This window comes from Nicotiana tabacum, chromosome 20 (genome assembly GCF_000715075.1).
Source record: "Nicotiana tabacum cultivar K326 chromosome 20, ASM71507v2, whole genome shotgun sequence".
Classification (NCBI taxonomy): Eukaryota; Viridiplantae; Streptophyta; class Magnoliopsida; order Solanales; family Solanaceae; genus Nicotiana; species Nicotiana tabacum.
In genome coordinates, this window is record NC_134099.1 from 113,141,344 (window position 1) to 113,213,432 (window position 72,089).

Consider the following 72,089-nt stretch of genomic DNA (forward strand, 5'->3'; position numbering starts at 1 on the left):
TTAAATTACAATGAAAAAAAAAACAATGAATACAATGAAATACATGAAAATACATGGTGATACGTTGAAAATACATTGAAATATATTAATAGAAAATCAAGTTGCTCAGCCCCAAACTCCGTCGTCTTTGTTCAAGAACAAACACTAATTTCCGACGAATCCGCCGTCGAGCAAAAACCCTGAATCTCACTGTTCCCACGCATCAAAATTACAAAGTCAACATCAAAATTACAGGCCTTATGCCCCTCTTGTCTCTAATCATCCTTTGTTAGCAGCAACTGCAAAAGTCAATCATATCTTCAACTCTGTACAACAACTCTCCCTCTTCTTCATCATCCATCTAAAAAACCCCAAATCACCAAAGCAAACAACATGAAAAAAAATAATCAAATTGAGTAGCAGAAGAAGCAAGATCCCATGTTACACAGTTCAATTGGACCCTAGAGAAGGAAGAGACAAATGGAGCGGAATTCACAAACTACTAGTTTTTGGGCATCTATGTTGGCAAATAAAATGTGAACTCCGATAGGAAATGAGAAAGAATCAAGTTAGAAAACGTAATTTTGATGTGAATTTGTTCTATTGCAGTTTGTGTTATGTGGTAGGTGATGTGTGTGAGAGGAATTTTGACATTGAGCATCGTATTTTTAGGGAATGAGAAAGAGAATGACATGTATCAAAGTAGAGAGAGAAAGAAAATAGTGTAAGTGAATAGCGTATTTAGTGGCTTAGGGGTAGTAGGTAACCAAAATTATATATTTTGCTACAAACATTAAAAGATATCTATAGAATTCTTATGAATGAAATTCTATTTAGAGTGAATGTCTATCTTATAGAGAGTTTTACTTTGTGGCTAAGTCATTTTTCCCCCTATAAATAGAGGGTTCTTACCCCATTGTAAATCATCCCAAAATTCAATAAGAATTTCCTCTCTTTTTCTCTGCAATATTGTTCTTCTACTTTTATTGTTTTATAACACGTTATCAGCACGAGACTCTACCGTCTCAAGAAGCTCTTTAAGAAGATTAATGTATAACTTTTCTCCTCTTTTTAATTATGACTGACATTATGAAAAGAAAGTTCGTTGCCCTTGAAATTTCGGGCAAGAACTATATGACATGGGTGTTGGATGCTGAAATCCATTTAGATGCAATGGGTCTTGGAGACGCCATTAAAGACAAAACTAAAGCATCCACCCAAGACTGTGCTAAGGCCTTGATTTTCTTGCGCCATCACCTTGATGAAGGGTTGAAAATAGAATATCTCACAGTCAAAGATCCACTTGTTTTGTGGAATGGCTTAAAGGAAAGATATGACAACTTAAAGTTGGTCACTCTTCTACAAGCATGATATGATTGGGCTCATCTGAGGCTCAAAGACTTTAAGTCTGTTTCTGAATATAATTCTGTAATGTTCAGAATTACTTCTATATTGAAACTTTATGGAGATACTATCACTGTTTATGATATGCTTGAAAAAACGTTCACAACGTTTCATGCCTCCAATATGGTCTTGCAACAGCAATACAGAGAGAAAGGTTTCAAGAAGTACTCTGAGTTGATTTCTCTTCTCCTTGTGGCTGAGCGAAATAACGACTTGCTAATGAGATATCACGAAAATTGACCCACTGGGTCTACACCATTGCCTGAAGTGGATGAGGTGTATTCCCATTATGCTAAGCGTGGAAAAGATCGTGACTCTATTCGTGGTCGTAGACAAGGAAGAAATTTTCCGGTGTTAATCACCCCCCAAAGAAAAATAATCACCAAAAGTGGAAAGGATTCCGGGGTTTCATACCCTCAAGTCTAGATTTACAATCGTTACTTACCTCAAATTGGATGAAATACTACTCTACGACGCCCTTGCCTCTCGACTCAGCCTCAACTCGCGTCGAATCTATCCAAAATCAGAATCATAACATCAATATATGCTAAGGGAACGAAGCCCATGCGAAAATAATCAAATTACATCAAGAATCCCAAAATTGGTCAAACTTGACCCCCGGGCCCACGTCTCGGAATCCGATAAAAATCACATCAATAGAATTCTTATCCTCCCACGAGTCTGTACATACAAAGAACATCAAAATTGGACCTCAAATGGCACCTCAAATCCCCAATTTACACTCTCCAATTTCAAGCCCTAATCCCCCAATTTTAGGCTTTAAATCCCACTAATTTCATGTCTAATTAGTTAGAAATCATCATAGAATCGAGTATTGAGTTCCAAAATGTTACCTACAAGTGTTTCTCTTCGAATCCCTCTTTAATCCCACACAAAAATCTTCAAATCCGACCAACAATGGTGAGAAATGGCCTAAAAATAGTGAAGATGGCTATTTAAACATTCTGCCCAGGTAATTTTTCTTAATCGCGATCGCGGGAAGACCATCGCGATCGCGAAGCACAAATTCTTGCTGACTCAGAAATAACCCTGCACGAACATGTCGCTCTCCACGTGAATGTGATACGCAGCTCCCTTACACCTACATGATCGCGGACCAGGGACTGCGTTCGCGATGAACAAATGCGTGGTCCAGCCTTGGTCCACATAACCTTACGCAAACGTGACTTTACCCGCGCGTTCACAATTCTCTACCTGATCAATTCTCGCGATCGCAGCCCTTAATACGCGAACGCGAAGAACAAACCTGACTGCCTCCAAAAATGCTCAACGCGATCATGAGCCTCCTCACATAATCGCGAAGAACGAATCTCTGCAACAGAATTGAAGTGAAATCCGCAACTCTCAAAACCACAAACTTGTCCGATAGCCTCCCGAAATTCACCCGAGGCCATCGAGACCTCAACCAAACATGCCAAGACATCCCATAACATCGTTAGCACTTGTTCCAACCTTCGGAACGCTCAAAACAACATCAAAACATCAAATCACCAAATCACCCTCGAATTCAAGCCTAAGAATTCCAAAAACATCAGAATTCCGAATTCAATCAAAGAGTCTATCAAACATCATCCCAATGACCTAAAATTTTGCACACATGTCCCAAATGAGATAAAAGACCTACTCCAATTTCTAGAATTACATTCCGACCCCGATATCAAAATTTTCGCTACCAACTGAAAAATGCCAAAATTCCAATTCCGCCAATTCAAGCCTAAATTTACCATGGACCTCCAAATTACATTCCGAACATGCTCCTAAGTCCCAATTAAAAACCAAATTCCGAGATCGTTTACTCACAAGTCAACTTCCGGTTGACTTTTCCAACTAAATCGCCAACTTAAGAGACTAAGTGTCTCATTCTTCGACAATACCACTTCGAACCTGAACCAACCAACCTGATACCACATAATACAGCTGGATAAGACATAAAGAAGCAGGAATGGGGGAAACAGAAGTAGTAACTCATGAAATGATCGGCCGAGTCGTTACATCCTCCCCCTCTTAAACAAATGTTCGTCCTCGAACGAGTCAAGAAACATACCTGATGTCTCAAATAGGTGAGGATATCTGCTCCGCATCACCCGCTCGGTCTCCCAAGTAGCCTCCTTCACGGGCTAACCTCTCCACTGTACTTTAACTGAAGCTATATCTTTCGATCTCAACTTTTTAACCTACCGCTCAAAAATAGCCACTGGCTCTACATCATAGGTCAAATCTCCCTCTAACTGAACCGTGCTGAAATCCAAAACATGAGACGGATCGCCAATATACTTCCAGAGCACAGAAACATGAAATACCGGATACACACTTGACAAGCTAGATGGCAAAGCAATCTCATAAGCCACCTCCCCAATCCTTTGAAGCACCTCAAAAGGCCTAATGAACCGAGGACTCAATTTACCCTTCTTCCCAAATCTCATAACACCCTGCATGGGTGACACCTTCACTAGAACCTTCTCCCCAACCATGTAAGATACATCATGGACCTTCTTGTCAGCATAACTCTTTTGTCTAGACTGCGCTGTACGAAGCTGCTCCTGAATCACCTTCACCTTGTCCAAAGCATCCTACACTAAGTATGTACCCAAAGGTCTAGCCTCACCCAACTCAAACCAACCAACTGGAGATCTACATCGTCTCCCATATAAGCCTCATTTGGAGCTATCTGAATAGTCGATTGTTAAGTATTATAATAAGTAAAATCCGCAAGTGGTAGAAACTGATCCCATGACCCTCCAAAATCAATAACACAAGAGCGCAACATGTTCTCCAATATCTGAATAGTGTTCTTGGACTGCCCGTTCGTCTGAGAGTCAAAAGCTGTGCTTAAATCAACTTGAGTACCCAACTCTCACGGCACGACCCTCCAGAATTGCGAAGTGAACAGAGTACCTTTATTTGAAATGATAGAAATTGGGACACCATGCAAGCGAACAATCTCTCAGATATAGATCTTTGCCAACCGCTCTGAAGAATAGGTAGTACACATAGGAATGAAGTACGCAGACTTGGTCAGGATCCACAATCACCCAAATAGTATCGAACTTCTTCAAAGTCCGTGGGAGTCCAACTACAAAGTTCATGTGATCTGCCCCCACTCCCACTCTGGGATATCTATCTTCTGAAGCATGCCACCCGGTTTCTGATGCTCATATTTCACTTGCTAACAATTGAGAGACCGAGATACAAATCCCACAATATCCTTCTTTATTCTTCTCCACCAATAATGTTGTATCAAATCCAAATACATCTTCGTGTCACCCGGATGGATGTAATACCGCAAGCTATGAGCCTCCTCTAGAATCAACTCCCGAAGCCCATCCATATTAGACACACATATCCGGCCCTACATCCTTAATACCCCATCATCACTAATAGTCACATCTCTGGCATCATCTTGCTGAACTCTGTCCTTAAGGAAAAGCAAATGAGGATCATCATACTGGCGCTCTCTGATGCGATCAAACAAGGAAGACCGAGAAACCACACATGCTAAGACCCGACTGGGCTCAGAAATGTCCAACCTCACAAACCGATTGGCCAAGGCCTGAATATCAACTACAAGAGGTTTCTCCCCAACATGAATAATTGCAAGACTGCCCATACTTACCGCCTTCCTACTCAAGGCATCAACCACTATATTGTCCTTCCCTGGATGGTACAAGATAGTGATATCATAGTCCTTTAGCAGCTCCAACCACCTCCGCTGCCTCAAATTGAGATCCTTCTACTTGAAAAAGTGCTGGAGGCTACGATGATCAGTAAACACCTCACAAGTCACACCATAGAGATAATGGGTCCAAATCATCAACGGGTGAATAATGGCAGCCAATTCTAGAAGCATAAGAAATTAATCTTCCCTCCTGCATTAACACACACCCAATACCAACTCTCGAAGCATCACAATACACTATATATGAACCAGAAGTTGATGGCAAGACTAAAATTGGAGTTGTGGTCAAGGCTATCTTGAGCTTCTGAAAGCTTGCCTCACATTTATCCGACCACCTGAATGGAGAACCTTTTTGAGTCAATTTGGTCAAGGGTGATGCAATAGATGAAAATCCCTAAACGAATCGACAATAATAGCGAGCCAAACTAAGAAAGCTGTGAATCTCTATGGTTGAGGATGGTCTAGGCCAACTCTGAACCACCTCTATCTTCTTCAGATCAACCTGAATACCTTCACTAGAGACCACGTGCCCCAAGAAAGCCACTGAGTGCCAAATTTCCCCGTCCATTTCTACAGGTATGAGTGCTTCTCCTGTTAGCACCCTATGAACTATGTAAGGACCTTACCAGTTGAGAGAGAATTTCCCTTTGGCTTCATCTTGATGTGGGAAGATCTTATTCAGTACTAGCTGTCCTGCTGCAAATTGACTTGGTTTGACCCTTTTGTTGAAAGCCCTAGACATTCTGTTCTGGGAAAGCTGATCGTAACATACTGCATTCATCCTTTTTCCATCTGTAAGGGCCAATTGTTCATAATGACCCCTATCTACATCGCTAAGTTTAGCTTCCTGTATGATTCTTAAAGAAGGAATTTCTACCTCATCTAGGATGACAACTTCGGTACCATAAACCAGCATGTAAGGAGTTTCCCTGGTTAATGTGTAACTGTAGTGCGGTATCACAACAAAGTGAAAGGTAGCTTTCTCGTGCCATTATTTATGGTTTTCTACCATCTTCCTTAGTATCTTCTTGATATTTTTGTTGGCGGCTTCTACGGCTTCATTCATCTGAGGTCTATAGGTTGTGGAATTCTTGTGTTTGATTTTGAAAGTTTCACACATGGCTTTCATCAAATCATTGTTGAGATTGACAGCATTATCAGTAACAATGGACTCGGGAACTCTGAATTGGCAAACGACACGATCTTTGATAAAGTCTGCGACAACTTTCTTGGTTACTACTTTGTAAGATACAACCTCTACCCATTTTGTGAAGTAATCAATGGCTACTAGAATAAACCTTTGCCTGTTTGAAGCAGTGGGCTCAATCGGACCAATGATATCTATTCCCCAGGCGGTGAATGGCCAAGGTGCGCTTGTTGCATTGAGCTCATTTGGTGGAACATTTATCATATCGGCATGCGCTTAGCATTGTAGCATTTGCAGATATACTGGATGCAATCTGTCTCCATGGTCATCCAAAAGTAACCGGCCCTAAGTAACTTCATGGCCAAGACAAAACCATTCATGTGCGGGCTGCAGATCCTAGCATGTATATCCTCAAGCAGTTTAGAAGCTTCTTTTGTGTCGACACATCTTAGTAATCCCAAATCAGGAGTTCTCCTATACAAGTTTCCTCCACTATGGAATAAGTGATTGGACAATCTTTGGAGTGTGCATTTCTGAGTGTGGTTTGCATGCTCCAAATATTCTCCTTTCGTCAAATACTCTTTGATGTGGTGGAACCAAGGCTTTCCATCTATCTCTTCCTCGACATCAGCACAATAAGCCGGTTGATTATGGATTATTCTAGGATGGGATCAATGAAATTCTTATCTGGATGTTGTATCATAGATGACAAAGTAGCCAATGCATCAACAAACTCATTCTGAATTCTGAGCACATATCAGAACTCTATCTTTGTGAATATCTTTCTCAATTCCTACACATGGTGCAGATATGGCAATATCTTGGAAGTCTTGGTGGCTCATTCTCCTTATACCTGGTGCACAAGAAATTTGAATCAGCGATTAGCAGCAGCTCCTGAATATTCATGTTGACTGCTATGTTGAGCCCTATTATGCAGGCTTCATACTCTGTTGTGTTGTTGGTGAATGGAAATCTAAGTTTAGCAGATACCGGATAATGTTGCCCTGTTTCTGATACAAAACTTCTCCAATGCCCACTCCTTTGAAATTTGCACCTCCGTCGAAGAACATCCTCCAACCATCGTATGCTTCGGTAATATCCTCTCCTACAAATGATACCTCTTCCTCAGGAAAATATGTTTTCAAGGGTTTGTATTCTCCTCCTACCGGTTTTTTAGCGAGATGATCTGCAATGCTTGTCTTTTGACCGCCTTTTGAGTTACGTAGACGATATCAAACTTACTCAACAGTATCTACCACTTGGCTAGCTTCCCAGTTGGCATGGTTTTCTGAAATACATACTTCAAAGGGTCTATCCTGGATATGAGGTATGTGGTATAGGCATAGAAGTAATGCCTCAACTTCTGGGTCGTCCAAGTCAAAGTACAGCAAGTGCGTTCCAGCAAAGAGTAGCATGCTTCGTAAGGTGTGAACTTCTTACTCAAGTAGTATATGGCTTGCTCCTTTCTTGCTATCTCATCATGTTGTCCTAGAACACATCCGAAGGCTCCATCCAACATAGATAGATAGAGTGGCAAAGGTCGTCATGGTTCTGGCGGGACCATAACTGGTGGTGTGGATAGGTACTCCTTGATTTTGTCAAAGGCTTTCCGACAATCCTCGATCCAGCTTGTCTCGGCATCTTTCCTCGAGATCTTGAAGATAGGTTCATATATAACTGTGGACTATGCTATGAAGCAACTAATATAGTTGAGACGTCCTAGGAAGCTCATCACGTCCTTTTTTCTCCTCGGTGGTGGCAACTCCTGAATAGCTCTGACATTAGACGGATCCAGCTCGATCCCTCGACGACTGTCAATGAATCCCAGTAACTTTCTTGCGGGGACCCTGAATGCATACTTTGTGGCGTTCAGTTTCAAGTTTTACTTCCTTAACCTGTCAAAGAACTTTCTAAAGTTTGCTATGTGATATGCGACCCTCTTGGATTTGATAATGACGTCGTCCACATACACCTCTATTTCTTTGTGTATCAAATCATGGAAGATGGTTTTCAGGGCTCTCATGTAAGTAGCCCCAGCATTGTTTAGACCAAATGGCATCATATCGTAGTAATACACCCCCCATGGTGTAATAAAAGTTGTTTTCTCTGCATATCTTCATCCATCCATATCTGGTGATAACTCGCGAAGCAATCTACAAAGGATTGGAGTTCATGCTTGGCGCAATTGTCGATCAGGATGTGTATGTTTGGCAGTGGAAAGTCATCCTTGGGACTTGCTTTGTCTAAATCCCGATAATCAACACATACTCTGACTTTTCCATCTTTCTTCAGAACTGGCACAATGTTGGCTAACCAGGTTAGGTACTCAACAACCCTGAGAACTTTGGCTTTGATTTTCTTAGTAGCTTCCTCCTTGATTTTCAGGCTCATATCTGGTTTGAATTTTCTGAGTTTCTGTTTCACTAGTGGACACATGAGATTAGTAGGAAACTTGTGAGCCACTATGGACGAGCTCAAATCGGTCATGTCATCATATGACCATGCAAAAATGTCCTCATATTCCTTTAGAAAACGGATGTATTCTTCTTTCTCTGTTGGCGATAAGTGAATGCTGATGCGAGTCTCCTTGATGGTCTCGACGTTTCCTAAATTTACTGCTTTGGTTTCGTCCAGGTTGGACTTAGGCTTATTCTCAAAGTTTTCAACTTCCCTGACAACTTCCTCAGGTATCTCATCTTCTTCATCCAAATAACTATTCTTATATTGTGTTGCCTCATTACATGTCACAGTCACCGGTTTGTCAGGAAAAGTAACAATAACATTGTAGAAAGAAAAATATGTAAGATAGTAATGAATAATAAAAAGCAATGCATTAGATTAATATTTAAAACATCCAAACGAGTACGGCTCGATGAATCAGGCATTTATTTTGAGTCTTAATAAAAACAAAATTACTGAAAATCTTAAATGCCTAGAATGGCTATAGGAATAAAATCTGCCAAGCTACCCAAGGACTCGACGGGCCCGGGATGGTGTGGCGGTACAGTTCCTGAGGACGGCTCCTTTCTCCAGAGTCTGAATAGTGAGGTCTTCTTCCTCCTCCTCCTCAATTATTGCACTACTGTCCATGTCTTCTTCCTCCAAGAACAAATTTCTCAGCCCAGCTAACGCTTCTTCTTTTGCAGTTCCCCATATTATATCAGCTTGGTGAAAGGTCTAATCCAGATGCGGCACCGGTTGCTCGAGAGGGTAGTATGGTCCGCGCCAAGAAGGTGACCAATCATCATACTCCTGCCATATATACTGATATCCGAGCCCGAAAGTAGTACCATGACGGTTCAACTGTATCGGTTTAGTAATACCTTGGAGATTCCTTCCAAGCCATTTACCAGGTTCATACCCAGACCATGCTAGTATGCTTTATATTTTGCTACTCCACCATTTGTCTTTCTTGATGGCATTAACACGTTGGATATGATGGTAGGTTTCCCCTCCTAGCCTTCTTCTGTTTCAACTAACTGGGATGGTTTGACTGGTGTAAAGGGGGTTACTCCCGTCTCTATCAATTATCACCTCCTAATGGTTCCATTCGAATATCATGGTTTGATGTAGTGTGGAAGCCATAGCTCTGGCAGCATGTATCCTCAGTTGGCCCAACAACAGATTGTGTGAGGCTAATATGTCAAGCACCTGAAATTCGACATCGAATCAAGTTTGCCCCATCTGTAAACAAAGATTAATTTCCCTAATCGTGGCCCTTTGGAACCCATCGAAAGCTTTCACGTTCATGCTCCTTACCCGTATTTCATGGAAACCTTTGCCCAGTCTTTTTAGAGTATCCAACGGACAAATATTGAGGCTCGAACCTCCATCAATCAAGACCCTGACAATGAATTTGTTTTCATATTGCACTGTGATATGCAATGCTCTATTATGATTCAACCCTTCAGGCAGTAGCTCATCTTTGTGGAAGATTATCTTATGACTTTCTAGCACCTGCCCTACCATAGTGGTCATCTCTCTGCAGGTGATATTGTTGGGTACGTAAGCTTCGCTCAACACCTTCATCAAGGCATTCTTGTGTGTCTCTGAATTTTGCAACAACTACAGTATGGATATCTGAGCTGGGGTTTTGTTCAAATTATCAAGGACGGAATATTCCATTACTTGTACTTTCCTCCAAAGATCATCTAGTCCCGTTTAAATTATAGGTTGCTTGGTAGTGGCATCCTTGCTTGATCCTCCCAGGTGTTCAAGTGTGTAGATTCTTCTAGTCCTAGTCATTCCTTGGGCATCATCAGATTCCCCCATCTTTGCCTTTCCCTTTTGCCTAGCCTCAGCAACATAATCCGAGGGTATTGCATTTGAGCCGAAAGGAGGTGTGGTTAATACTGTCACCATGAAAGGTGTGGCCACTTCCACTTCAAATGGAACATGGGTGGCCGCAGGTGGAGTTACCTCTATCTCAAATAGAACTGATGTAGTTAACTCAACTTCAATTGGAGACTGAGTCTGTACTACAATGGGAGTAAGTGTGACTGCTAGTTTAAAGTCATCTCCTTCTCGAATAAGCCCGATTGACCCCATAGGATACCACTCTTCATTCGTCTCTATCATATGTACCCCACCACCTCTATAATCAGGGAGAGGGTTATTGCGGATATTTGGTGCGACTTCCTTCGCCTGTATGACCTTGTTGTCAATCAGCATCTGGATATTATCTTTCAACATTCGACACTCGTCAATGGTGTTCCCTTTCATACCAGAATGGTATGCACAAGTTTTGTTTAGGTTAACCCATTGGGATGGATTCTCTAATGCCACAACAGGAATAGGGGTAACATAACCAGCGGCTTTCAACCTTTCGTACAACTGGTCGATGGGTTCAGCAATGGCGGTATACTGTCTGGGTGGCTTGCTGTCTAAGTTTGGTCATGGTCTTGGATAATTTTGACGAGTTGGAGGTGATTGAAAATGAGGTGGTTGAGAATTATAGGTATGATAGGTAGTGACTATTTGGGAATATCTGGGAGATGAAGGTTGATATGTTGGTGGTGGTGCTTGGTATGTAGGTGGAGGTGTTTGATATGTGGGTGGAGGTATTTGATATGTAAGTGAAGATTTTGGACCTTGAGCCACCATTACTGCCCCAACGTCTCTTTTATTTGATATGCCGCCTGATTGTAATATCTTATTTGTGGCATGTAATGCCTCAAAATTTGTCACCATCCCGCTCTTGATTCCTACTTCGATTCTTTCTCTGAGTTTGATGATATCATAGAATTTATGATTTTCGATAACCATCAACCTTTCATAATATTGTGGATCCTGTGCTCTGACAAAGAACTTGTTCATCTATTCCTCGTCCAAAGATGGCCTGACTTTGGCTACTTCTCACCACCAACGAGTAGCGTACTTGCGAAAAGTTTTGGTGGGCTTCTTCTTAAGGTTCTGAATGTAAAAAACATCTGGTGCATTTTATGTATTGAACCTAAATCGGCCCATGAAATCAGACGCCATACTCACCCAGTTGGACCATTTCTTAGGATCCTGGCTGATGTACCAGGACAAAGTATCTCCCGTAAGACTTCTCATAAAGAGCTTCATTTGGATCCTTTCATCCTTTCCGACCCCAACAAGCTTGTCACAATAAGTCCTCAAATGAACCCTGGAATCACATGTACCGTCAAACATTTCAAACATTGGAGGTTTGTAACCCACTGACAGTTCTACATCTGGCTGTATGCATAAATCTTCATAGTTCAAACCTTCTATTCCTATGCCACCTTCGACACCCTCAACTCGACTCGTCAACATCTTGAGTTCTTCAACTATGTTTTCAATAAGCAGGTCCTTCTCGGAGGATTCTGGTGTATATGAGATTGGTTAGATAGAGTGAGGTACGGTTTCTACGTATATAGGGTTGTTTTGGTGAGTTTCAGGTGCCTGGGTGTAATGGTGGTCATTGTTGAGTTTTAAGGATCATGAATGGGTTGTGGTATGTTCTAGGGAGTGTGATAAGTGGTGGTTGGTGAGTACTGAATTGGTTGATGGTGATGTCGTGGCGGAGTTGGTATTGGTAGGTGTTGATACCCAATTTTCCCTGTATATTTTAATATGTAAAATACTTTCAAAGTAGCATGTATTTGCATATATAAGTATGTCCCAATGTTTTATTATTTTTTTCCTTAATTTTTAAATACTTTTAAATCAATTTATTGCCCTATTTTATCCAAAAAAAAAACAATAATTGTCCCATAAATTATCATTTTTGGTGATTCATTTATTGGACTCTCATATTTATGCTAAAATATAGCTAATATAATTTTTGCATATTTTTACAAATTTGTTTGGTATTTTTAAAGCTAAATTGCATATAATTGCAATATTAGCCACATTTAGATTTAATTACGTTTATGTCCATAAAATTAACTCCGGTATTTTTAATTTGATAATTATGTATTATTAATCATTTTAGTACCTTTAAATTATTTCCAAAAATTATTTTACTATTTTTTATAAATCAAATAGGGAGAAGTGGCTATTTAAGTGTTAGCCCATTTTCATTTCAATTGTAGCCTGATTTGGCACCCCAATTGAACCCAATTTTAAACCCAATTACCCTGACCCAATCCCTGTTTGAACTGACCCAAACCCAACCCTATTAAACCACCCCACCTACCCGATTAATCCAGTCTGTTGATCAAAATGATCAACGACCACCAAACATTCTTTCCTTTTTTAATCCCGACCTACCCCCTACCTCTGAATCCCTTTCTCTCTCAATTCTCTCTCAACCCCCTCTCAAACCCTAGTTGCCGCCTTCAACCACCACCCTAAAATCGCTTGAATCAATGGCTTCCAAAGCCATTAAATGCCTATATCCACCTTCTTTGGCCTCTACGTGCCCGATTATTATGGTTTCAAGGCCAAATCATGAAAGAATTTGGTCCAGACCTTGGTCGATTTCAATTTATGGTTGTTCTTCGGTCGTCTCTGATCTTTCTCCGGCCAGCCATAGCTATTCAAGTTTGACTCTTAACTCTCCTACTTAGATCGATGAATTTAAAAGCCTTTCTCACCACTTTGGGGTTCTTCTGAAACTCTAACCTTTAAGGTTCTCTATATTTTTCTTAGAACTGTTTCAGATCTATGTTTGCTCTGAACTTTTAAGCGCTTTTCTCGAAGTTTCTTTTAAAACTCCGCTTTCAAAACTCCTTATCTTTCTGATTAAGGCTCTGTTAAGTTATTTCGAAAACCTTTCTTTGGTTTTTCTGATATGTTTTGTTGTGTTTGCTCGTATTATCCTTCTGCCTGAGTTTGTATGTTAAAACCTCTAATTTCTTTTAACTGTTTATTAGACGAATGCTTCTTTGCCTAAATTTTTGTTCAACCTGTTTGTTTATTCTCTTTTTAAGACTCTTCTATTGTTGAAAGTCCCAGGGTTTTGGGTCTGGGACTATTTGTTTAAGTGCATGACTCAATTTGAAGTTCTTTTTGAAATCTTTTGTTCCCTTTGAGTGATTCTTCTGATTATTGGGTTTCTGTCTTCTCTAAAACTCAAATATGCTCGAAACCCTAATTTTTCTAAAAGGAGTTTTCCTCACATATTACTATGAGACCTTCACATGCTTTGATATTCTATGTTTTCTTCACTACTTGACCTACTTGAATGCCGTGCTACGAATGTTGCTATCTATTGTATCTTTCTGCTACTGTTGTGTGCTATTTCCTCTTGCCAACAGGCTTAGCCTCGCATGTATAATGTTTATGCACCCTATTTATATGCTGAGTCTCCTTATCTGACTATCTTTCAAACTCGCGACTAGGTTTAAACTTTTCCTTTGTGAGATTCTGATTTCACTCACCTATTAGGTTAATTGATTTCTTTCCTGTTTTGCATACTGAATCCTTTCCATAATTAGAGTATCTCTGTTCCTAGACTCAAATTGCTTACTTGTTATTTTACTACTTCTTTTAGGGCAGCTGTTAGCCAGCTTTTTAATTGATTTCTTTCATTGTTTTGAACCCGTTACTGCCCGTTAAGCAAGTGACCCCTTAATTAAGAGCAATCACTTGTATAATTTATTCTGAACCACGATTGTTTCCATGTTTGTAATTTATTACCTCTCTTTCACTCGTTTTCAAAACCTATAAATACCCTATGCTTCTTTTTTTTTTCAAAGATAAGAACACTTAGTTCTAAAATCACTTACATTCAAAAACATTCTCTTACTTTACTACTTATAATGTGGCCTGTCCTCGAAGTCCCGCTACCCGCTTTGACTATATTTTGCTTTCTCTAAACTGGTATGTTCTGATTAAGAGTTCAGCATCAACAATAATATGTTTACTTAATACTTTTGCCTTTTTGTCTGCCTACTGGTTGTGATCAATTCAATACTTATCTTAGCATGTTGTAATCTCCTTCTACCTGTTTTGAATCTATTATGTGTCCTAAGCCCCTACCCCAATATGTTTGATAATAATGGCTTGTTTGAGGCATGACAGTATTAAGTATTGCTGCCTATGACTCATACCGGATTCCCTTGGCATCATAGCCTCTATGTTATCATTATGTGTTGTGTATTTTGGTTGATTTTGTAAGCATAACAGCACTCCTTATTGTTGTGCATGCCAAGAATTAACTAATGTCTGAGTACCTAGGCTCTTTGCAACTTCCCAACCCCCCTGAACCCCTTTTGTACGAAACTATCAACTTGTTTGTGGTTGTTTCCCTCTCCTTTATCCCCTCAGAATTTTGTTTCTTCACTTACACTCTCTCCTAGACTTAAGTTCTGCCCTCCCTCTTGTGAGCCTTGCCTTAGGACCCATGAACTCCCTCTGAACTTGGACACTTGAGGGCTGGAACTTCCACACTACACTTGTCCCTATTTTGGTAATACAATTTGGGTGTGAGCATTTCCCGGAGTCCCATTGAGGCTCTTAGGGAACTCTGACACACTCAAATTGGAGAAAGGCTTTGGATCAACGGTCTTTGAGTTGTTTATCTCGTAACTCAGAGAGGAAGTCAAGAATCAGGCCTCCTCTGGTTGTACTTTCTTTGTATTTTTTCTTTTATGATGTAATTTACTCTGGTTTGTAATAAGTTGTAATAACATTTGGGGATGGCTAGTGAAAAGGGTTGGGTAACTATGCATGCAAGGGTAGAAAACATGCCTATAGGGTGTTCTAACGTTTGCATATTCGAACTTCACCTAGAGACCATGCCTATAGGGTTGTTTTAGTTCAATTCCATATAGAAATCATGCCTATAGACCGTTCTAATTTTGCATATTCAATTCCATATAGAAATCATGCTTATAGGATAACTTTTAATTCTGCATATTCAACTTCATGTAGAAAACCTGCCTATAGGGTACTTTTAATTCTGCATAATTCAAACCGCATTTAGATACCAGGTCTATAAGGTTTAATACAAGTTTTTACATTTAGATACTGAGTCTATAAGGTTTAATACAAGTCTCTGCATTTAGATACTATGTCTATAAGGTTTAATACAAGTTTCTGCATTTAGATACTATGTCTATAGGGTTTAATACAAGTTTCTGCATTTAGATACCACATCTATAAGGGTCTAAAATCAGGGATATATAGAAATCATGCTTACAAGTCTTTCTTAAATGAATCTAATTCGCTTCACTCAGTGTTAGATATAAAATCAGTAATAGTAGATACTACCTTCTGCAGCACCTGTAATTAGTCCAATTTTTGTACATTCTGTTCTTTAGTAACCTAATTCCCTCGCTCAACAAGGTTTAGTAAGCATGCCTATAGGATCCCAAATAATTTATTTCTTCTACTGTCTCATCACCTTTTGAATTTAGTAGATATCATGCCTATAGGACCCCGTCTAAACACTTAGGCAAGCCTTAGGGTAATGTCTTTAAACTGAATTTGCTTCTGTTAATTATTACAACCAGCAGGCAGACCTGACTCAAACTTCTTATCTGAGTTATGCAATAAACTAAACTACCTCAACAATCTCATCACCCTCGTCTTTAATGCTTTTGAATCAGACCTAAGCAGTATGTGTAAGACATGCTACATTATGTGTTTGTCTGAGGAGGTATAATTGAGCCTATATGCTTATGTGTTTTTTCCCTTTTTATATGCAATATGTGTTTTTGTATGTCGCCTTAGAATTTTTACCTTTGAAACTACAAATAAGCCTAATATCCCTCCTTTTAGGATTAGTAGTCCTAAGTGCCTCCGGTACTGATAGGATTATGATGGGTAATAGCGTGCAATAAGTAATCGAGACCATTTCACGCTTTAAATACCTTAATGGGGTGGGAAGGGTAGATATGGATATGATGACCACGCGATAATGTCACGTGTAGCCCCTCATTGAGGAGTGATTACTGGACATTGTGTGGGGTGATCCATATTTTTAATAAGCTTAGGACCCCCTTCTCTTATTTCTTTAGCATTTCAGTTGTTTCTTTTTAAAAAAAATCTGCTTTTCTATTTGTTCTTCCAAAATTTGTTTACTTTCAAACCATTATGTGAAATACCCTCTTATTTGATCCTTATTCGTCTACATGCTAATTGCACCCAAATTCACAACAATTGTTTGGCTGGGAACCACATTAGTGGATTCTGAGGGGTGCTTAACACCTTCTCTTGGAATAATTTCAAGCCCTTACCCTATTTCTGGTTATTCAAATAAAACTCTTTTGGTGTCTTAATGCACCTTAAATCATTAGGTGGCGACTCTTCAAATGCAAACTCAGTTTCCAAAAGGAATGAGTTGTCCCTCCAAATGTCATAAACCCGATTTCACGAGAAAAAGGGGCGCGACAGCGTGGCGGCTATGCTGGGGATCTTTAGGATTTTACCATTTCAGACTACTATTGTGAATTTATGCTTCTTTACGCACAACTATTTGTTTATTTATTTTAAGCATTAAATTTCCTCTTCGATTACAAAACTAACTTGTGTTTTTGTTTCTTTCCTTTACTACTTTCATTCAATACCGCTTTAAATTATGAAATTGTTATTTTATTGCTTTCTTAAACGTGCAAACACGTGACTACATGCCTTTAATTATACCATAATTATGCTCGACATCATGTTCCACTCGTGCCAAACAAATACCATAGCAACGCTTATAATGAGTGGTTGCGCTCTTCCGATATTATCACCCGCTAAATCCGGAAAAGGCATATTTGCGGTAAAACCAGTTGATCAACGGTGTAGTCAACGGTTCCGTGCCTTTCACCCTTGAGTTGTCCGCTCAAGGGTACCAGTCTAAAACCCCATAGAAACCTTACTCTATTTAACTGTGCATGCATCATGGTCAAACCTAGCCGAGTCAGTTATGTTGTCCGCATAATGACTTTTTAAGCTAGCCTTGTCCAAAGTCCACTAGGTTTCCCCAAAACCCAGACGGACACTACCACGTTTTGTGCATTAATTTGGAGAACTAAATATTTTTATGCCAATTGTTGATATTAAATAGTCGAGTCCGGTGAGGGTAAGGGCCTAACCCTTTTTGTCTTGCAGAAAATGAGGCACGAAATCCCCAGATTCGGCATGGTCACCAACGTCTGTAGACATGTGATTTTTGATCTTACCCAAGATTTTATATTTTAGCATGTAAATATTTAATGTAGGCCTAATATATCTATTTCAACTATTTTTGACTTCTTTACTTTATTTTCATCATAAAAATGAAAGATTACAAAAAATATTTTAGTTTACGTATCTTTCATAAATTTAAATAAAAAAATATACAAAAATAGTACCTTATTTTTTATCTTTACATAATCTTGAAAATACAAAAATATGTTGCATTTGCATCTAGGATTTAATTTTTGCATTTTTAAATCAGTTAGTAATTTATATGCTTTACAAAATTGAAAAAATCACAAAAAATGTATTTTGCATTTTTATTATTTAATTTCGAATTTTTGTAATTTTATTTTAATTTGGTATTTAATTAGATGTGGCAATTATTATTCAGAGATAATTAAGTTAATTTGGTAGAATAACTTGGTTTAGGGGTTGTTCAATAAGGGTAATGTTTACCTAACTTTAGGAAGCTTCTACAATGGTAGGGTCTAGGAAATGCACTACTAAATTAAATAAAAGCACTAAGCTAGTGTAGATAATTGAAAAATGGGAATGGGTAATGGAAATGGCACTTACTTAATGCCCATTTAAGGGATGAAAATCATGGTCAGAGGGGGAGAACATTAAAAGAGGGTAGAAGGCTAGGAAATTTGGAGAGGAAAAAAAAAGAAGGGGGCAGAGAGAGCGGTATACACTCGATATACCCTCTGGATACAGTGGATATACATGGGCAGAGAGCTAAGAAAACTTGGAAGGGATTCTAAGAGAGATATAGGAAGAGAGATACGCAAAAATAGATACAGAAAAAAAAATAAAAAACGATTGCAGAATTTCAGAAAAATACACTGTTTCATTAAGTCATTTGGTATTTTCTGAAGTTTTCTTCTAGTATGGAAGCAATTCCTAGTTAGCTGATAATAAAAAGGGTTTAAGTCGAGTCTGGTTTGGGGTCTGCTGATTCACTAAGACTGAAATTAGGATCTGACTATCGTATCATATCCCTTGGTTTTAAAATTAGTCTGCTGGTTCATTTTCTGGTCTTGAATACTATTGATGTTGTTGGGTTACTGCTGATACCTCATTTTTCTGCTTCCTTCTTTCATTTCTAGGTACCTTTCTTACAGATTCAATTGACGTGGAAAAGCAATCCACATGTATGAGCAATGGCTGTATTAAATGAAGAAGTTGTTGTTTATATTTCATATGAACTCTTCACATGTTGTTTAGTTTTAATTTTCAATCCTGATGTTCATTAGATAAATGCATTGTTTGTATTAAGTTGGAATGTAATTGGACTGCCTAGACTTATTTGATTTCAGTATATTTGGTTAAATGGAAGTTAATTCACAGGCTTGTAGATCAGAATAGTTAGAACATAATTTGGATATTGTAAGTAGAACTGTTTTGGATTTTTGAATTTGTGATGGACTTACTGAACTATTAGAGCAACAGTCATTCATTAACTTATCAGTTAGTTTCGCTTTGTAGTGTAAATTTTTTAGCCAGAAGTTAGCTAGAACAGCAAGAACAAAAAATGATTTTGGAAGCCACAAGCCTTATTTGTACTAATTATGACTAGTGTTAATACTACTGTGTGTTAATTCAAATCAGGAATAAAAAATGGATGAGGTGCAATTGTGTCCCAATTTTCCAATCACGTAGAATTTGTTCTTAAGCCTTGTTAACTGGAACTCGTGGTATTTCTAATTTGGCAGTCTCAGGTTTAATTCAAATCAGTAATCACCCTTACATAATATAGTTTATTTAGATATCAATAGGACATTGAGCTTGACACGTCACAAAAATAGTGATTCAATGTACAAATATCATATTGGTTGTTTGAGGTCATTCATTTGTTAGTATATTGATGATTTCTGTGCGTTATTACAATTGGAAACCCATTGGGGAATTAGTCGTTAATCTGGCCTTGAGTCTTGAGGCCTTCAAACGTGCCAAATTATGACTGAAATCTAGTCGTAGTCCTTGGGGCTCGAAATGAGGTCCTTTTGTGAGGTTGGGCTCACGTATGCCTCCTGAATATTGGCTCCCGTTTGTGCCTGGGCCACAGTCAACAATTGGTCAATCTTGTGTGATTTCCTTTCGTGGGCTTATCCTAGAGCCCAATGGCTAGACTGCGGTGCAGAATTATCATTTGGTCCAGTAACAAATTAATTAGGACGTTTTCTTTTATTATTAGAGACAAATAAAAATAGAAAATCATAGTTGCTTTTAGGTTTGCCTTTTAAATAATAAACTGAGATGAGCCTCGCTAAATAAAATGCCTAAATCATGGGGCCCTCAATAAATGTATGTATTAAATTACTTAGAATTCGGGATGGGTCATTTAGCGAATTTCACGCCCCCCAAAGATAATAACGCGTTAGTCGCTTTAGGCGCGTTATTTAATAAAGTTACTTTCTTAAACTCGGGTGTGCATCTCATGTGATCCAAATTAAATCCCAAATGTTGAATAAAATATGTTCAGGATTGTGGGTGCATTTCATGTGACGCAATCTAAAGACATGTTTTAGACGACGTTCAACTTTCATTTAAAAATTGAGTAAAAGTGATTGAAAGTTAAAATCGGCACATAGGTTTCAAAATGTATTAAAATCAGATAAATAAGCCAAATACGATAGTTTAGCGACCGTACTAGAACCACGGAACCCAGGAATGCCTAACACCTTCTCCCGGGTTAACAAAATTTCTTACTCAGATTTCTGGTTCGCGGACTGTTAACAGAGTCATATTTTCCTCGGTTCGGGATTCAACCGGTGACTTGGGACACCATTAATCTCCCAAGTGGCGACTTTGAAACTTAATAACAATTCCGTTCTGATTGTTCTTTAAGTGAAAAAACTCCTTTATGCCCTTGCAGGTGTAGTGAGAAAGGAGGTGTGACAGCTCTGACGACTCTGCTGGGGACACAAACCCAGAATCTCTGGTTCAGGGTTCAAGAATTCAAGCTTAGAATAATTGTTATAGTTGGCTTTATCCATTATCTGATTTTGTTACATGATTTGGGCCTAATGTGCTAATTGATTGCTTTTACCGCTTTGATATTCCGTGAAATGTATATAAACTGTTGCGAAATCCCTCTTCTCTCTGATTCTTCTAAATCATGAAGAAGTGTGCACTTCGTGTGACTTCTTTTCTGTTAGAGTCATATCCCAAATTTAGAATGAGGTTCGGACAAGTTGCAAAGCCGGCGAAGCTTCTGTATTCCCGGTACGCTGCCCCCCTCGGCTCGAGCTGTCCGCTCGGCTAAGCCAGGTCTAGAACAAACACCCAGGTTCTGAACCTAGAATAACTCAACTTCATGCCGGATCCCTAGTAGGAACGCTTATTTGCATCATTTTTATTTGACTTAGGGGACTCAACACAGGGGTTGGATCCGTCTAGGACAAGCAACCTGAAATGAAAAAGACCATCCTGATGCATCCTACTTGTTTTCTGTGCATTTATTTGTTCGGACTTGCATGCTGACCGGCTTCTGAATCTCGGGAATATCAGAAATTTGAGAAAAAGAAAAAGGAGAGAGAGGAAATAACAGTGTAGAGAGTTAATTACCTATTTTTAGAATAAAACCAACGCCCAAATACTGTCGAAACTCTGCCGAAATTTTGAGAAAATAAAAAGAAAATATTTTATGTTTTTAAAATTGTTTGTTTTACTCAAAAAGCAAAAATGCGTGAAAAAGAGTCTTTTATTTTAGTTTGTCTTGTTTCAAAAACGGAGAAGAAAAATAGTTTTTTTGTTTATTATAAAAGGAACAAAGGAAAAAGAATCTTGTTTTAAAAAATAGCTAGTTTCTCTTCCCGAACTACGCAGATTTGATTATCACCGGACGTGAGATACGTAGGCAACCCTCATCGGGTCCAACCTCCCCTTTTGTAAAAATAGCCAAAAATGTCAAGTTTTAATTTTCGTCATAAATAAGTCGGGTGATGCCGTTTCTGTCAAAAATAGCCGAATGTCCCCAAAAGGGACGCCAGAAGGCCGATTTTGCATAAATATCCACATTTGGTCATTTTTAAGATTTCGATCGGTTAATCCACACAACCTTAAAATCTTCGTCTCCGAAGTGCTGAAAGGCCGTGTTTGAAAAATCGGGTCTTTCATTTTAGTTTGAAAAATAAAATAAAAAAATAGTAGTTTTGTTTTGAAACAAATAAATTTACCTTTTTCTTAATCACCTTAATAAATGTGCAGGATGAACACAAATGGAAATGAATCTTTCACCATACTTAATGAGGTCCCCCTCCAGCTCCACATGTGGTGGAATGATCTGGGAGAAGGCAACAAAGAAATAGTGGCTAAAATCCTGGGAGGTCTTGTCGGTCTACTAAATATCAAGCCAAAGTCGGATGTCATCGAGGCCTTAATACCATTTTGGGACCCGACCCGCAATGTGTTTCGCTTTGGGGGTTTTGAGCTTACGCCCGCGCTGGAGGAAGTCGCGGGTTATGCGGGTCTGAACGAAAATCTGAGGGGTCAATATTTGCTGTCACCAAGACCGGTATCTCCGCACAAATTTTTTGATTTGCTAAACATCAGTCGGAGTGTTCAGAATGATGATTTGTCGGGAGGATGTTGCACTCTTCAGTTCCTGTATCAGCGTTATGGTAATCCTCGGGGTTTCAAAGAACCAAATCTGGGACTAACCCATGCTGGGAACAGAAGTAAATGGGAAGCAAGGCGAACCTTGGCGTTCATAACGACATTCTTAGGAATCATGATTTGTCCACAAGAAGATAAGAAAATAGAGACAGGTCTCATGGGGATGGTTGATGTTGCTATTAAAAGGGTAGATAGCACTATAGTTCCCCTGATTTTGTCAAAAATTTACCGAGCATTGACTGTTTGCAGGGAGGGAGGACGATTTTTCCAAGGTTGCAATTTATTACTTCAGTTGTGGATGCAAGAACATCTGTGCCACCAGGCGGGGTACATGAACTATGGGCTGACTGGGTTAAGCTGTATCGAAGAATTTGAAAAGCGGGTAAGGGGTATTGCATTTCCTGAGGGTACCGAAGCTTGGCTCATACGACTGAGGTCATTGACTGCCGATCAAATTGAATGGGCATTTGGGTGGTTGCCCGTTACCGAGGTGCTATATATGTCAGCAGGAGAGTGTCATATTCTTTTAATGGGTGTTCGAAGTATCCAACCGTATGCTCCCCATCGGGTACTACGCCAACTGGGAAGGTTTCAAGTCATCCCCAGAGATGAAGACTTGAGCAAGCACGTCATTGAGTTAAGTCCGAGAGCTACATTCCCGGATGATAAAATTCGCAAATTGTGGAACGAATGTCGGTTCCTCGAGCCTAAGACTATGGTCCGAGATCTGGCTAAAGGTGAGGTGGACCCGAAGTATAATGCGTGGTTTTGGGAAAAGGTTCTAGATTCTCCAAAGTCCCGCCAAAAGAGCCCATGTCCAACAGTTTACTAATGATTCACAAGAGCAATGGGGTTGGCTAGGAAAAGAAGAGAGTTACAGGGCAGAAATAGGCAAGCTGAAGCAACAGGTTAGAGACCTGGAATTTGAAAATAGTCTGCAAGTTGATGCCGATCAGGGAGAAAAGAACAAATTGGCCCAAGAAAATGAGGCGCTGAAAGCCCAAATCCGACAATGAGGATAGATGCTGACAACCAACAAAGGAGTCGGTCGGATGAGCGGTTAATAAAAGGGTTGAAAAAGGAAATCAGTGAGTGCCGGGATGATTTGAAGAAATCTGAGGGTACCGTAGCACAACTCCAAGCACAATGGACAAAAAGAACAAAAGAGCGCACACAGTACTTACAGCAGGCAAGGAAGGATTATGAAAAGACCATTTCCAGTCTAAAAAGGAAGGTGACCACCCTAGAGAGCGAGGCGGCTAAACAAGCCAAGGCTTTTGAAATCGAAAGTGAAAACTGCTATGATCTAATGGCCTTGATGGAAGATGAAATACAACAGTTACAGAAACAACATCTGCATGATTCTCGGGTTTTGAAGGCTAGAATGGATCAGATAGAACGCCTACTCCTAGAGAAAGACCGAACCAGGGACAATATTTTGACTATTGCTCATGCTATTACCAGGAAATGTCGGGTGTGTGAAAACATGACCCGCACTACTTTCTTCTCGGTAGTGATGATATTTATGAAGCAAATCATGTATGAATTGGAACAGCTGGAAAGGGGCCTTACACCTAAGCCCGTGGCAAGGCCGAATGATGCCCCGCGGGCACCCAAATTTAAAACTTTAATGTATTCATAGTTCGAGTCTGCATTTTCTTTTTCCTTAGAGTTTGTTGTCTGTTAGAGTCTGTTTTTCCTTTTGCATCAGAGCCTGTAAGAAGTTCTTGAATTTGTACTTGGTTTGGTTTCGAGTATGTTATTTTCCTTTCCGAAAGCGTCTAGTTTGTAATAGAATGTTTATTAATGAAAAATCGAAAATTTCCAAAGATTGTCTCTTTGATTTTAGCGCTTATTTTGATAGAACTACGCACGGTCTGAATCATGCAGGGACATGATACGTAGGCAATCTCTATAGGATTCGACCACCACTAAAAAGAAAAAGGGGAAATAAAGAAGGATAAAATAAAAGAAGGGGCACAATTATGAGAGGCGGGGATGACGCACGCAACCGAAGCAAATGCATGATAGAAAATGGTTAATTGCCTAGGTGCATTGCATCCCAACGTGTAATTACATATGTGTTAAACTCTAAGAACTAACAAGTTTGTTGTTTTCTAGAGAGTTCAAGCAGTTTGTTTATTTAGAGGATACTAGCACATTATCATTACCAAACCAGATCAAAGGGACCAATACCAGAAATCATGTCTATCCCGGAGGTTGACACTAGTGTTGAGGTAGAGGAGTTGGACGTCAATAAAATGAAAGAGGAGATGTTCAAGCTTAAGCCACAGATGGTCGAAATGTACCAGGCCTGGTCCCAAGGGCAATCACCACCGTCTTACCCAGCCAACCCGGATTTTACCCCACCATTAGCTCAGGCTCAGGATCATCCCGCCATCAATCCAGGTTTTCCTATTTATCAACACTACCATGGCACTACTTCTCATATGCCGCAAACTCCACCACCAAAATCAATTCCATGCCCTCCTCCGCCAGTCACCCCTGTCTTTGTGGCATCTCCACCAGCTGCACTCCATAGATCCCTGAGTGAACCTGTGTTCCAAGCTCAGGACAACCAATATTATCCCTCGGAACCCACCTTCAAAACTCCCAAAACCTACCCCTACGATCCACGTTCTGATCTCCCGAGAGAAACTGAGAGATCAGCCAAAAATCCTGAACATGAGGAGATGTTCAGAAAATGAAAAGCATAGAACAATCCTTCAGGGATATGAGAGGGCTAGGGGGTCACGAAAGCGTGGCTTACAAAGACCTGTATTTATTCCCAAATGTACAACTACTGGCAGGGTTCAAAATGCCCAAATTCGACTTGTACAACGGACACAGTGATCCGGTGGCTCATTTGAGAGGTTTTTGCAGTAAAATGAGGGAAGCCGGAGGAAAGGATGAATTGATAATGGATTACTTCAATCAGAGTTTGAGCGGAGCAGCATTGGAGTGGTACACCCGCCAAGATTACGGAAGATTGTACACATGGGATGATCTGGCACAAACATTCGCTTGTCACTTTCAGTATAATCTAGAGATCATTCCAGACCGACTATCTTTGACTAAACTAGAGAAGAAGCACAGTGAAAGCTTTAGAGAATATGGTTTCCGGTGGAGGGAGCAAGCAGCAAGGGTAGATCCCCCAATGAAAGAGAGCGAGATGGTTGATTACTTTTTGCAGGCTTTGGAGCCAACTTACTCTGGTCATTTGGTGTCCACAATTGGCAAGTCTTTTAATGAGGTTGTAAAAATGGGAGGCATGGTCGAGGAGGGGCTTAAGTCCAACAAAATCATGAGTTATTCAGCGATCAAGGCAACCACTCAGGCCATTCAAAGTGACACTGGGGGTTTACTTGGGAAGAAGAAGAAAGAAGATGTCACGACTGTTGAATCCTGTGCCTGGTTCGGATCTTGAGGCCCGTCACCCTACTATAGCCAACCACGACCCTACCACCAAAATTACCCCCACACTCTATATAGCCCTCCACAACATTACTACCCACCGCCAGATCCCCATTTTTCCGTCCATCATGCACAAACCTATACCCAAACTCCGGCACACGCACAATGGCATGCGCGGACTCTACCAAATCCATACCCAGCTCCACAAAATACATATCCACCCCAAGAGCCTACAAAAATCCCCTCGGAACGGGTTTCTGACCAAACCAAGCCTTCAAGAATGAGAGGTTACAGAAGCAAAAGACTTTCACTCCACTGGGGGAATCATATACCAGTCTTTTCCACAAGTTGATGCAGTTGGGCATGCTGAATCCAATTGAGCCTAAAATGACAAATCCTCCTTATAGAAATCTTGACCACTCGGTGAGTTGTGAGTACTGTTCAGGAGCCCCTGGGCATGATACAGAGAAATGTTGGAAACTGAAAACAGCTGTGCAAGAACTTATTGATACTCATCGGATCAAGGTTCAGGCCAGAGAAACACCAAATATCAATCAGAACCCACTGCCAGCTCACCATGAGACCCATATGATTGAGTTGATACACAAAGGAGGGGATCCTAAGAAGCCCTCGCAGACGGTAATGATGGTCCGTTCCAGTGAAACCAGCTCAAAGGAAAAGGTAACTAATGGGAAATCAATGGTCCAGTTGAAAGGGGTAGACAATAAGCCAGCTGTGGTAGTCGAGAAAGGGTCGTCAAGCATTGTTGCAGTGAAACTCGAGAAAGCTAAAGTGGTAGTACCAGGGGTTGCAAGTGAACCTGTTGTGGTCATGAAGGGGGCTCGCACATAGCCTGTTATTATAAAACCAGTAACTCAGCTTCCAGTGATCAACAACAAAGCTGTTCCTTGGAATTATGAATGGGTGACGATGATTTACAAAGGAAAAGAAATCAAGAAAGAAGTTTGTGAAGCACAAGGTTTGACTCGCTCAGGAATGCATTTTACTCCTGAGAAGTTAAGAAGAACTAAGGATGATCCAACGCCGGTGAAGAAAGCTGTAACTAAAGAAGAGGCAGAGGAATTTCTGAGGAAAATGAAAGTGCATGACTATTCTATTGTAGAGCAGTTGAGGAAAACACCCGCTCAGATCTCATTGCTCTCATTGCTAACCCATTCAGATGAGCACCGCCGATCATTGATGAAAATCCTGAATGATGCCCATGTTCCCGACAAGATCTCGGTGAACCATCTGGAAAAGATAACCAGCAAGATTTTTGAAGTAAACAGAGTCACTTTTTCCGATGATGAATTGCCCATAGAGGGTAATGAGCACAACAAAGCCCTTTACCTGATAGTAAAATGCGAGGATTTCGTGGTTACTCGGGTATTAGTTGACAATGGTTCAAGTGCGAACATCTGTCCACTCTCCACTCTAAGCAAGCTGAAAGTAGAAGATGAGAGGATCTATAAGAACAATATCTGTGTGCAAGTATTTGACGGCGGAGGCAAAGACTCAGTCGGGGACATAATGTTGGAGCTGACTATAGGTCCAGTAGAATTCACAATGGAATTCCAAGTGCTGGATATAGCTGTTTCCTACAATTTGATATTAGGACGACCATGGATCCATGCCGCTAAAGCAGTACCATCAACACTCCATCAGATGGTCAAGTTCGAATGGGACAGATAGGAAATAGTTTTGCACGGCGAAGATAATTTGTGCGCTCACAGCAACACCATTGTGCCATTCATTGAGGTGGAAGATGATAAGGGACCATGGGTCTACCATGTTTCTGACACAATGTCAGTCGAGAAAGTTCCAGAGGGGAAGTGTATCCCAAATCCGAAGATAACCGCCGCATCAGTCATGGTAGCGTATGAAATGCTGAAGAATGGTTTTGTACCAGGAAAGGGTTTGGGGTCAGATCTGCAAGGCATCATACAGCCCGTGTCTCTTCCTGAAAACTTGGGAACATTTGGTCTGGGATTCAAGCCCACAGCCGCAGACATAAAAAGAGCCAGGAAATTGAAACAGAGGACATGGGTCCTTCCAAAGCCGATCCCACGTCTTTCCAGATCATTTGTCAAGTCCGGTACGAGGAGTCGCCAAGCGATAGCAATTCCTAATTTTGTGATTGATCCAGACAAGGAGTTAATGGAAATATTTGAGAAGTTGTTCGACAGTGTGAACATGGTGGAAATTGGAGAAGATTCTAGCAACGCGGAAGTGCAATTTGTCGGGCCAACAACAAAGCTTAATAATTGGAAGGCTACTCTTCTCCCTACTCGGAAGGAGTCTTGGTAGTTTGCTTTGATTTTCCTTTAAGTTTGTACGGATTATTCCAGGGTTGTAATCCGAATTTCATTTTTTTAGTCTGTTTGAGTGTGCAAACCTTGTTATCTTTTATCATTCAATAAAATATAATTTCCCTTTCTTCATCATTCCTGATGGTTTTCCTTTTTGTTTTGCTTTCTTTTCTATACAGTTCTTTTTACGCTGGTTCTAATGACGTGGTATGCATAAGGAATCCTCATCCCAGTATTAAAAATCAATCTGATTACGAAATGTTAGTTCAAGAAGTAGATTGTGATTACGAATCAGAATACGATAATGAGGATGAAGCCTTCGAAGAAATTAGTAAGGAGTTAATTCACTTCGAAGAAAAACCCAAACCCAACCTGAATGACACAGAAGCCGTCAATTTAGGGGACACAGACAATGTCCAAGAAACTAAAATAAGTGTCTACCTCGAGCTAAAAATCCGGGAGGAGTTAATCAAAACACTCATCGAGTACAAAGATGTTTTTGCGTGGTCATATGACGACATGCCGGGTTTAAGCACTGATTTAGTGGTCCACAAATTGCCCACTGATCCAGCATTCCCTCCCGTCAAACAAAAGTTGAGGAAATTCAAAACTGATATGAGTGTGAAGATTAAAGAAGAAGTTACCAAGCAGTTGGATGCAAAGGTTATTCGGGTCACTCGATATCCTGTTTGGTTGGCTAATGTCGTGCCTGTATCGAAGAAGGATGGCAAGATCAGAGTATGCGTCGATTACCGCAATCTCAACAAAGCAAGTCCGAAGGATAACTTCCCACTACCCAATATCCACATTTTGATTGATAATTGTGCCAAGCGTGAGATTGGATCTTTTGTGGATTGTTATGCCAGGTATCATCAGATTCTAATGGATGAAGAAGATACGGAAAAGACAGCCTTCATCACGCCATAGGGAACTTATTGCTACCGGGTAATGCCATTTGGGTTGAAGAATGCTGGGGCAACTTATATGAGAGCAATGACTACTATGTTTCATGATATGATACACAAGGATATTGAGGTATATGTAGATGATGTGATCATAAAATCAAAACATCAGGCTGACCACATCGAGGATTTGAGGAAATTCTTCCAGAGGCTTCGCAGGTACAACCTCAAGCTTAACCCCGCCAAGTGTGCATTTGGTGTTCCATCTGAAAAACTGTTGGGATTCATAGTCAGTCGGCGAGGCATCTAGTTGGACCCCTCGAAGATCAAAGCCATACAAGAATTGCCCCCTCCGAGGAACAAGACTGAAGTGATGAGTCTGTTAGGAAGGTTGGACTATATCAACGGATTTATTGCTCAGCTCATGACAACTTGTGAGCCTATTTTCAAGTTGCTGAAGAAGGACGCTGCGATCAAGTGGACTGATGAGTGTCAAGAAGCATTCAATGAGATAAAGGGATACTTGTCTAATCCGCCTGTGCTGGTACCGCCAAAACCAATAAGACCTTTGATTCTTTACTTGATTGTCCTCGAAAATTCATTTGGTTGTGTACTAGGGCAGCATGACATCACCGGCAGGAAAGAACAGGCCATCTACTATCTTAGCAAGAAGTTCACGACTTATGAGGTTGAGTACACTCACCTAGAAATGACATGTTGCGCCCTAACTTGGGTGGCACAGAAATTGAAACATTATTTGTCATCCTACACTACTTACATCATTTCGCGCTTGGATCCATTAAAGTATATCGTTCAGAAGCCTATGTCGATAGGGAGACTTACGAAGTGGCATATATTGCTCACAGAGTATGACATCATCTATATGACTTGGACCACGATGAAAGCCCAAGCATTGGCTGATCATTTGACCGAAAACTTGGTCGATGAATATTACGAGCCATTGAGAACTTATTTTCTCGATGAAGAAGTGATGCATGTCGATGAACTAGAACATGCCGAAAAACCAGGTTGGAAACTTTTCTTTGATGGGGCTGCTAATATGAAAGGAGTGGGGATAGGAGTCGTGCTTATTTCGGAAGCAGGGCATCACTATCCTGTTACAGCTCAACTTCATTTCTATTGTACCAACAATATGGCTGAGTACGAAGCATGCATTTTGGGTTTAGCGCTAGCTGGAGACATGGATGTCCAAGAAGTCTTGGTCTTGGGAGACTCGGATCTTCTGGTACACCAAATTCAAGGAGAATAGGAAATACGAGATTTGAAGCTCATACCGTACCGACAATGTTTACATGATCTTTGTCAACGGTTTCGATTAGTGGAGTTCAGGCATATTCCGAGGGTTCGTAACGATATCGATGATGCTTTGGCTACCCTGGCGTCAATGTTGCACCATTTGGACAAAGCTTATGTCGATCTTCTACATATTCAAGTACGAGATCAGCATGCTTACTGCAACATGATTGAAGAAGAACTTGATGGCGAACCGTGGTTTCATGATATCTAGGAGTACATCAGAATAGGGATATATCCAGTGCAAGCCACGGGGGATCAGAAGAGAACAATTCGACGGCTGGCAAGTGGATTCTTCTTAAGTGGAGGAGTTTTGTATAAAAGAACACCAGACCTTGGATTGTTAAGATGCATAGATGCTAGACAAGCTACGACTATCATGTCCGAAGTACATTCAGGAGTTTGCAGACCACATATGAGTGGGTATGTGCTGACAAAGAAAATTCTTCGAGCAGTTTATCATTGGCTCACCATGGAGCGAGATTGTATCAGTTTTGTGCGCAAATGTCATCAATGCCAGATACACGGAGATTTGATTCATTCTCCACCATAGGAATTGCACACGATGTCAGCACCATGGCCCTTCATTGCTTGGGGCATGGATATCATTGGACCAATTGAGCCAGCAGCATCCAACGGGCATAGATTCATTCTGGTAGCCATTGATTATTTCACCAAGTGGGTTGAGGCCAAAACTTTCAAATCAGTGACCAAGAAAGCAGTGGTCGATTTTGTCCACTCAAATATCATCTGTCGATTCGGCATCCCAAAGGTGATCATTACCGATAATGGTGCTAATTTTAACAGTAAATTGATGGAAGAGGTATGCCAACAATTTAAAATTACACATCGTAATTCTACCCCATATCGTCCCAAGGCGAATGGAGCAGTTGAGGCCGCCAACAAAAACATAAAGAAGATACTTCGGAAAATGGTAGAAAGTTCCAGGCAATGGCATGAAAAATTACCGTTTGCGTTGCTGGGCTATCGCACTACTATCCGTACTTCAGTAGGTACGACTCCTTATTTGTTTGTATATGGAACTGAAGCAGTGATACCTGCGAAAGTTGAAATCCCATCCCTTCGGATTGTCGTTGAGGCTGAAATCGATGGTAATGAGTGGGTAAAGACCCGTTAGGAGCAGTTGAATTTGATTGATGAAGAAAGATTAGCAGTGTGTCACGGCCAGTTGTATCAAAAGAGAATGGCAAGAGCATACAACAAAAAGGTACGTCCTAGGAAGTTTGAAGTGGGCCAGCAGGTACTAAAACAGATCCTTCCACACCAGGCTGAAGCGAAAGGAAAGTTCGCCCCAAATTGGCAAGGGTCATTCGTGGTGACCAGAGTATTTTCCAATGGTGCTTTATGTTTAATGGATATCGAAGGAAAATGCATAGACATGACTATCAATTCTGATGCAGTAAAAAGATATTATGTATGATTTCTTTGTTATAACTGTAGATTGTTTGTATTTGGCATTATTTCGAGGATTGGAATGACGAAGGCAATTTGATCTGCTATCTAAACACTTCACCCTTTGTTTCCCCTTTTGAGCCTTATTTATTTCTTTCATACTCCTCTTTTGGAATCAATAACGAAAAAGAGAGAAAAAGAAAGAAAAGAAAAAGAGAAAAGAAAAGAAGTAAAAAGTATAACAACAAGGAAATTCATGTGTGAACTACGTTTGACCTGATTCCTGTTAAGGATACGTAGGAAGCTTCCCGGCTCGGTCATAGTAAAAGAAAATATCCAAAGATCCCCAAGCAAGAAATTGGGGCAGAAGTTGTACTTGTAATAAGAAATGTGATTCCAAGAGTTGTAATTTTATAACCCGTGTCGAAATTGCTTTGAGCCTTTGATACCCTTTCTTTCTAACCCCATCCAAAATCCCACATTACGGTCCAAAGAAAGACCTTCCAATCAGTCTTTGAGAGATGCCAAGTCGAGCAATGTACAGAGAATTCATATCAGGGGCAACACTCCAGTTTAAGTAAGAAAAATAAAAAAAATGAGAGAGTCTTATTGGTGAAAACCCTCATGGGCACCATGAGGCGACGAAAGCTGAGAGAAAATAAAAATGAGACAGTCTTATTAGTGAAAACCTTCATGGGCACCATCAAGCGACAAGTAACTGAGGAATCAACAAATGAGAGAGGTTTGTCGGTGAAAACCCTTCAGGGCACTGCAAGTCGAACGAGGTCCGTAAGTTGGCGGAAAGTAAAATTGGGTTGTGGAAATCTTGGAGAACAAAGTAAAACAATTGGAAAGGAGATTGGTTAAATAGACTGGGCTGATTAATTCAAATGCATACCATGATCATTGGTGCCGGTGATTCCGCTCAGATAAGTCCCTTTTCCTGTCTCCAATAGTCATCCAAATTTGGATTCTTTTATTTATTCTTAAAATCCTTGCATTTCATTGTTGTTAACTTTTCTTCTCTAAAGCTCTACCAAGTTTAGCCTTGTAAGAAGGAATTTCAAAGCTTACTACCAGTTTCGGAATTGCACCGAAGAAAATGCAGCTAGAACATGCCAAAGATGATATGATGAAAAATGGGACCTATGGCGTAAGCAAAAGTTAAAGCTGTGGAATGGTTCAGTAATGTCGTGGGATATATACGGTTTCAGGCAGAAAGGTCAGGAGGGGAGAATAGCAGTTGGGGATCTTGCAGTTAAGGATCAGTCAGAAGGTCAAAACAATCTTTTCGATCAGTTCAAGGCAGTTGGACGAAGCAAAGAATGGCAAAGGAAAACCACCTCCAGCAAGAATGCCACGATGAACCACCACGTTTTAAACTGACGAAATTATTTTTGATTTGAAACAGGGGCAAAAATGGCATTTGTTTTGGGAAATCATCCGTAGGAAGAGTAAGTACCAGGCAGAATTGATCGCGGAAATTCTCAGGACCCTCCTGGAAAATAGGACTTAGTTTAAAATTCAAAATAATCATGAGTAGCGGAATTTGGCGTGAGTGCACCCTAGAAGATTATAAGTGGAACTTTGAAGTTTGTATGTTTGAGATACACTTTGGACATTACCCCATGAGAACACATATTCTGACTTCTCTTCTTTCCCAGATTAATGATTATGATTTTCTGTTTCCTCAACATTTTCCCTAAGCAGAAACGCCATCTTTTTCCGCCTTTTCCAAATTTAGTCGGAAATTTTCAGGACCCTCATGTAAAATGGGACCTAGTTTAAAAAAAATCAAAACACTCATAAGTAGCATGAATATACCCCAGGGAATATAAGTTGGTTTCAAAGTTTGCATGTCTAAGATAGGATGTAATTAAGAGTTTTCAGGACCCTCCTGGATAATGGGATAGCTTTAAGACCCTCTTAGATAACAAGATTTAGCGGAAGTCACACCTTTAGAAGATATAACTTAGATTTAAAATTGTCGTTTAGGTAAGAATTGTCAGGACCCCCCTGGATAATGGGACCTAGCTTTCGAATTCTTAGTAATATTTGGTAATATGATTCAGTTTAACACTCACATATGTGCCCAACCTCCAAACGGGGGCAGAAAGTTTTATTTGTTTTATTTGTTTCATTGAAGTCAGGAGCCCGCTTGGAGAGCAGGGAATACTTTCAAGCGCAGCAGTCAGGAGCCCGCCTGGAGAGCAGGGAATACTTTCAAGCGCAGCAGTCAGGAGCCCGCCTGGAGAGCAGGGAATACATTTCAGGTTAGCTTTCAAGTTCTTATTGATATTTGATAATGTGATTCGTTTTACACTTACATATGTTCCCAGATACCCAAACTGGGGCAGAGAAAGTTCCTTTGTTTTCGTCTATTTTTGTTGAATTCAGGAGCCCGCCTGAAGAGCAGGGAATACATTTTAAGTTAGCAGTCAGGAGCCCGCCTGGAGAGCAAGGAATACATTTCAAGTCTAGCAATCAGGTACCCGCTTGGAGAACAGGGAGAAGCAGTTCAAGTTTAGCAGTTAGGAGCCCGCCTGGAGAGTAGGGAATACATTTCAGTCTTTACATTTTTCAAGTTTTGAAATTGGGAGACCGGCCATATACAGAGGAATACATTGAAGTTTGAAGTCAGTAAAGCGGAGGGTTACAACAAAAATCCCCAGCAGAAATCAGAAGGAAGACCACAAGTCGAGCCAGAAGTAAAGAAACAGCGGAGGAAGCACAAAGCAACAAGGTAACATCAGTCACAAGATCAAGTTTGGAAATAAATCTTTGTAAAGCATAGATTATAGCTTAGTCTAGCTTCTTCATTTTTGTCATGGTGTAATAAGGAGGTTAGTAGGCAGCAGCAACAACAGTAACAGTAAAACAGCAGCTTCATGGTAGTCCCAGCTACCGAAACTTTCTGAACTACATGTGACCTGATTCCTTTATAGCCAAGGATATGTATGCAGCTCAAATACCAGGGTTCGGTCACATTCTCCTTCCTCTTAGCTTTTTTGTCTCCTCAATAAAAGGGTCGGGTCAAAAAATATGTCTAGTCGTTCTTTGTCTGAAAATACTTCGAATTTTCAGTCAAAGAGGGTCAGCTGTAGACATGTGATTTTTAACCTAACCCAAGATTTTTATATTTTAGAATGTAAATATTTAATGTAGGCCTAATATAGCTATTTCAACTATTTTTTACTTCTTTACTTTATTTTCGTCATAAAAATGAAAGATTACAAAAAATATTTTAGCTTACGTATCTTTCATAAATTTAAATAAAAATATACAAAAATAGTACCTTATTTTTTATCTTTACATAATCTTGAAAATACAAAAAATATGTTGCATTCGCATCTAGGATTTAATTTTTGCATTTTTAAATCAGTTAGTAATTTATCTGCTTTACAAAATTGAAAATATCACAAAAAAATATATTTTGCATTTTTATTGTTTAATTTCGAATTTTATTTTAATTTGGTATTTAATTAGGTGTGGTAATTATTATTCAGAGATAATTAAGTTAATTTGGTAGAATAATTTGGTTTAGGGGTTGTTCAATAAGGGTAATGTTTACCTAACTTTAGGAAGTTTCTACAATGGTAGGGTCTAGGAAATGCATTACTAAATTAAATAAAAGCACTAAGCTAGTGTAGATAATTGAAAAATGGGAATGGGTAATGGAAATGACACTAACTTAATGCCTATTTAAGGGCTGAAAATCATGGTCAGAGGGGGAGAACATTAAAAGAGGGTAAAAGGCTAGGAAATTCGGAGAGGAAAAAAAAGAAGGGGGCGGACAGAGCGGTATACACTTAATATACACTCTGGATACACTAGATATACAAGGGCAGAGAGCTAAGAAAACTTGGAAGGGATTCTAAGAGAGATATAGGAAGAGAGATACACAGAAATAGATACAGAAAAAAAATCAAAAACGATTGCAGAATTTCAGAAAAATACACTGTTTCATTGAGTCATTTGGTATTTTCTGAAGTTTTCTTCTAGTATGGAAGCAATTCCTGGTTAGCTGATAATAAAAAGGGTTTAAGTCGAGTCTGGTTTGGGGTCTGCTGATTCACTAAGACTGAAATTAGGGTCTGACTATCGTATCACATCCCTTGGTTTCAAAATTAGTCTGCTGGTTCATTTTCTGGTGTTGAATACTACTGCTGTTGTTGGGTTACTGCTGATACCTCATTTTTCTGCTTCCTTCTTTCATTTCCAGGTACCTTTCTTACAGATTCAATTGAAGTGGAAAACCAATCCACATGTATGAGCAATGGTTGTATTAAATGAAGAAGATGTTGTTTATATTTCATATGAACTCTTCACATGTTGTTTAGTTTTAATTTTCAATCCTGATGTTCATTAGATAAATGCATTGTTTGTATTAATTTGGACTGTAATTGGACTGCCTAGACTTATTTGATTTCAGTATATTTGGTTAAATGGAAGTTAATTCACAGGCTTGTAGATCAGAATGGTTAGAACATAATTTGGATATTGTAAGTAGAACTATTTTGGATTTTTGAATTTATGAATTTGTGATGGACTTACTGAACTATTAGAGCAGCAGTCATTCATTAACTTATCAGTTAGTTTCGCTTTGTAGTGTAAATTTTTTAGCCAGAAGTTAGCTAGAACAGCAAGAACAAAAAATGATTTTGGAAGCCACTAGCCTTATTTGTACTAATTATGTCTAGTGTTAATACTACTCTCTGTTAATTCGAATTAGGAATCAAAAATGGTTGAGGTGCAATTGTGTCCCAATGTTCCAATCACGTAGAATTTGTTCTTAAGCCTTGTTAACTGGAACTCGTGGTATTTTCTAATTTGGCAGTCTCAGGTTTAATTCAAATCAGTAATCACCCTTACATAATATAGTTTATTTGGATATCAATAGGACATTGAGCTTGACTCGTCACAAAAATAGTGATTCAATGTACAAATATCATATTGGTTGTTTGAGGTCATTCATTTGTTAGTATATTGATGATTTCTGTGCGTTATTACAATTGGAAACTCATTGGGGAATTAGTCGTTAATCTGGCCTTGAGTCTTGAGGCCTTCAAACGTGCCTAATCGTGACTGAAATCTAGTCGTAGTCCCTGGGGCTCGAAATGAGGTCGTTTTGTGAGGTTGGGCTCACGTATGCCTCCTGAATATTGGCTCCCATTTGGGCCTGGGCCACAGTCAACAATTGGTCAATCTTGTGTGATTTCCTTTCGGTGGGCTTATCCTGGAGCCCAATGGCTAGACTGTGGTGCAGAATTATCATTTGGTCCAGTAACAAATTAATTAGGACGTTTTCTTTTATTATTAGAGACAAATAAAAATAGAAAATCATAGTTGCTTTTAGGTTTGCCTTTTAAATAATAAACTGAGATGAGCCTCGCTAAATAAAATGCCTAAATCACGGGGCCCTCAATAAATGTCTGTATTAAATTACTTAGAATTCGGGATGGGTCGTTTAGCGAATTTCACGCCCCCCAAAGATAATAACGCGTTAGTCGCTTTAGGCGCGTTATTTAATAAAGTTACTTTCTTAAACTCGGGTGTGCATCTCATGTGACCCAAATTAAATCCCAAATGTTGAATAAAATGTGTTCAGGATTGCGGGTGCATTTCATGTGACGCAATCTAAAGACATGTTTTAAACGATGTTCAACTTTCATTTAAAAAGAGTAAAAGCGGTTGAAAGTTAAAATCGGCACATAGGTTTCAAAATGTATTAAAATCAGATAAATAAGCCAAATACGACAGTTGAGCGACCGTGCTAGAACCACGGAACCCAGGAATGCCTAAAACCTTCTCCCGGGTTAACATAATTTCTTACTCAGATTTCTGGTTTGCGGACTGTTAACTGAGTCATATTTTCCTCGGTTCGGGATTCAACCGGTGACCTGGGAAACTATTAATCTCCCAAGTGGTGACTCTGAATCTTAATAACAAATCCCGTTCCGATTGTCCTTTAAGTGAAAAAACTCCTTTATGCCCTTGGGGGTGTAGTGAAACAGGAGGTGTCACAACGTCCACCCAAAATTGCTAAGCCGGTGGGAGGATCTTCACTCTAGTGATCAAACCCTTGTCCACAAATATCTGGGCAACCTACCTTCTCTCCTGAAAATCCAACCCAACAACAAGATCATAGAAGCTGCCACTTTGTACTGGGATTGTGAGATATATGTGTTCCACTTCGAGGACATTAAAATGACACCCTTGCTAGAAGAAATCGAAGGATTGACCGGTATACCATGGGAAACTCCGGGTTTGTTAATACCTGAGAACCGTAAGGGCAGTGGCTTCCTCAAAATGATAGGTTTGAAGAAAAATCCAGAACTGACATGTCTAAAAGAGTCCTATATCCCTTTTGATTATTTGTGCGAGAGGTACGGTCATAGCAAGTCCTACCGTACCTATCCTGACGAATTTTCCATTACTTCACTAGGGCATATTTACTGAAGGGTCTTTGTATTCATATTTTGTTTCTTGGGGTTGATAGTGTTTCTAATGAAGAAAGCAAGGATCCATACCAGGCTGGCTATGGTAACTAAAACTCTGATGGAGGGCATTAGTGGGCAAACATTCAGTATTCTGCCCATGATCATTGCGGAAATATACCGGGCCTTGGAGAAGTGTCAACGAGGAGCCAAACACTTCGAGGGCTGCAATTTGCTACTCCAGATTTGGCTCATGGAGCATCTCCGAAAGGGTGAGTACCGACAGGAGGTTTAGCGAAGAGACTAGGATGATCATATCACTTTCCATCATTCGAAGCGAATGAATTACATGCCCAGCAAGAAGATGCCAGAGGATGGGTGGAGCTATTTGATAATCTAACCAAGGACCAGGTACAATGGATGATCGAATGGTTCCCAACCAAGGAGTTTATCGCCCGATCCAGGGATGCACCATTTCTAATACTGATCGATCTGAGAGGAAAAATACCCTTACGTCCCTCTCCGTGTTATGAGGCAAGCCGGTAGGAAGCAGGTTATACCCAAGGTCAACAAGATGACTCATTTTCGGGCTGACTTCCAGGCTGATGATAGTCCTTACAAGTGCCAAGCTCAGCATATGTGGCACTGCAAGATCTTCATGGGGAGAGATACCATCGAGCCACACATGTACCACGCTGGTTGCGCTCCCTACTATTCAGGCTGGTTGGAGGATAATCACGATGGTCTGGGCCAGCCAGGGCTTGCTAGGGACCACAGGATTATAGATGAAAGGGTCAAGGCACAGGTCAAATACGATCAACTGCGCAAGAGGATCCGGGAGTGCAAAAGCGAGCACCGTGAGATACAAGAAGCCAACCAAAAGCTAATTGAGGAGTGCCAACAAATAACTGGGATACTTGGAGCGAGGCATAGTGGAGGTGGAAAGGAAATTCCTCAAAAGAATCGAAGACTGCCAGAACGCTGAGGGAAACAAAGAAGAACACCTGGCCAAGGAATTTTTACTGGTGAACCTACGTGAACTGGAGGATTTGATCAACGAGAGCATTCAACCTAAGGAAGGTATTTCTGGGACCAAATAGATAGGAGTTTTCTTTTGCTTTATGAAATGTAATAAGGCGAATGGCCACTAGCGACATTTTATTTCGTGTTATTTAGTGTCGATTTGGGATTCGTCTACTTTTTATCAAAAAAATGAGGCATTTAGCATTTTAAGTTCTCCAAATCAATTTTTCGCTAGGCCTACCTGGGGCACAAAGAGGTCCTCAAATTAGGACACGATTTACATTCTTGCACTATGTGTTTAAATATCGCAATATTTTCTTATATTCCTCACTAACTTGTTACCTTTTTGTTTTTACTTTTGTTTTATTATTCACCTCCTCAAAGGTTAGTTCGTGTACTCTAGCAACATCATCTTATTCCACAAGATCCAAGGGCCCTCCACCCACTCCTCCTCTTAGTCCTATAAAAAACAAGAACAAAAGGAAGATGGAAGATTCGAACAACCCTAGAAAGGAGAACTCAACTGAACGGGTAGAGGTCACTCATGGTCATGGTACTTAGGTTTCAAAAAAAAATTCATCCCAACTCGAACAAAAACTGCTGAAATTTCAAAAAGAACTTGATCAGGTTCGGAATCTGGCAAACCTGTCATTTTCCCTCACCGCTCCAGATGTCAATTTCCCCAATGCTCAGAACCCCACACTTCCACAAAATATCCCGAAGCCACAGAACCATTCCGCTCCTCACCACCACTGCAACACCTGCCATACTTCCAACAATATCCCGCTGCTCATCTCGGAACCCCAAAACTCCACAAATGACCACTTCCATACCCATCATAACACCCCATCTATGTGGAGACCATGCCACACTCCACCTAACCCATCTCAAGCACACCTGAGTCTGATGATAAAGACTTGCTCATCAGGAACCTAGCTAAGGAACTTAAGAATTTGACTAGCCGGATTCAAGGCGTTGAAGGAAGCAAGGGAATTGAGGGGTTAAACTATGAGAATCTTTGCATACAACCCGATGTCGAACTGCTTGAGGGGTACAAACCTCCTAAGATTGCGATGTTTGATGGTACAGGGGATCCAATAGTACATTTGAGAACATAGTATGACAAGCTTGTTGGAGTAGGGAAAGACGAGATAATCCGCATGAAGCTTTTCATAAGGATTCTGAAAGGAGATGCTCTATCTTGGTACATTAGCCAAGATCCGAAGAAGTGGTCGAACTGGCTAGGTATGGCATCTGACTTTATGGATTGGTTCAGGTTCAACACAGAGAATGCGCCAGATGTGTTCTACATTCACAATCTAAAGAAGAAACCTACAAAAACATTTCGCGAGTATGCTACTCGCTGGAGGTCCGAAGCTGTTAAGGTCAGACCTGCCTTAGAAGAGGAACAGATGAACAAATTCTTTGTCCGGGCTCAGGACCCGCAGTATTATGAAAGGCTGATGATGATTGAGAGACACAAATTTTCCGACATTTTCAAGTTGGGTGAAATGATTGAAGAATGCATTAAAAGTGGTATGGTTACGAACATCGAGGCCTTGCAAGCTACAAATAAGACCTTACAGTCCGGTGGTGTGTCCAAGAAAAGGGACGTAGGAGCAGTAATAGTGGCACAGAGAACCAGATCTCCCATTAAATACCAAACCTATCCAATGCCTCCACTCACATATCAGCCTACTCCAAACTACCAAGCAACCTCACCCTCTTACCAAACTCCACCACCCACTTATCAATCATCTCCACCACCCATATATCAACCTACTTCACTCAGATATTCCTAACCCCCATATGTTTACCAAGCCTACAATGCTCAACCATCCCACCATCAATCACCTCCTACACGCCAAAACTTCCCTAGACCTCGACTAAATTTTGACCGCAGACCTCCTAAACAATTTACAGCCATTGCTAAACCCATTGACCAGCTGTATGAGAGACTCAAAGCTACTGGTTATGTCACCCCTATTCCTTGCTATAACTCCTGAGAACCCTTATCAGTGTGTTAATCCAATAAAATCCTGTGCATACCATTCCAGCATGAAAGGAGACACCATCGACGAATGTCGTTCTCTGAAGGACAATATCCAGGCTCTGATTGACAACAAAATTATTGTGGTAAAGGAACCCGCTTCGAATGTCCGTAACAACCCTCTGCCAGACCATAAGGGTGGAGGCGTTCACATGATTGAAATAGAAGATGATTGGGATCCCGAGGGGTCTATCGAGTTGATCGCAGAAGGTGATGACCCAAAAAAGCCAGTAGTTACTCTTAATCCAATCGTGGTCCAGATTCAACCCTCAGGGAACACTGAGGTAAATATGTCCGTGCCACTTGAGTTTGAAACGACGTCATCTACAAAGACACCAGGGCCAATTGAGGTCGAATTCGTGTCTCCAACAAATGCACCTACACCATTTGAAATTGTAGTTTTATCACCCAAGGGATATGTTCCGTTCGGGGTAAAGATAACCACGCCGATCCCAGTGGCGATGACGACCATGACACCATTCCACAAAAAGGCTATACCATAGGACTATACAACTGAGGCAAGGAGGAAAGGTAAGGTTAGGTTCGAGGAAACTGTTGCCGCACAAGGTATGATGAGAACTGGTAGGGTCTATACCCGGAACACCTAGCTGAGTCAAGCAAGCAGGCCTCCAATCGATCACCCATCATTGAGATGGGTCCAGATGATTTTTGGAGAAAGATACATGCCAAGGAATACTCGATCATCGACCAGTTGAACAAAACACCGACGCAAATCTCTATACTTGCTTTGCTACATAATTCTGAGGCACACAAAAATGATCTGTTGAGGGTGCTAAGTGAAGCGTACGTGCCAAGCAACATTACTAGCGGAGAAATGGCTAACATGGTCGGACAAGTATTGAAAAGTTACAAAATTACTTTTCATGAGGATGAGCTATTGCCTGAAGGGTTGGGTCACAACAAGGCACTGCACATCACTATGCAATGCGAGGACTACTTTATCACCAAGATCTTGGTTGACGGGGGTTCTAGTCTCAACATTTGTCCACTAGTAACACTTAAAATGTTGGGTAAGGGACTGTATGAAATAAAGGACGGAGCTATCAACGTGAAAGCTTTCAACGGTTCCCAAAGGTCTGCCATTGGGGAGATTAGTCTGTGTTTGCAAATGGGGCCAACTTGGTTCAATGTTGATTTCCAGGTGATAAATGTGCCGACATCTTACAATCTACTATTGGGACGGCCATGGATTCATGCTGCTGGGGCCGTGGCATCGACAATGCATCAGGCAGTAAAGTTTGAATGGAATCACCAGGAGGTGATCATTCACGGCGACGGTAACAATCCTATATACCATCGCCAGACCATTCCATCAATTAAAGGGAGAAATAAGCTAGGTGGAGAGACTTACCATCACATTGAACGGGTGAATGCTGTTGATAAAGACAAATGGTGGGATAAAAGATCGAGACTATGCTGAATTGGATTGGTTACGAACCTGGCAAGGGGCTTGGCAAGAACCTCCAAGGAATCACTAAGCCCATAAAACTCAAAAAACATGGCACCACTTTCGGTGTGGGATATGAGTACACCTGGGAAGAGTTCAACAACTGGTCTCCACCATGGCACGGTCCTTGCTATTCACTGAAGCAGTCAGTACCATATTTGGAGCAGACTTTCCAACTAGTCGATGTTATCTATGGGTCAAAAGAAGATAAAGCACTGACAATTGTGAAAAACTTGTTCTTAGAGGATAATGCCATGGATTGTTGTGTTGTTCTCGAGGAGGAGGGGGAGGAAGGCCCTTCCATACAAGACATAAGCAGAGGAGCACGCCTCAATAACTGGACCATCAGGACAACCAGGTCCTGACGAGCCTCGTGGTAGCAAGGCTAAAACAAGCACTGTTTTTGATTTACTAAATTTTTTTTTATTTTTCACATGTTTTCAATTCCTGCAATAAGATCTCCAATGTTCAAAACAATTATTATGCAATTTATCAAAGCATTTTGACTTTTCTTATAAATTGACACTTATTACTAATGTTTTCTCTCATTACTTTACTTGTACAATATTACTATTACTTATCTTGATGAAAGACAACGCAACAAACAGATATAGATTCATAGGAAGATGACATACCAAAAGAGATTGGTGAGGAAGTTGAGAATTTTGAGAACATGCCTAAGTCCAACCTGGACGAAACAGAAGTTGTTAACCTGGGAGATGTAGAAAACATCAAAGAAACACGAATCAATGTCCACTTATCACCATCAGAAAAGAAGGAATACACCGAATTTCTAAGGGAATATGAGGACATATTCGCCTAGTCGTATAATGACATGACTAGCCTAAGTACGTCTATTGTGGATCATAAGCTGCCAATTGATCCAACATGCCTGCCGGTAAAGCAAAAGCTCAGGAAATTCAATCCTGATATGAGTCTAAAAATCAAGGCAGAAGTCACCATGCAGGACAAAGCTAAGGTTCTTAGGGTAGTAGAATATCCAACATGGTTAGCCAACGTCGTGCCAGTACTAAAGAAGGACGGGAAGGTCAGAGTCTATGTCGACTACCGGGATCTCAACCGGGCCAGTCCGAAAGACCAATTCCCCTTGCCAAACAAACACATCCTGATTGACAATTGCGCCAAGCATGAGTTGCAATCATTTGTAGATTGTTTCGCTGGGTATCATCAGATCTGGATGGATGAAGAATATGCTAAGAAAATGACTTTCATTACGTCGTGGGGAATGTACTGTTACAAGATGATGCTGTTTGGGTTAAAGAATACGGGGGCCACCTACATGAGGGTCATAACTACCATTTTCCATGATATGATACACATGGAGATATAGGTGTACGTAGATGATGTTATTATCAAGTCCAAGAAAGCCACTGATCATATGGAAGATTTGAGGAAGTTTTTCAACAAACTGCGAAGGTACAACCTGAGGCTGAATCCTGCAAAATAGTCATTTGGGGTTCCTGCTGGAAAACTACATGGGTTTATTGTGAGTCGCCAAGGAATAGAACTAGATCCATCAAAGGTCAAAGCTATTTAAGAATTGCCACCGCCAAAGAACAAGAAGTTGAACCGGTTCATAGCACAATCTACAGTTATCTGTGAGCCGATATTTAAGATGTTGAAGAAGGACGCCGCTACCAAATGGACTAATGACTGCCAAAAAGCTTTCCACATAATCAAGGGGTACCTATTAACACCACCGGTTTTGGTCCCGCCCGAGCCAGGTAGACCTCTATTACTCTACCTTGCAGTATTGGGTGGAGCGTTCGGTTGTGTTCTGGGGCAACATGATGAAACGGGGAGGAAAGAGCAAGCCATTTATTACCTCAGTAAGAAGTTCACCCCGTACGAGGCCCGATATTTTCTGCTAGAGCAAACCTGTTATGCTTTGACTTGGGTAGCTCAGAAGCTGAGGCACTACTTTTGTGCTTACACTATATATCTCAAATCTAGGATGGATCCTTTGAAGTACATATTTCAGAAGCCCATGCCCACTGGCAAGCTAGCCAAGTGGCAAATCCTATTGAGTGAATTTAACATTGTCTACGTGACTCAAAAGGCAATCAAGGGACAGGAACTAGTAGATCACCTTGCTAAAAATCCCGTGGATGGAGAGTACGAACCCCTGAAAACGTACTTTCCTGACGAAGAGGTATCGTTCATAGTAGAAGACATTGCAGAATCCTATGATGGTTGAAGAATGTTTTTGATGGAGCAGCAAATTTCAAAGGTGGTGGTATAGGAGCAGTCATAGTATCGGAAACCGGTCAGCATTACCCGGTGTCTGCCAAACTCATATTCCCCTGCACCAACAACATAGCCAAATACGAATCTTGCATCTTAGGGATCAAGATGGCCATCGACATGAACATTCAAGAATTGCTAGTGATTGGAGATTCAAACTTTCTTATACATCAGGTCCGAGAAGAGTGGGTGACCAAGAACTCCAAGATACTCCCGTATTTGCATCATGTACAAGAATTGAGAAAGAGGTTCACAAAGACGGAATTCCAACATGTTCCCAAAGTCTAGAATACGTTCGCCGATGTATTGGCTACCCTATCATCCATGATACAACATCCAGACAAAAACTTCATTGATCCCGTTCCAGTAAAGATCCATGATCATCCAGCTTATTGTGCCCATATTGAAGAAGAAGTAGACGGGAGGCCTTGGTTTCATGATATCAAGAAATATTTGGCAAAAGGCGAATACACAGAACTTGCAAATCCTACTCAGAAACACACACTTCGGAGGTTGTCCAATAATTTCTTTCATAACAGAGGAATCCTATATAGGAGGACTCCTAATTTGGGATTACTAAGGTGTGTCGACGCAAAGGAAGCATCTAAGCTACTAAAGGAAATTCACGCTGGGACCTGCGGTCCATACATGAATGGCTTTGTCTTAGCAAAGAAGATACTCCGAGCTGGTTACTTTTGGATGACTATGGAGACGGACTGCATCCAGTATATCCAAAAATGCCATCGCTGCCAGATACATGCAGACATGATAATGGTACCTCCGAATAAGCTTAATGCAACAAGCTTGCCATGGCCGTTTGCCACCTGGGGAATGGATGTTATTGACCAATCGAGCCTGCCGCTTCCAATGGGCACAAGTTTATCCTAGTAGCAATCGACTATTTCACCAAATGGGTCGAAGCAGCATCTTACAGAGCAGTAACTAAGAAAGTTGTGGCAGACTTTGTCTACGACCGCATTGTTTGTCGGTTTGGAATTCCAGAGTCAATCATCATTTATAATGGCTCCAACCTTAACAGTGACTTGATGAAAGCTATGTGTGAAACATTCAAAATCAAACACAAGAATTCCACAGCTTATAGGCCGCAGATGAATGGAGTTGTAGAGGCCGCCAACAAGAATATCAAGAAGATATTAAGGAAAATGATAGAAAAGCATAAGCAGTGGCACAAAAAGTTATCATTTGCTCTATTGGGGTATCGCACCACAGTCCGCACATCAACTAGGGCAACCCCCTATATGCTGGTTTATGGTACAGAAGCTATCATTCCCGCCGAGGTGGAAATTCCTTTATTAAGAATCATACAGGAAGCAGAGCTAGACGATATAGAATGGGTGAAGAATCGTTACGAGCAGCTAGCTCTTATAGATGGAAAGATAATGAATGTAGTTTGCCATGGTCAGCTTTATCAGAACAGGATGTCCAGAGCCTTCAACGAAAGAGTCAAGCTGAGATAGTTCACACCAGGGCAGCTGGTGTTAAAGAAAATTTTCCCCCATCAAGATGAAGCCAAATGGAAGTTCTCTCCCAACTGGCAGGGTCCATACATGGTTCACCGGGTCTGAATAGGAGGAGCCCTCATACTTGCAGAAATGGAAAGAGAAGTCTAGCCAAAGCCGATCAAATCAGATGCAATCAAGCGTTACTATGTGTAATCTTATGCTTTCTATATGATGTAAATTGAACTATGCCTGACCTGATTCCCGTTTAAGAAGGGATACATAGGCAGCCCTATGGGTTCGATCACAATTCAATAAAATTTCCATTTCCCCCTCGCCCCCCCCCCCCCCGCAATTGGAAACTAGGGCAGAATTTTGAGGAGGACCCTCAAAATTCCAAAGTAATTTCAGCTGATCGCCGCACGAGCAACAGCCAGAAATGTCAACCCATCAAACTGGGGCAGAATTTTGAGGAGGACCCTCAAAATTCCATAGCAAGAGAGGTTACAATGTCTCGAACCATGTCACAGTCGTCAGTTCATCTAAAAAAAGAAGACAAATATTCTTAATTATGTACTTATGTTATGCTTTTACTAAATCATGCATGATTATTACTAAAATTGCCTTGTTTAGCAATGCTACCCCAGTGATATATACAATATAGCCGGATCAAAGCCGAGCAGGTGATGCAAAGCCAGCGGGGATACGAACTAACCTTCGCCTTTTACAAAACTCACGATTTTTCTTTGAATGCAGGCGCTGGGATTATGAAAGCATCAGACATACTATACACTCCTGAGATGAATATTGTTCAAGAATACAACCCTCAGATTTGTTGCACTTACCATCATTCCGTATGTCATGATGTCCCCATCAGTCACAATATCGCAATTTGTTATCACCTAAGAAAGCCTTATTACCAGTTGCTATTTTTACTTTTTGCATAAGGCTACCATTCTGCCTTCCGAGACTAAGCTCTGTCTCCATCTACATTTTTGCATTGCATAAGGCTACCATTCTGCCTTCCGAGATTAAGCTCTGTCTCCATCTGCATTCTTGCATTGCATAAGGCTACCATTCTGCCTTCCGAGACTAAGCTCTATCTCCATATGCATTCTTGCATTGCATAAGGCTACCATTCTGCGTTTCGAGGTTAAGATCTACCTCCATATGCACTCTTGCATTGCATTAGGCTACCATTCTACCTTCCGAGGTTAAGCTCTACCTCCATCTACATTTTTTGCATTGCATAGGGCTACCATTCTGCCTTCCGAGGTTAAGCTCTACCTCCATATGCATTCTTGCATTGCATATGACTACCATTCTTCCTTCTGAGGTTAAGCTCTACCTCCATACCGCATTTGCATGGCTAAAAGATCGCCGCCTTATTTACATTTGCATGGCTGAAAGATCGCCGCCTCTATATTTGCATGGCTGAAAGATCACCACCTTCTGCATTGCATGGGATGAAAGATCGCCAAATACTACATCTCATGGGCTGAAAGACTGCCAAATTATCCAAAGGCGTCATTGTTCGGAGGCACCATTTTCATAGACCGAGAACACCATGTCATGGCCTGAGGACCCATTTTAATCTTTTGCATATCATTATTCAAAGGCATCATAGTTCAGAGGCATCATTCTCATAGCCCGAGAGCATCATTTCATGGCCTGCAAATCCTTTATTATATGCTTCATGGCCCAGGACATCATGGTCTAAGAACGTCATCTTAACCGTCCGAGGACAAACATTCATGGTCGGACGGGAATTTGCATCATGTTTAAATTACGCATCATATATGTTTGTATTGCTTATTTGTAGGTGAACCGGCGAGCAACGACCATCCTGGCAAGAGAAATCCCGCTCTAGTTCCCGGAGCCCTTTAACCATTCACCCCGTCCTCAATATGCGTCCGCTCTTGAAAAGCCTCAATCGGCATACTCCGCCGACGGATCCTGAACTACATATGACATGATTCCTATAGGACCAGGGATATATAAGCAGCTCAAAAACCAGAGCACGACCTAAGTCTCCTCAAACCATTTCGTTCGGTCAAAATTGGTCATCATATCTTTATCCGACAACTCTTTCATCCTTCCCGGGTAAAGAGGGGCAGCTGTTGATACCCAATTTTCCCCTGTATATTTTAATATGCAAAATACTTTCAAAGTAGAATGTATATGCATATATAAGCATGTCCCAATGTTTTATTATTTTTTCCTTAATTTTTTAAGACTTTTAAATCAATTTATTGTCCTATTTTATCCTGGAAAAAAACCAATGATTATCCCCAAAATTTTCATTTTTGGTGATTCATTTATTAGACGCTCATATTAATGCTAAAATATAGCTAATATAATTTTTTTCATATTTTTATAAATTTGTTTGGTATTTTTAAAGCTAAATTGCATATAATTGCAATATTAGCCCCATTTAGATTTAATTACGTTTATATCCATAAAATTAACTCCAGTATATTTAATTTGAAATCATTTTAGAACCTTTAAATTGTTTACAAAAATATTTTACTATTTTGTATAAATAAAATAGGGAGAAGTGGCTATTTAAGTGTTAGCCCATTTTTATTTCAATTGTAGCCTGATTTGGCACCCCAATTGAACCCAATTACCCTGACCCAATCCCTGTATGAACCGACCCAAACCCAACCTTGTTAAACCGCCCACCTCCCGATTAATCCAGGCTGTTGATCAAAATGATCAACGACCACTAAATACTATTTCTTTTTTTAATCCCGACCTACCCCCTAACCCTAACCATTTCACAACCCCAGCCGCCTCTGAGTCCCTTTCTCTCTCAATTCTCTCTCAACCCCCTCTCAAACCCTAGCCGCCGCCTTCAACGACCACCCTAAAATTGCCTGAATCAATGGCTTCCAAAACCATTAAATGCTTGTATCCACCTCCTTTGGCCTCTACGTGCCCGATTATTATGGTTTCAAGGCCAGATCGTGAAAGAATTTGGTCCAGACCTTGGTCGATTTCAATTTATGGCTGTTCTCCGGTCATCTCTGATCTTTCTCCGGCCAACCATGACTATTCGAGTTTGACTCTTGACTCTCCTACTTAGATCTATGATTTTCAAAGCCTTGCTCACCACTTTGGGGTTCTTCTGAAACCCTAACCTTTAAGGTTCTCTAGATTTTTCTTAGATCTGTTTTAGATCTATGTTTGCTCTGAACTTTTAAGCGCTTTTCTCGAAGTTTCTTTTAAACTCTACTTTCAAAACTCCTTATCTTTCTGATTAAGGCTTTGTTAAGTTATTTCGAAAACCTTTCTTTGGTTTTTCTTATATGTTTTGATGTGTTTGCTCGTATTATCCTTCTACCTGAGTTTGCATGTTAAACCCCCTGATTTCTTTTAACTGTTTATTAGACGAATGTTTGTTTGCCTGAATTTTTGTTTGACCTGTTTGTTTATTCTTTTTTTTTAGACTCTTCTATTGTTGAAAGTCCCAGGGGTTTGGGTCTGAGACTATTCATTTAAGTGCATGACTCGATTTGAAGTTCTTTTTGAAATCTTTTGTTCCCTTTGAGTGATTCTTCTGATTATTGGATTTTTGTCTTCTCTAAAACTCAAATATGCTCGAAACCCTGATTTTCTAAAGGAGTTTTCCTCACATATTACTATGAGACCTTCACATGCTTTGATATTCTATGTTTTCTTCACTACTTGACCTACTGGACTGCCATGCTTCGAATATTGCTATCTACTGAATCTTTGTGCTATTGTTGTGTGCTATTTCCTATTGCCAACAGGCTTAGTCTCGCATGTATAATGTTTATGCGCCCTATTTATATGCTGAGTCTCCTTCTCTGACTAACTTTCAAACATGTGACTAAGTTAAAATTTTTCCTTTATGAGATTCTGATTTCACTCACCTATTAGGTTAATTGATTTCTTTCCTGTTTTGCCTTACTGAATCCTTTCCAAAATTAGAGTATCTCTGTACCTAGACTCGAATTGCTTACTTGTTATTTTACTACTTCTTTTAGGGCAGCTGTCAACATACTTTTTAATTGATTGCTTTCCTTGTTTTGAACCCGTTACTGCCCGTTAAGCAAGTGACCCCTTAACTAAGGGCAATCACTTGTATAATTGATTCTAAACTACGATTGTTTCCTTGTTTGTAATTTATTACCTCTCTTTCACTCATTTTCAAAAACTATAAATACCCTATGCTTCTTTTCTTTCAAAGACACGAACCCTTAGTTCTGAAATCACTTACATTCAAAAACATTCTCTTACGTTACTACTTATACTGTGGCCTGTCTTCAAAGTCCTGCTACCTGCTTTTCCTATATTTTGCTTTCTCTAAACGGGTATGTTCTGATTAAGATTTCAGCATCAACAACAATATGTTTACTTAATACTTTTGCCTTCTTGTCTACCTACTGCTTGTGATCAATTCAATACTTATCTTAGCATGTTGTATTCTCCTTCTACCTATTTTGAATCTATTATATGTCCTAAGCCCCTACCCCAATATGTTTGATACTAATGGCTTGTTTGAGGCATGGCAGTATTAAGTATTGTTGTCTATGACTCAGACTGGATTCCCCTGGAATCATAGCCACTATGTTATCATTATGTGTTATGTATTCTGGTTGATTTTGTAAGCATAACAACACTACTTATTGTTGTGCATGCCCAAAATTCACTAATGCCTAAGTACATACGGTCTTTGCAACTTCCCAACCCCCCTGAACCCCTTTTGTGTGAAACTATCAACTTGTTTGTGGCTGTTTCCCTTTCCTTTATCCCCTCAGAATTTTGTTTCTTTACTTGCACTCTCTACTAGACTTAAGTTCTGCCCCCTCCCCTCTTGTGAGCCTTGCCTTGGGACCCATGAGCTCCCTCTAAACTTGGACACTTGAGGGCTGGCACTTCCACACTGCACTTGTCCCTATTCTGGTAATACAATTTGGGTGTGAGCACTGCCCGGAGTCCTATTGAGGCTCTTAGGGAAATCTGACACACTCAAATTGGAGAAAGGCTTTGGATCAATGGTCTTTGAGTTGTTTATCTCGTAACTCAGAGAGGAAGTCAAGAATCAGGCCTCATTTGGTTGTACTTTCATTGTATTTATTCTGTTCTGATGTAATTTACTCTAGTTTGTAATAAGTTGTAATAACATTTGGGGCTGACTAGTGAAAAAGGTTGGGTAACTATGCATGCAAGGGTAGAAAACATGCCTATATGGTGTTCAAACTCCTACATATTTGAACTTCACCTAGAGACCATGCCTATAGGGTTGTTTTAATTCAATTCCATATAGAAATCATGCCTATAGACCGTTCTAATTCTGCATATTCAATTCCATATAGAAATCATGCATATAGGATACCTTTTAATTCTGCATATTCAACTTCAGGTAGAAAACCTGCCTATAGGGTACTTTTAATTCTGCATAATTCAAACCACATTTAGATACTAGGTCTATAAGGTTTAATACAAGTCTCTGCATTTAGATACTATGTCTATAGGGTTTAATAAAAGTTTCTGCATTGATATAGCACGTCTATAAGGGTAAAAAATTAGCGATATATAGAAATCATGCCTAAAGGGGTTTCTTAAATGAATCTGATTCGCTTCACTGAGTGTCAGATATAAAATCAGTAATAGTAGATACTACCGCCTGCAACACCTGTAACTAGCCCAATTTTTGTACATTCTGTTCTTTAATAACCTAATTCCCTTACTCAACAAGGTTTAGTAAGCATGCCTATAAGATCACAAATAATTTATTTCAAGTTTCTACTGTCTCATCACTTTCTGAATTTAGTAGATATCATGCCTATAGGACCTCGTCTAATCACTTAGGCAAGCCTTAGGGTAATATCTGTAAACTGAATCTGCTTCTGTTAATTATTACAACTAGCAGGCAGGCCTGACTCAGATTTCTTATCTGAGTTATGCAATAAACTAAACTACCTCAACAATCGCATCTCCCTCATCTTTAATGCTTTTGAATCAGACCTAAGCAGTATGTGTAAGACATGCTACTTTATGTGTTTGTTTAAGGAGGTATAATTCAGCCTATATGCTTATGTGTTTTTCCCCTTTTTATATGCAATATGTGTTTTTGTATGTCACCTTAGAATTTTTACCTTTGAAACTACAAATAATTCTAATATCCCTCCCTTTAGGATTAGTAGTCCTAAGTGCCTCCGGGACTGATAGGATTAGGATGGGTAATAGTGTGCAATAAGTAATCGAGACCATTCCGCACTTTAAATACCTTAATGGGGTGGGAAGGGTAGATATGGATATGATGACCACACGATAATGTCACGTGTAGCCTCTCATTGAGGAGTGATTACCAGACATTGTATGGGGTGATCCATATTTTAATAAACCTAGGACCCCCCCTCTCTTATTTCTTTAGCATTTCAGTTCTTTCTTTTTTTAAAAAAAATCAGCTTTTCTATTTGTTCTTCCAAACTTTGTTTACTTTCAAACCATTATGTGAAATCCCCTCTTATTTGAGCCTTATTCATCTACATGTTAATTGCACCCAAATTCAAAATAATTGTCTGGCCAGAAACCACAATAGTGGATTCTGAGGGGTGCATAACACCTTCCCCTTATAATAGTTTAAAACCCTTACCCTATCTCTGGTTATTCAAATCAAACTCTTTGGTGTCCTAATACACCTTAAATCATTAGGTGGTGACTCTTCAAATGCAAACCCATTTCCCAAAAGGAATGAGTTGTCCCTCCAAATTTCATAAACCCGATTTCGCGAGAAAAAAGGGCGTGACAGTAGGGGATTGAGGTTTTGCGGTGGGGTTGTGTATTGGTGCGGTGCATGAGGGTTTTGTGGATGTTGGTTTGATGTATTTTGAGGAGGTGATGGGTTTTTGTGTTTTGTTGGTTGATGTCGGTGACATTCAGGGTGAATGATAAGTTTGCCAAGTTTTAGACCTGCTCAAGCTCTCCTTGTAGCTTCAATATCTTTTGTTCCAACCTCAAGACTAGATCATTTGGTGTCGGAGTACTCTGACCGTCTGAAGTTTCTGCGTTCTCAGCATTATCCTTTCGAATAGCACTTAATTCGTCCATTATTGTTTTTTCTTTGCCTTTTGTATTACTTGTAGGAGGAGGTGGAGGAGGGACTCTAGATCTAGTGTGATATGCTGATGATGCCAAGTATGAGCGAACCAACCTAAGGGGATGGGAATAAAGACTAAAGAAAAACAAAAAGGTAAACAAGTCAGTAAGGATTCTGAGATGTTTGCTGTATTTAAACACATATTGCGAGAATGTAAATTCATGTCCTAATTTTGGAGCCTCGTTATGCCCGAGGTAGGCCTAGCGACAAATAAATTTGGAGAACTTTAGTGCCAATAATTGCCTCATTTCATTAATGTAAAAATAAACGACCCAAAATGAAATTACATAAGATAATATCACTAATGGCACCTGGCCTTATTACATTTGAAAGGAAGGAAAATAAATCTAATCTACTTGGTCCTAGAAGGACCTTCTCTAGACTGGACGCTCTTGTCAATCAACTATCCCAGCTCGCACGGGTTTAGCAGTAGGAATGCCCTTGCCAGATGCCCTGATTCATTTCCCTCAGCGTTCTGGCAGTCAGTGACCCTTTTTACCATCTTCCCTCCAAACTTCATTAAACTATACTCCAAATATTCTAGCCTCTCACTGGATTAACAGATCTTTCTTTTCACTTGTTAGTCATCTCCATCTCAGCATTATGCAGCGCCATATGCTCTGCTTCAGACTCTCAAACTCTTTTTCGTAACTTGTTGTACATCACCTCCGCTTCAGCAACCTCGTCTATGACCCTGTTTTCTAGACCGGTCCTTGGCTCAAAGACCCCGGCTATGTCGTCCTCCAACCATGAAGGGTAAAGGTATGAATAGCCCAATGTTTGGCTCAATATTATCCTTCACCACAATAATATGCAAGGTCCACATATGTTGCGCTTCATTCTTGTACAGGATGGCATCACCTTTGAAATTGGCTCTGAAGTGGCACATTTTAGCAACCCGTGGTATGACTTGTCTCCTGCCTACTTATCTCAGAACCCTAAAAGGAGCGTAAGGGTATATGCCCCTCAACCCAATCAACACCAAATGTGGAAAATCTTTGGATCTGATGATGAATTCATCGGTAGGGAACCACTCAAACATCCACTGGACTTGATCCTTGGTCAAATTTTCGAAAAGCTATATCCATCCAACAACGTCCTCCGGTTGGGAAAACATGTCTGGAATATAGTTCATTCTTTGGGAAGATGGAAGTCTATGTGATCATTCTATGGCCTTCGCGGAAATTCTTGACGGTATTGTCCCTTTTGGAGATGTTCTAACAACCAGACCTGTAATATCAAGTTGCAACCCTCAAAGAACCTGAACCCCTTCTGAAATCACTCCAAAGCCTGATACATGTCTGCAACGATCATAGGGATGATAGTGTATGTCTCCCACTCGATCCCGTCCATCATAGTTTTGGTCACTATGGCCAGCCTAGTATGGATTCTATCCCCTTGGATTGGGAATACCAGCATGCCTAAGAAACACATAATAAACACGAAGACCCTACGATGAATCCAACCTAAAGAAGTGATTGATAACTCATCGTCAAAAATACGGTAGAAGCTGCTATGACCGTATCTTTCATATAGGAGCTCAAAAGGTATGTAGGAGTCCTTTACGCATTTCAAGTTGTCATTATTCTTCAGCCCTATCATCTTCAAAAATCCCCTAGCAGTGCGATTTTTATATGCTAACATATTAGGGCTATTCCAAGGTAACCTAGCAAATCCTCATATTTCTTCTAGAAGGGGAGTTATTTCTATGTTCCCAGAATGGAACACAACCCTTTCATTATCCTAGAACATAGTTGCAGCCTCGATCATCATTTTGTTGGGATGAAGATCCAACAGAGAAGGTAAGTTTCCTAAGACTAGTTTCACATGGTTCTGGTCACATGAAAGAAGATCCCCCCACCAATATAGCAAAAGTGAGGGTATGCTTCCGACCATACCAAATCTGGGGACATCGTGCCTCATTTTTTGCAAAACAAATAGAGTTAGGCCCTTTTCCCTTCCAGGTTCATCTATTTATACAGTAATGATTAGCATATTGACACTTATTTCTCCAAATTAATGCACATAATCATTGTTATGTCCATTGGGATTATGGAAAACCCGATGGACTTTCGGACAAGGCTTGTCTTAAATGGTTATTATGCGGACAACATATTAATCCAACTAGGTTTGACAATGATGCATGTAAAATTAACCAGAGTAAGGCTGCTATAGAGGTCTATACTAGGACCCTCAAGCGGACAACTTGAGGGGGAAAGGCATGGAACCGTTGAACGCACCGCCGATCGACTAGTTTTACCGCAAATATGCCTTTCCAAATTTAAACGATGATATATAGGAAGAGCGCAAACACTCATCAAGCGTTGTTATAGGATTAATTACGCACGAGTGGAATATGATGTTGAGCATGATTTATGCAACAATAAATAACATGTTGTCAAGTATTTGCACGTAATAAAATAATAACTAGTATTTAAATAATTGAAAGACAGTTACAGAAAAGAAAACAAAAAGACAAGTAAGTTTCAGGAATAAAAGAATCATAAATGCTTAAAAATAGATAGTTAAATTCAAATAAGTGGAAAAGGTACGTGAGATAGAGCATGCCTGGACTAATTCACAAAAAGATAAGTTCGTTATGGTAAGAGCCTAAATATATCCCTATCGGAGTCGCGATGTTGTCGTGCCCCCTTTTTTCCCTTTTTGATGGGGAAGTCCGGGTTTTGGCATTCATTGGGGGGAATGACCCGTTTCCTTTTGGGAATTGGGTGTCCGAAGAGTCGCTCCTAAAGAATTACGATGCGTTAGGGCATCTAAAGCAATTAACTCATGAACTAGTTTGCATCACCAGAGATTAGGGTAAGGGCTCAAAATACACTTGAGGGGAAGGTGTTAGGCACCCCTCACGGTCCACAACGGTGGTTCCCGGCCGAACATAAACTATGTGAATTAGTCATTTTAACAAATAAATAGTTTTAACACATATTCGCAAATAAAGGCATGTTTTGACATTCTAAGTACATGTATGATTCAAGTAATGGAAATAAGGGAAAGGCTTGATTCAGATTTGGGAAGCAAGGGAGAGGTTTGAACAACTTGCCTATATATACGTAAAGAAAAAGAAGTTCATTTAAAACACATAGGAATTGGGAAAGAGGGGTCCTAGGTTGGTTAGCCTATAGGATCATACCCATGCAATTCCAAGTAATCACTCCTCAATGAAAGGCTACACGTGACATTAGTGCGCAGCTATCATATCCTTACTACCCAATTCCCTCCCCTTGGTCATAGCCTAATGCGTTCTAGTAACCTTAAAAGATATCCTATGCTTGCACTACTCGTCCCTTCCTTGTGGCCTGAAGGTATTTATGACCTCTAGTTTGGGTAGTTCTAGACCATCCTAAGGTACTTAAAGGAGAAAAATCTAGGCGACAATCAGAATAATTAGGACTAGACTAAAAGAGAACAATTAAAGGCTCAAGTTTTACCTCCACAAATAGAGCAAGCAAGTACACGTCTTAAACACAGTTTCAGGTATTTAAAAGAAACCCTAAACATGATATCTAGGTGAGCAAAGAATATGCAGTATTGAATTTATACCAAAGTGTAAACCAATTTAATCCGTTTGTATACTGATTTTAACCTATTGAATATGAGCAGTCACAAATAACAAGGCGTAGTTTTACAGTTTGCAGAATTTTAGTCGCCCTACAGGCTTGCCTAGGCGTGTAATAGTGATATCCTATGAGGATGGTATCTAATCATTAATCAAGAATGTAGTAAATCAGTAAACAATTTTAAACGGGCAATTTGGATCCTATAGGCATGCTTTCTAGTAATATTATTTAACGCAGTGTTGAGGAGTATTAAAGAAATGAGTAGGTTAGTTAATCTGATTCAGAACTTACAGGCGTGAGTTAAAGTTATACTGATTTTAGATCTAACTAAAACTCATTTAGATCCTATAGGCATAATTTCTATAATTAAAGCTGATTTTAGATCCTATAGGCATGATTTCTAATTATATAAAAGTAAAGCAAGCAGAATTCATTTGAACCAAAGTAGATCCTATAGGCATATTATCTAACAAACAAATTTGAATCGAAATGGACCTTATAGGCATGTTATCTACCCACTTTACCCACAGTATACAACTACCCCCCCCCCTTTACTAGTCACCCCAATATCTGTTTACAATTAATTATTACAGACTAATAATTGAATAAAAATTACATAAATAGAACAAAAATAAAGCTATTGGGATCTTCAAGTAGGCCCATAGTGATTTCCAAGCCTTCAGTTGTCTCAAATGCCCAAACATTCATAGCCAATTTCATGTCTAGGTGTGTCATAGTTCCCTAAGGACCTCAAGGATCCCGGGCAGTGCTCACACCCAGACCTTTCTCAAATAAGAATTGATTTTGTGCAGTGTGGAAGTACCAACCCTGATATGCCAGAGTTCAGAGAGATCTCAAGGGTCTCTAAGTAGTACACATACCAGATGGGCAGGACTAAGTAATCTAAGAGTAAGTGAGAGTGCATAATGGTTTCAAAGAGTTTGATAAACAGTATAAAGAAAGGTCTTAGGAGTGAAAAGAATTTCTGAAAACCAGTACTGATTTAGTGATAAAATAGTTTGAGGAAAGTATGAAAAAAAATTTGCAATCAAAACACAAGTCATAAACCAAAAAGCTTTAGAAAATACTTTGACAAACAGTTTCCACATAAAGAAAGAGGGGTTGGGAACACATAGAATACACCTTAATGGGGCACATAAACAACAGGATGCATAAAGCTCTTAAGGGGTTCTACAGAACTAGTAAGTTAGATAATGTAGGTCATGAAGCAAAGATCATAACAGAAACATGTTGAGGACATATAAACAACATAGCTAGAGTCACTCTACAGAGATTAGCTAACTTAGAAGGAGTAAGACAGAACATGCAAGGACTTAAATAGACATGCTAGCCAAGTATTAACAAGTGTAGGAATGCTAATTACACAAAAGCAAAGTTTAGGCATGCTAGATAAACAATAGTCAGTCAAACAGGCTAGTTACATATGTAAGACATGTTAAACAAGATAGAAAACAAGCAAGTAAAGTGAAATATGCTAATCACATATTTGAATAAGGCAATGCTAGGTAAGTAGTAAATAGAAGCAGGAATGGACTAGGTCAAATGGACTAAGGTAGTAAATAAACACATAGGTTTAGATTCTTAAAATTAATCAAAATCATACCTAGTTAAAGAAAGAAAACACAAGATGTGAGACGGGTACTGTGCAATTTTCAGCCTTGGCTTGTAGCTAACAGAGATCACAAGCAATAGAGAGAGAAATAAGAGCCTTTTTTAGAGTGTAAAAGTGGTAGTTTTTGAACTAATGTTCGTGTGTGAGAAGTTAAAAAAAGAGAGTTTATATAGTAGTTAAAGACTAGGACAAATAAGATAAAGAAATCAATAATCAGCAATTAGGGAGTTTCAGAATCAATCACACAACGATTCACCATAGTCTTCTCCTTTAATTAACGAAAATTAGCCAACGGTAATGACGGAAGCTAGTTAAGGCAAGAAGTTCAATCAGACTGAGTAAAGAAGTAGGAATCAAAGGCCTTATTAAGGAAAGGCGTTTAAATCAAACCAATATAAAGAACTTCAGAATAAAAATAGTCAAGGGTTTAATTAAGGAGAAAATCATGTAAAGAGTCAGCAAATATCGTAGACAAAATAAGGCAAGAAAGGAATAGTTAGGACTCAACACATAGGTCTTAACGAAACAAATTGATAAATCAAGAATTCAAATCAACACTGATTTAAGGAGAGAAATGTAGGTTTACCATGAATAGCCAGAATGAATATAGACATATAGAATCATTAGAAAAGTCGAACCAAGAACCTTAGTAGAGATACATTAGGATAAAAAAATCACAAGGAATTGAATTAAACTAAAACAAAATCACAAGAACCAAAGCATAAGACAATGTCAGTACACAAGTAACTCAGAAACTAAACAAGATGTTGAAACATTTGGGGTTTTTTAGCACAAACTCATTAGGGTTAAAGCAAACCTTTACAAAATCAGTTAAAACACATAAGAAATAGAAGATTAAACAATCAAAATTATCAAACGTTTTGGAGAAAGAAATTTTCGGGAAACCCTAGTTTAGAAAAATGGAACATTATTCGAAAATTAGAAGGTTCTTGTAAAGCTCATGTGAAATAGGTTCGGTCCATCTCAGATCTTGCACAGATATGAGAGGTTCAAAGGACAAAATTAGGGTTTCAAGAAGAACAATACAAAGATGAAGAAGTAGGTTTAAAATCCATAGATCTAAGGCAATATAGGAAGATCTTGCTCGAATCGAATCGGAACAGCCTGAATTAGGCGAGAAAGGGCCATAGGTCCAAGTGGACTAACCCTGGTCCCTCGAAGACCTTAGAGATGGCAATACCAACATAGGAGAGGCCATTAGAGGTGTGATGGAGGTGAGGAACCACCATGAATGGCATTAGATGAACGATGATTAGGGTGAGTTAGGATTAGGTTTTGAGAGCATTCGAGAGAGGAGAGGAACAAATGACGGTGGGGAGGGGTGTTAGAATGATTAGGGTTTGGGGGTATAGGCTGGTTTATTTTAGGTAAGGGAAATCTGGACCGTTGATCACAATTGATTAAAATAATTTGTAAAATAATTACTAATTATAAAAAATCAATTTCGTGCATAGAAATATTTTAAAAATAGTTATTTAATATTTAAAAAAGCAAATGACTAATTTCTGGTAAAATAATACAAAAAATGTATGCATGGGCTATAATATGAAATATTTTGTACTCAATAGGACTTATAATAGTAATATTAAATCAGGACATGTTCTAAATTCATTTGTGATGCAATTTTGCAATTATTTATATGAAAACAATATTAAAATAAATTATTTTAAGGGTATAAAAATTATGCAAAAATACCCATTGATGCTAATGCATGGTTTTAAAGGTATATATGCATTTAAAAAATATTATAGGAAAAAATTGGGTATCAACAAATACTATATGCGAATGTCATTGGTAGCTTGATGTTTGCAATGGTCTGCACAAGACCTGATATTTCACATACTATCGGAGTTGTAAGCAGGTATATGCATGATCCAGGAAAGGAGCATTGGCAAGATGTGAAATGGATTCCATGATATATTCGTAATACTATTGATGTTGGATTGATTTTTGAGCAGGACGATAGTCAGTATCTGGTTGGATATTGTGACTCAGATTATGCGGGGATTTGGACAATCGTATATCAACTACTAGTTATGTAATGCACCAGTTAGTTGGAAGTCTACTTTTTAGTCAACAATTTCTTTGTCTACTACTGTGGCAGAGTACAAGGTAATGACAATGGCTATAAAGGAGACAATTTGGCTTCAAGGGTTACTTAGAGAACTTGGTATTGGTAAAGAAAGCACCGCACTATTTTGTGATAGTCAAAGTGCTATCTAATTAGCAAAGAACCGAGTTTATCATGCAAGGATGAAGCACATTGATGTTCGATATCACTTTGTACGAGATATTATAGAAGAAGGCAGAGTCATGGTGCAGAAAATTTGGACTACAGACAATCCTACCGATATACTAACAAAAGTAGTGATGACGATCAAGTTTCAACATTGTTTGAACTTGATCAACATTGTTAAATTTTTAATATTGAAGTTGAAGACACAATCAAAATTTATTAGTGAGAGAAAATTGAAAGGGTTAAATCTTGCCAATGTGGATATTTATTAAATTTGACAAGATTAATGTAAACTAATGTGAACATTTTAAGCCTCCTTTTAGGAACAAATTGGTAGATGGATTTTTTCATACATTTACATTGAGTGATCACACTTTATGTGATGGCATGCATGACATTATAAAGGCAATTTCCCTTCTATAAATAGCAAGGGTTTTGTTCATTTGAAACTTCTTTCTCTCTTGTAGTATTTCACTTGTATTTTTGGAGTGAAATAAAGTTTAAGTTGATTGTGTCCGAGGACTAGGCAAAAATCAAATTTTGCTAAACTCATAATCTTTTGGTGTTCTTTTTATTATTGTCTCACTTACTATATATTAGCTACATTTAGATAAAGTAGTTGTGATTTAATCTTTTTATATATTTGGCTTCCGCAACATGAATCATGTATTGGATTGTTGAAATTAGAAGAACAAGTTTATGTTTTAGAACTTAAGATTCAAAATCTAAAGTTGTATTCAATAGATTGAACTACGTAAGATTCGAATTTCCGACATTGCATTTGAAATATAGAAGAACATCAGATTTGATTTATGAAGTTGCATTGAAGAGATTGAACAACTTCAGATCTGAGCAGATACACTTTGCAAAATTATATGCAGTACGGGGCATAACGTCAATGGTTGCCCCCAAAAGTTGGTATATATGAAACTGCCCCCAACTTTAGTGGGCCTGTCCTATTGTTGGAGGATTATATAGTGTGCATGAGTATTGCTCACTATATACGGTCAAAATTTGACTTTCCTAATTTTGTATGGCTATTCGAAACCAGGGTGGCGGATGAAAGTCTGACCTCATTATATAGAACCATGACACAGAGATGGGTTGTTAAGCTCATTAATCGGTGATCAATCAAGAATGAGACCATCCATGATCAAGACTAAAATAGGGTAGAGATCGAGCAAGATCAAAGGATGCCTGCTAAAGTCGAATAACAAAAAGCCCAGATATCCGTGATTAGGCAAGAATTGTGGTGGAAATCTCAGCAATTATCAAGTCAAGGCCGGACACTTAGCCAATCATGGGATTTCCTTCTGTATTTATATTTGTACCATAAGTAGAATTCTCTACCATATAAAGTGGGTTCTAATCATTTTGTAGACATCAGATTCACGCATAACAAAGAAATACATTACATTTTCTCTCTTAAGTTCTGTTATTTGGTTTATACTTTTTTTTAGCATACTCTGTTGGATCGAGGGCAATCTAGCCCGTTGGCCATAACTGCTCATTATATTGGTTTGCTTTATTTTACAGTTAATTTCTAACACTAATTTCCATACTTCTCAATTTGTGCCAAGTGAAATCGCATATCCTTTTAACAACTAATAAGTTTAATTGTTATCCAATTTTTAGGGTAAACAGTTTGGCGCCCACCGTGGGGCTATGGATAATAGCGATTGCCTGATACAAATTTTCGCAACATACACCATTTTATGCTTATTCTTTGAAGTGTCTTTGATTATATGATTGAAAGATGTCAAACTCTCAATTAGTGCCTCAACACATTGACAATGATCTCAGCCACCACGACGATAATGAGAACATTGCACCCCTTTCTAGCCTTGATGGAGTCCCGGCTGCAGACCCAATCGATATCAGTTCACATGTAGCCATCAATGGAAATGTGGCCATCGATCCTGAAAGAAATTTTCGTGGGGATACCTAATCAGCTACTTAGAATGCGCATGGCGGTGAAGATGGCAGGGTTAGCCTGTAGATAATCTTTGAAATGTTGCAGGCCCAACATTCATCAATAGCTTTGCTCCAAAATCAGAACCACACACCGAGCAGGGTCGAACTCGGGCTGTCCCAAGAAATTATGCACAAGGTCAAATCGACTTCGAGAAAATCGAATGAGAAAGAATCGAAGACAAATCCCACTATCTTAAAAATGCTCGAAGAGTTGACGAAGCAGATCGAGATAGGACAAAAGAAGATCAAGGAAAATTATAAGAAGGTGGAAACCTATAACTCCAAGGTCGACCAAATCCCGGGGGCACCTCCGATATTGAAAGGACTAGATTATAGAAAATTTGTGCAAAAATCCTTTTCCCCAAGTGCGGCTCCGAAGCCAATCCCTAAGAAGTTTCGTATGCCCGAGATTCTTAAGTATAACGAGACGACTAATCCAAATGAACACATCACCTCATATACATGCACCATCAAAGGAAATGACTTGGAAGATCACGAAATTGAATCTGTATTGCTGAAGAAATTCGGGAAGACTCTATCAAAGGTTGCCATGATATGGTATCATAATTTATTGCCCAATTCTATTGATGTGTTTGCCATGCTTGTAGATTCTTTTGTAAAGGAGCACATCGGAGTCATTAAGGATGCAATAAGAAAGTTGGACCTTTTCAAGGTAAGGCAGAAAGATAACGAGATGCTCAGGGAATTTGTATCTCGGTTCCAAATGGAGAGAATGGATTTGCCACTGGTCACTGACGATTGGGCTATTCAAGCATTCACTCAAGGTCTCAACGTTTGGAGCTTCATAGCTTCACAGCAGTTGAAGCAAAATTTGATCGAGAATCCAGCTGTCACTTGGGCCGATGTACATAATCGATAGCAGTAGAATATCAGGGTTGAGGATAATCAACCGGGGACTCCATTCGGGTCCGTTTATCCCTACAGGCCCATGGATAAAATCAAGAAGGATATTGATCGAGAGCTAAGGTCGAATAGAGATTGATATCAACTGTACAATGGAGACCATAGAGGTAGAGGGTCTGGATGAAACTTTGCACGGAATGAGAGGAGAAATAATCGAGGTCAAATTTCATGGGGACTCATGAGCAAGGGTGGTTTTGACAGGGATGTCGAGCCCAAAGAAGCTCTACGATTGTCGGAATATAACATCAATGTAGATGCATCAACCATCGTATCGATAAAAGTTACAATATGGCCTCGAGCTCTGCAGACCGATCCAGCCTAGAGAAACCTCAACCAAATATGCAATTATCATGGCACCCATACTCATAAAATTGAAGATTGTAGGCAGCTAAGGGAGGAAGTGGCCCGATTATTCAAAGAGGGGCATCTTCGAGAATTTTTAAGCTATTGGGACAAGAATCACTTCAAAAACGGAGATTCTAGTAGGCAGAACAAGCAGGAGGAGCCACACGTAATCCACATGATCGTTGGAGGGGCCGATATTCCTCAAGTTTTAGTGTTTAAATGCACCAAGGTGTCAATTACAAGGAGAAGTAAACTCGGGACTACTTACCGGAAGGGACCTTGTCTTTCAATGACATGGACACAGAAGGGATCGAAAAAACCCACAATGACACAATGGTAATATCTGTCCTCATTAGTAAAATTCAGGTTAAATGTGTTTTGACTGATATAGGTAGCTCGAGAAACATTATTGGATCAAGGGTCGTAGAACAATTCGATCTACAAGACCAAATTGTGCCCACAACCCGAGTACTTAACAACTTCAACATGGCAACCGAAACCACCAAAGATGAAATTACATTGCTAGTAAACATGGCTGGGACCATCCAAGAAACAAAGTTCCATGGGATCGAGGGTGACATGAGGTACAACGCACTGCTCGGAAGGCATTGGATCCATAACACGAGGGAAGTACCCTCGACCCTTCACCAAGTTCTGAAGTTCCTGACATCAGAGGGAGTCAAAACACTGTACGGGGAACAACCCACCGCCAAAGAGATGTTTTCTATCTATGAGGTGATACCGATATCGGCACTTTCATCAGCAAAGGGATCATATTCGAAGGGAAAATAGGGGGCCAAAGAGAAACCACAGTCAACAACCTCAAAACATTCGAAGGGCAGGAAACTTAAGAGGATGATGACTGTACGATACCTCGATCCTTCATAATCTTCAATGATTCTAACACAACAAAATCAACGGTTGAAGAGCTAGAACAAATCATATTGATCGAGCATCTGCCCAATCGAAAGGTATACCTGGGCACGGGGTTAACTCCCGAGGTCAAGACAAAATTTATTCAATTTCTTAAAGATAATATTGATTGTTTTGCCTAGTCCCATCTCGATATGACAGGGATCCCACCAGAGATCAACACTAATAAACTAATCTTGGACCCGAAGTTATGCCCGGTGAAACAAAAGAAGCGGCCTTAATTCGAGGTAAAATACGCTTTCATCAAATATGAGGTAACCAAACTTGTCAAAATAGGATCCATCGGGGAAGTAAAATATCCTGAATGGTTAGCGAATGTAGTGGTAGTCCCTAAAAAGGGAAACAAACTTAGAATGTGTGTAGATTATAAAGACCTAAATAAAGCATGACCCAAGGATTCTTTTTCTTTTCCTAACATTGATCGTATAATTCATGCCACGGCCGGCCACGAGACTCTCAGTTTTCTCGATACCTACTCTGGGTACAACCAAATACAGATGAATTCGGAGGACCAGGAAAAGACCTCATTTATGACCAAGTATGACACCTACTATTATTATGTAATGCCATTCGGACAAAAAAATGTCGGGGCAACCTATGAACGCCTAGTAAATCGAATATTCGAACAACAAATAGGGAAATCTATGGAATTGTATATTCATGACATGCAAGTTAAGTCCCTATGAGTAGAGGACCACTTGAAGCCTTTGCAGGAGACATTCAATATACTAAAGGAGTACAATATGAAGCTCAACCTAGAAAAGTGCGTGTTTGGGGTCGGCTCGGGCAAGATATCAAAGATATCACGGTTGAAGATAATGTAAAGGCCGTGCAAAGGCTAATGGGGCGCATAGCCGCTGTAAGGAGATTCATATCTAGATCCTCAGATAGGAGTCACTGATTGTTCTCACTGCTTAGGAAGGAGAGCAATTTTGCATGAACCCCAGAATGCCAGCAGGTCTTGGAGGAACTAAAGTGGTACTTATCGAGGTCACCACTACTTCATTCCCCGAAAGTGGCGAACAAGTTTATTTGTACTTGGCAATCTCAGAGATAACTGACAAGTGGGGATTTTAACCATTATTTTCTTTCTTTTACTTGCGCTTTGGGCTTAAAATGCGTAAAGGTAATCCCAGAAATTGATGTAATATGCTTGCTTGTAAGGATTGTTCAAAATGAGCAAAAATAGCCATGATCAACTTATAAAGGAGTCAAAACTTGAACAAAGACAAAAACTGGGCAATGACCTGTGGAACGTGGACTGCGACAGAAAAGTGCGGTCGCAATAGTGTCAATGCGGTCGCGGTCATTAATTCGCTGACTGCAAAAGGGAGAATCAGATAGGTGGTTTTTGGTCACAGACATGGACGCGGACCACGTCAGAAAGTGGAGGCCATGACAGACCATTGCATCCGCGATTGGAATTCCACGGACCGCAGTTGGTAAGGTTCAGTGAGTTCACAAAGTATGGAAAATTGTTAAGAGTGGTCCGCATCAAAATTACGTGGCCGCGAAAGGCCCACACACGGATGTGGTGAAAATTACGCGGTTCACGATACAAGGTTCAACCCACTCCCAGATGTGAAGAAACGCGAACCGCGATCAAAATTACGCGGCCGCGAAAGCAAGAATGTAGTCGCGGTTAGAATTACGCGGCCGCGAAACCTCCACAGGGGTAATTTTGTCCGAAAATTTCATCTTAGTATCAATAGATCTTTTTGACATTTTTAGGTTAATTTTTTTTGCTGAGCACGGGAGACGGCTGCTAGTTCCGTTTTGGGATATTTTTTATTAGATTCAACTTTTAACATTAGCTTTTCATCTTTTAATATAGTATTATAGATTTTATCTTTATTTCGTCTTTGATTTCTATTATTTCCATGAGTAGCTAAACACATAGCTAGGGTTGTGACCCAACCCTAGTGTGGGTATTTGATGGGTCTTAAATTTTAGGGCTTGTATGTGTATGGGTTAGTAGTATTTAGCCTAGTTCTTGCTAGAACTATTGAGTTAGTGGTTGCAAACGCTGATTTATACCTTTATGACTTAGTCTCTACTTGAAAAGAGGGACTAAGTCTAGAAAAACTAGGCTAACAAGGAATTGGGGTGAACTCAAGAAATTAATAGCTCTAATTAAAAGGTTAAACCTAGAGATAATAATACACAACTTGAGCTAATATCACTTGTATTGCATGAATACCTATTTGGACTTGAGAAATCCAAATTGGCCAAAACCACCCAAACTATTGAGAGGTATTGAGTGAGTACCCGGGTGTGATAGCTATATTATGACCCCAATTAATCATATGATTGTCCTAGATTCTAGCTACCCGCCAAATATCTACCTAGGTAGAAGTCAATACCCTAGTCCCTTTTAACCCTTGAAAATCAACAACAAAAACATTGTACTTAGTTTCAAATATTGCATGCTATAGAATAGAATTAGAAGTAGAAATCAAACCAACCACGTGTGGAAGTGCAATTAAGAGCAAAACCCGCATCTCCACTTGGATATAAACCTAACTCCAAAAAAATTAACTCCCTGTGTATTCGATCCCAACCGTGTTGGGTAAAACTGCATCGACCATCCTTGCTACCCAATAGTAGTGCAGGCTTGGACTTGATCAATTTTTGGCACCGTTGCCGGGGAGTTATACAGTTTTAGCTATATATCCGAGTATTTGTGTGTTTTGTTTTTCTTTCCTTCTGTTTTTTCTAATTTGTTTGTGAATTGCTTTTAGGTACCAAATGTCTCTTAACAATGATGCCCCCGAAAATTTGCCATTGGGGGAGGAGGTAGATGATGATAATGTGGATGAGATTCAACCCAAATTTCAAGCACAAAGGAGAGGCCGACCACCTCATGGTAATATTCCAAACCCTCCCACACCCCCAGCAAGGGAAACACACCGGGTGTTGCCCAACGAAGGCTATGCAAGTGCAGTAGTCCTGCCCCGGATTAGGGCGGACAACTTTAAAATAACCAATGTCATGCTTACACTCTTGGAACAAAGGGGTTTCTTCACCGGAGCTGCACACCAAAATGCCTACAAGCATCTCAAAGGTTTTGTTGATACATGCTGGGGTAGCAAGCAAACTAACGTTTCTAAGGACATATTAAGATTAAGGCTTTTTCCATTTTATCTAAAAGGGAATGCTTTGGATTGGATTGAATGGCTTCCCAACAATTCCATCACTACTTGGGATGAGTTGGCCGAGAAATTCATAGAAAAGTTCTTCTTGCCGAACCATATGGCGACGCAAAGAGATGAGATCCTTGCTTTTAAACAAGACCCAAATGAACCATTTCATGAGATTTGGGAAAGGTATCGAACGATGGTTAAAGAATGTCCGAACAATGACATGACCGAAGCCATGATCCAACAAACATTTTACCATGGCATTAATATTACCAACCAATGTGTAGTTAACCAACTCGCCGGGGGAAACTTCATGAACATGCCATATGCTGAGGTGTGTGAAATACTTGATGAGATGGAAGATACTTCTTCGGCGTGGCAAAGTCGAGCTAATGTGCCACAAGGTGATCCTAATGCCATTCACCTACACACGGAGCTCCATGACCACGGCCAAGCAATAGCCGAGTTAACTACGACCATGCACCAATTGGCCAAACCTTAGTTGCAACAAGTTCAAGGGCCAAAACAAGTGAATGCCATGGAAGGGGTGATTATGATGGTCAACAAGAGGAGGCAACGAGGTCAACAAGTTCAAGGAAATCCGGATCAATTTGAGCAAAGTGGTAGTGGTAACAATCAAGATAATGTGTATGATGATCAAAGTGAAGAGGTTTAATATGTGAACAACTACCAAGGTCAACGGGGCAATGCTTTGAATCAACAACAGTGGAGATCCCAAAGAAATTATTGGGGAAATCAAAATCAATAAGGAAATTGGAATAGTGGAAAAAATAACAACCAAAACAATTGGGGGAACAACAACAATCAAAACCGGGGTAACCAAGGAAACCAAGGCAATAGGAGTGGCAATAATAATAGCAATTAGGGAGGCAATAACAATCAAATGGGTTGGAACAACAATAATCAAGGGAATCGGGGGTCGGGCTTTCAAAGGCCTCTGATGTATCAACAACCAAAAAACCCGCATTCATATCCATCACAAAGGTCCTAGCTCTTCCAATAATGAGATGGGATGGATAGAGACAATGTTTGAGCAAATTATGAAGAAAAGCGCTGACTCCGATGCTTAATTGGCCTCCCCCAATACTTCTATCCGCAACATGGAAGTTCGACTTGGCTAAATTTCTCAAGCTTTTAATATTCGCCTTAAGGGGGCAGTATCAAGTGATATGGTAGTAAACCCAAAGGGTGGGAATAATACAGGCCATGATATGGCGGTGACTAGAAGAAGTGGTAGAGGTGGAGTTGCTAGTACCTATAATCAAAGAAAGGTTGTGAGTGATGATGTGTTGGTGCAAGATGATGATGATCTAAGCAATGATGTGAAAGTGAGTAATGAGAATATGAATGAAGAAGTGAGGATAGACATTGATGACAACATAGAGGAGACACAAAATGATGTGAACCTGTCTAGGGAACACGTGATAGACATACCGGAAATGGTAGTGCCCAAAGCCAAGGCTCCTTTGCCAAGGCCTCCTCCATTATATCCTCAAAGGCTTGCAAAACAAAACAATGAGAACCAGTTCAAGAAATTTATTGATGTGATGAAAAGTTTGTCCATAAATGTGCCTTTGGTTGAAGCTCTAGAACAAATGTCGGGGTATGCCAAGTTCATGAACGACTTGGTAACAAAGAAGAGATCAATCAACTGTGAAACAATTAAATTGACACACCAAGTGAGTGCTATTGTGCATTCCATGGCTCCAAAGTTAGAAGAACCCGGTTCCTTTACAATCCCATGCACTATTGGTAGTGCCAATTTCGCCAAAGCTTTGTGTGACTTGGGGGCAAGCATTAACTTGATGCCATACTCCGTGTTCAAGACATTGGGGATTGGGAAACCAAGGCCCACATCCATGATGTTGCAAATTGCGGACAGGACAATGAAGAGGTCATTGGGGATAATTGATAATGTCCTAGTTCGGGTCGACAAGTTCATACTTCTTGCGGATTTTGTGATACTTGACTGTGAGGTTGACTATGAGGTGACGATCATATTGTGGAGACCTTTCCTAGCTACATGAAAGGATTTAGTTGATGTGAAAGAAGGGGAGTTCACCTTCCGGGTGGGTGATGAAAAAGTTGTGTTCCATATTTGCAAGTCAATTAGGCAGCCAAATAGCAATGAAGTATGTTCATTTGTGGATCTTGTGACCGAAGTGATTGTTGTAGACATAAGTACTGTGATTAATATGGAGGACCCTTTGGAAGATGTGTTGTTGAACCATGATGTGACTGAGGATAAAGGCTTGGTGGAATATGTCAATGCTTTGCAAGGAATGGGTTCATATACATATGAGCCCCGAAAACTTTCCTTGGATCTTGAGAACCGAAAGACTCCACCAACAAAGCCGTCAATCGAGGAGCCTCCCATATTAGAGTTGAAGCCTTTTCCGTCACACCTAAGGTATGAGTTCTTAGGCCCTTGTTCCATTTTACCAATTATTCTTTCCTCGTGCTTAACTAACATGCTAGTAGATGCCACCCTTGCGGTGCTCCAAAGGAGGAAGAAGGCAATAGGTTTGACATTGGTGGACATTCGGAGTATAATCCTTGCCTTTTTCATGCATAAAATCATATTGGAGGAGGATGCCAAACCCTCCGTGGAACATCAAAGAAGGTTGAATGAGTCCATGCAAGAGGTTGTTAAGAAAGAGCTTATCAAGTGGTTTGTTATAGGGGTTGTCTACCCTATTTTGGATAGCTCATGGACTTCTCCGGTACAATGTGTCCCAAAGAAGGGGGCATGAATATGATTACAAATGACAACAATGAGTTGATCCCTACTAGAATTGTCACCGGTTGGAGGGTATGCATGGATTATAGGAAGCTGAACAAAGTGACTTAGAAAGACCATTTTCCACTTCCATTACTTGATCAAATGTTGGATAGCTTTGCCGGAAATGCTTATTATTGCTTATTGCATAGGTATTCTGGGTATAACCAGATTCGTATTGCACCTGAAGACCAAGAGAAGACCACTTTCACTTGTCGAATGGCACATTTGCATTCTCAAGGATACCGTTTGGTCTATGTAATGTACCGGATACTTTTTAGCAGGGTATGATGCAATATTCACGGATATGGTGGAGGACTTCCTCGAGGTGTTCATGGACGATTTTTCTATTGTGGGGGATTCTTTTGATGATTGTTTGGGTAATCTTGATAAAGTCTTGGCACATTGTGAAGAGACTAACTTGGTGCTTGATTGGGAGAAGTGTCACTTTATGGTAGAGGAAGGCATTGTCCTCGGCCATAAAATCTCCAAGAATGGTATTAAAGTGGATAAAGAAAAGATTGAAGTGATATCAAAACTACATCATCCTACTTCCATTAAATGAGTGAGGAGCTTTCTAGGGCATGCGGTGTTTTACCGTTGGCTCATCAAGGATTTCTCAAAGGTGGCGAACCCCTTGTGCAAGTTGTTGGAAAAAGATGCAAAATTTGTGTTCAATGATGATTGCATGAAGGGTTTTGAGCTACTCAAGTATAGGTTGACTACCGCTCCCATCATTACCACACCAAATTGGAGCTTACCATTTGAGCTCATGTGTGATGCTAGCGATGTGGTGGTAGGAGCGGTATTAGGGAAAAGAATCAACAAGATATTCCATCCGGCCTACTATGGTAGTAAGACCATGAACGACGCCCAAGTCAACTATACAGTGACCGAAAAAGAACTCTTAGC